The sequence below is a fragment of the Amblyomma mixtum genome, chromosome 5 (assembly GCF_055824585.1).
Source record: "Amblyomma mixtum isolate Tamu chromosome 5, ASM5582458v1, whole genome shotgun sequence".
NCBI classification, from domain to species: domain Eukaryota; kingdom Metazoa; phylum Arthropoda; class Arachnida; order Ixodida; family Ixodidae; genus Amblyomma; species Amblyomma mixtum.
In genome coordinates, this window is record NC_143016.1 from 49,865,866 (window position 1) to 49,937,408 (window position 71,543).

General features: G+C 44.7%; 2 protein-coding genes and 1 pseudogene across 2 annotated transcripts; 1 reads left to right on the top strand and 2 right to left on the bottom strand.

The window, feature by feature from the left end:
* Positions 1-31,235: 31,235 nt before the first annotated feature.
* On the bottom strand, positions 31,236-37,180 carry LOC149342096 (uncharacterized). The gene is made up of 5 exons (XM_089542090.1): positions 37,070-37,180; positions 34,921-35,072; positions 33,978-34,045; positions 31,838-31,924; positions 31,236-31,360 (listed from the first exon to the last, which is right to left on the bottom strand). The coding sequence occupies exons 1-5, from the start codon at positions 37,178-37,180 to the stop codon at positions 31,236-31,238; spliced, it is 543 nt and encodes a 180-aa protein (XP_089398216.1).
* Positions 37,181-46,021: 8,841 nt separating this feature from the next.
* Positions 46,022-47,040, top strand: LOC149342097 (RING finger and transmembrane domain-containing protein 2-like; annotated as a pseudogene).
* A 12,122-nt stretch (positions 47,041-59,162) lies between these two features.
* Positions 59,163-67,402, bottom strand: LOC149342098 (uncharacterized). The gene is made up of 5 exons (XM_089542091.1): positions 67,292-67,402; positions 62,517-62,668; positions 60,402-60,469; positions 59,764-59,847; positions 59,163-59,290 (listed from the first exon to the last, which is right to left on the bottom strand). Exons 1-5 carry the CDS (start codon positions 67,400-67,402, stop codon positions 59,163-59,165), a joined length of 543 nt encoding a protein of 180 aa, XP_089398217.1.
* Positions 67,403-71,543: the final 4,141 nt, after the last annotated feature.

Consider the following 71,543-nt stretch of genomic DNA (forward strand, 5'->3'; position numbering starts at 1 on the left):
AATAGAAGCTGCAGTCACTTGCCTTCTATTTATGGGCATCTATGATGCCACTTAGCAGGTGCAAGGTGGTCAATCGCAACGACAAGTCAGTGTCAATGGATTGAGGCCCCTCTAGTGATTCTTTACTTCATTGTTTAGTTGTGTCCACGTTTTGTATGTTGCCTTGATTATGAGGCACGTAATAATATATCTGTTTACTATATTTTTTACCTGATGTCCTTCCTGACTCAGGTGCTCAGCTACTGATTCCAAGTGAGGCATCAAACACCATCCATAGTAGCTGCATTGCTCTGGAGGCTAAATGCAAAGAAGCACGTGTGCTAAGCGATGTCGGTGCATCTTAAATTAAGAACTCTAGGTGGCCAAAATTAATCAGGAGCCCTTCAGTACAGCCTTTCTCATTGGCCATATCCTGGAATTTATTTTCTTACAATTTTCTAAAATGATGGCCATGATTTTTGTGTGCTTGGAAATAATGTCTATTTTCTTTGATCACTTTTCCTGTGCAGATGCCATTTGTGACAAACTGCATTTGACGCATCAGAGGCACAAGGTTTTATTTGCAGCTGGCTGCCCGGTTCATGTGATGGAAGGAAGAGACGCCTTGCCGAAGTCTTCTCCCCCCTCCAACCAAGCACGCCACCTGCGATTGCGGGGACAGCCCCCTGCACTGTGCTCGCATGTGTGCCTCCCAATCCCCTGGCCTCTTCCACTTCCTGTGGGCCCTCCCTCCCTACAGCCCCTGGCACCACCCATCCCACAGCCCCTGGCACCACCCTTCCCGACCCCTAACGATTAATTCTATTTGGACTTTTTCATAAAATGTTTTCATGAATACTTTGGTTGTCTCATTTTATGAATATTTGCATGGTTACTTACGAGTGAACATTTGCAATAATGTTGGCCACTGAAGATAAAAATTAACATAGGCTTTACTGGCGAGTCATAAATAGAAAAGGGCAGTGGCATGCCAATCTTTAAGCCACTGATGTGACAGATTGTATGCACTGTCATGAATGGAAAAGCCTGTGCTTAGTCTGCATTGACAGTGCCAAATGGCTGAACATAACAATCTTGGCATCAACAGTGGGTTATTTCAGTACATATTGGTAGGGCCAGAATGGCTATCCATGGGACTAATATTGGCATCAACAATGGGATATCAATGGAATAGCTGATGTTCAGTACATAGTGGTAGTACCAGCATGGTTGAACATTGGACTGATACTTGCAGGACCAATGGAGTTTGAGTGGAAAGGCCAGTGATATGCCCATGCTGGCAGTGCCACAATGGCTGAACAATGGGACAATCTTGGTATGAAGTATGGGCCAAGGTTGGAAAATGTAGTAATGTGCTCCTATGCCAATGCCAGCCCAATATTGATGCCACTGTATTCCAACAATGAGCCATTGTTGGTACAATCTTGGCGTGCTGCCTGGGAGAGTAGAGTAAGCATAAATTGTTTTTGGGCATAACACATTGGTTGGAGATGATACTATTCAAAATCTTGAAATTGGTCTAGTGTTCAACACACCACACCACACCGCACCACACTACACCACACCACACTACACCACACCACACTACACCACACCACACCACACATCCCAGGCAGCACAAACCGTTGGCCCAATATTGGGAGTCTGTTGGCTATGTGTGGCCCTATACAGGACCAATGTTGCCTTCATTGTCCCCATATTGGCACTGCCACAATGTGCCATTTCCAACATTGGCCCTACTTGTCCGATGTTTTCCCCATATTGGCAATGCCACTTAGTTACACCTCCAACGATGGCCCTAAATTTCTGCTGTCGTCCCCATATTGGCAGTGCCGCCTCATTACACCCGCTATGATGGCCCTACTTGTCCGCTGTTTTCCCTGTATTGGCGGTGCCGCTCCACCACACACCACAGGATGTCCCTGTGATTATATGTGGTTATTTCTCTCAATCCGTTTTTTTTTAATATTCGGACTTGTTTATTTATTTATTTTTTATGACCAACAACAGCGCTAGCGTCGAACTCTGACGCGAAATTACAATAAAAAGCGCGATGTAATTGATTGCGCGAAAGTGAGCAGAGGTCAGATTCATTCACGAAGGTATACGAATTTTGAAAAGCGGCGTCTTTTGTAATTATGGTATGCAAAAAAAAAGAAAGAGAGAAGGAGGTGCCACAATCAAGAAAATGAAATTTCGATTCGAGGAATGGTATAATAATGCACTAATTAACGTACTGCCTCGCATATCTCTCGCATACCTCGAATACCACAGCCCCCGATTGTAGGTTGCCGGTTGAAATTCGTGTCTCAAGATATAGATAGGCTCAACTTAACTAATAAGTTTATGCTGCACGAAACGCTGAATCGTATTACACAATCCGGAATACAATGCCTCACCCACAGGATGCTCACCCTAGAAAAAAAACAAATAAATCGCTTTTTCCACTAGGTCACAAATTATTGCGTGGCGCATTTTGAGAGAAGAAACGATGTGAGTAAAACGGGATTTTGGTTTTATCGCAAATAAACAGTTGACGTGAACAACTTGCTGCGCATTTACTGCGTGAAGAAGCAGCAGACGAGAAAGAAAATGTAGATGTATGTTAAATTAAAAAAAAATAATAAGCGAACAAACGGCTCTGCTTCCTGAAGCCGCAAAGCTAAGGTGGCTAGGTTTTTTTAATGTCGCAAATTGTTTTGTTATTCTGCTGTGCTTTTTGGGTATTCTATAACGACGGCTCTAGCATACGTTTTTGCTTTAAATTATCACGTTTATCAAATTAAAGATCGGAACTTTTTCCCGGTCGCATTTGCACTAGTTTTTTTTGCCTTTTCTGTGCGCGTATCCTTAATACCAATGAGCCATAACAGGTGCATTGCTGATTAGCGCGCCGCGACATTTCGAGCTAGCGCAGACACGCACGGGTGGGCCGCATGACGGCTTAGACCGACCTGCCTACACTGGTGTGTATAAAATGTAGGGTATTCGTCGCTCTAGAAGCGAATCATTGGATTATATTGATGAATGGTGTTGCTTGGACGTATGTCATCCTACTTTGTCCGCCACAAGTATTATATATGAAACACTCAAAGAACACGCATTGTTCCCGCTAATTTTATTTATTGTTTTATATTTCCGGTATTTTCATAGTAACACGTTTATCTCAGCTTCAACCAAAGAGGCACACGACCGCAGAGATTACGCTAATGTTTGGAGCCGTTTTGACGAAATTCATGCCCAAGCTCCACGTTTCCACTTCCAACATCTCCGCATTGTCGTTTCCTTGCCGCTTTTCACGTGCTCAACGCCTATGGCGCACCCTCCGGACATTCCGGAATTCTTTCACTCATTTCACCCCCCCCCCTCTCCACCCCCTTTTTGAAGTCCCATACAGCCGCCTTTTGCCGGGCCGAGCCTCTTTGTGGGAAGAGCGCTGGCCCTCACCATGCTAGGAGTTTTTTTTTTCTTGTGATTTTAGGTACACTGACCTTCTCTAACCTGTTTTCCCCTCGCGCCCAACTAAGCGCAACGCCGCTCATCCACCCTCCCTAGATTTTCTTCTACCCCTTTTCCAGCTGCCGTTTCTCTTGCTGCAGCAAATTCTCCGAAAAATATAAGAAACCTGTCCCATCATGGTCTCCTCCTTTCCCGAACACTCGCCCAACGAGTATCGCCTGTAGCTAGCAAGGCGGCGAAAAGCCACACAACCAGCGTGCCGACGAAGCATGCGCGCTCAAGCTGACGCCGTTCGTTGTCGAGAATCCGCACCCGATACGATTTGACAATTATGACGGAATTCAGTAGCCTGGCCTGCAAGATTCTATTTGTGAGTACCACCATACTTTTATATTGAAATGTGTTCGGAAATGAATATGGTTCTTGGCGTAATTGCCGCTTTGAATCAGCGCCGACCTTTTTTTTCTCCGGCAGGAAACGAGAAAGCGACAAAGCACTGGCGCCAACTTCTGAATGGCAACTTTCACAGCGAAATGTCTAGCGCAAAGGCATGCACAGAATGGTGAGAACTTTATTTTTCAGCTTTGAAAAAATGGATTTACCGAACGCTGACTATCTCTTCAATCACCGTGGCGGAGTGTCGTGTGGCCCGACTCATGTTGCGTTCATTACGACATTGGTCGTCTATCGTTTGTGCAAGATGAGTACCAGAAGCGCTTATTCTTCCACTGCAGCAGTTTTCTGGCCGCGTGTAATATTCCCGTGCCGGGTGCCTTTGTCTTGGCCAGTTGCAGGCGTACGAGAAAAAGCGGAATTCCTGGTCCCAGCGAACTTTATCCATGTTGTCTCGGAATTAATCATCCATGGACTATCGGAAGAGTTATTTCGTGTGGTTTTCAAGTAAGATTTCCGTCTGCCCCGTTACATGCATGCCAAGCGGCATCGATAATCTGCTTACTTTAAAAAAGTGTATTCGGTCTCCTGCGTTCAGCGCATTTCGCAAAACTGTGCAAGCCGTCTTTGCATGGAATATTATATTTCATAGCGAAAAAAAAAATTGCTCACAGCTGTTCAATGGGGAGGAGCTGCTACCACCTGTGCCATACTTTGCTGGAACAAAAAGGCAAACAACCATCTCGCAATAGACATATAATTTTGATAGGAAATATAAAAATAGATTGATTTGTATTAAACGCTATATTTATCTCTTTTTGTGACTTTTAATATGCATTTGAGGGTGTGACACGGCAAATTGGGATTAGAAATTAGCAATACGGTGGGGAAAAATTGTTAAATTCAATTCAACATTTTGCTATTAGTGTGGGGATTTATATTAAGAGTCATTTAGAAATTATACTTTCAACATATGTTGCGAGTACCTTCTCGCACACTGCGCGCCACTAAGATCAATGTGTTATTTTATTTCTTGTCTTTTTTCTGCGATGGTTGTACTTACACTCATGATCACATCATGCACCTCTTTGCAGCTGCGATGTAGAGCCAGGTCATCGTGCAAGAGCTTGGCGAGGAATTTGTTTCAAGGCACTGCAAAATTTCTCTTACAAGAGGAGTGCAACGATTAGTGCCGATATGACTCATCGATTCAGCGGCTCCGGCACAATGCATTTCACGATGTACTGGCACCGTAGATGCAATAAATTTTGTTCTTTGAATCCGTTCTTTCTTTTTTGTATGTCTGCTGACTGCTCATATGTAAAATGTTACACATACAAGCTCCGGCTGGTGGAAAACAAGCGGTATATGTCTGCATTGTTGCTGGCCAGCAAGAGGTGTGGTACAAAACTAGGTGGGACCCCCGATCGCGTACAATTTCCCACTGGCCTTGCAATTGATATGCCACCTATAAAAGTTAGATCAAGGGTGGAAAAGTGGGCACAAGTCGGAGCAAACCTGGGGCTATTGATACTGGCGGAATGTGGGCATACTATTGGCGCGAATTTCGGGCCATTATTGACAGATCGACTGAATGTGGGCATACTATTGGCGTGAGATTGGCTGAATATGGGCATAGTATTGGCACGAATGTCGGGCCATAATTAATAGATTGGCTGAACATGGGCATAGTCTTGGCACGAACGTTGGGCATTTGTGGATAGACTGGCTGAATGTTGGGTCAATGCTGGCAGCTAGACTGGCTGAGTATAGGCACAATCTTGGCATGAATGAAGGGCCATTGTTGGAAAAAGTCTCGGATTGCTCAAATGCAGTGTAGGACCAATATTCATGCCAATTTCCGCCACTCTTTTGCCACTGTTGGACCAATCAATTTGTGCTGCTTGGGATACTGTGCACTGGTCCATGTGGACGCAATCGCATCCTGTGAGCGGCCGTATAATCATGGCGTTGTAGGCAGGGGCGAGCAGTCTTCTGCTGTGGCGTATCACTCGCAAAGCGATCGCTTTCCGCAAGTCGCTTCCTACCTCTGCTTTCATCAGGCTCCATTGCTCGGCTTAAGCAGCTGCGACGGTGGCTGCATTGAAATGCAGGACGATGCAGAAACGTACGCGGACACTACGAGACGCAGGCCTGACAAGAATATATATGCAGCGCGTTCGAAACTGTGCGTAGAGGCGAAAGCATTTTCGCGCACCACTTTGCCTATGTGACACTGGTGACGGCACCAGTGGATTACTTCACACATATTTGATAACGAAATAATTACAAATTACTAATTAGTGACTAATTACTGATTAATGACTAAATACTAATTAACTGCTAATAAATGACGCTTAAGCTTCGCCTTTGGGAGTGGAACGCGACAGCGTGTTGTAGCGCTGCCAGGTAGTCCACGGAACACCACCACCCATTCGGCGCGATGCCTTGCCCTTTGAACGCGACGCTTTTTGAGGAAAGGAAATTACGCAGTAGTTCTCTGTTATCTCGGTGGACACCCGAACCGCACCGTACAGGAAGGGAGGAACGCCACCACCCATTCGGCGCGAAGCTACCGGCGTTTGTATGCCGGTCCTGTAGGAGGGCTTAGGGCCGTTTCACACGCTACGACTAGAACGATAATAGTCGGCCTAGTCGGTGACACCGCAGTGCGATTTTCGCACAGTGCTTTCACATGCAACGCGTACCCAGCGAATTCGGCCGGAGGGACACGCAGGGTTGCTCAATGTTCGCATGCGCAACCCACGATAAAATGCGACAGAAACGCTGCACGGAATGTGTTGATGATGTTATGACCAGCATGTTTTTAGATGCAAGGCAATATTTCGTATGTTTTGATTAGAATAAACAGTTTTGCTTACGCCGCGGCAACAGCGCCCACGTGAACCCACGTCACGCGGCGTCTCGGCGCTGCCCATTGGTCAGTCGCAGAGCGAAGACACCGACGCTGCACTGAATTCCAACCGGACGGAACTCGGTCGCAGGCCGTCTGAGGCTGGACCGACGGCCCTCCCCAGTCGCAGACCGACAGAATTCGCAGCGTTGCAGGCGAGAATCGCAGGCATGTGAAACGGCCCTTAGAGAGACTCGTTAAATCTCGTACGGTGCCCGGATGCTCTCGTTTCAGTTCCCGGATGTGTGGAATTCAGTGCCCGGATGTTGGCTCTTGGTCTCGGCGTGACGTCACCACACTGCCGAAAACGGGAGCTAAAAGAATTTCATGCTTAAAACAGCAATATGTACACAAAAAGGCGAAAATACGAACAAGCAGTAGACTAAGGTTCGATGACGCCGCACCAGGAATCTTAATCAGAAACAGATTACACGCGCATCAACGAGAGATGTACACGCTCATCAATGCGATGAGCGAAAAGAAAAGACACTTCAGGTGGTTTACAATTGCTAAGCACGAAATATTGTGCGAAAGCGCAGTTTTTCGCAGTTGGACACCGCCGCTACGGAACTGAAATTGCCATTGAGATGCCCACTGACCCAGGGAGACAGTTAGGCGCGTCTGCAACTTTTTCATCGTAAATGCAAATTCCCCTGATATACGCCGGTGGCCTAGTATGCTCTAGTGACGCGTTTCTGCAGTGATGTGGTCAACGGCAGTGCGCATTGCTCTAGTGTCGTTTTTTCTGCACAACGTTGACCAAGCCAACGCATTCAGCGCGCATCTCTCTGTCACTATCGCCACATAGCTCAAGGGCGAATATTAGTTTCATGGCAGTATTAGTGCACGAAGACGATGATGTGCAATGCACACTGTGAGAGTGTGTTGCAGTTTTACAGGAGGAGTGTTCGGCTGCAGTGATAGAAAGTGTTCTCGCACAGCGGCCTGTGAAGCTGATCAGTTCGCACCATCGAGTGGTCAATTTCTAGTCGAAGATATTCAGTTGATTTATTTTTACTTGCTGCTTTAACTTGGCGCAAAATCACAATAACCTTAATGGTGCAAACATCGCAATATCTTGCACGGGGTTGACCCACTTAAAGAACTTTAAAACCCCGATCATGCACCACCTCAGTTGCGCCGCATGGGCAGAGAAACAAGCCAATGATAGAAACTCGAGTTTGCAATGTTGGACCTCACGCAAGCGGCTTTGCTTAAATGCATATGACCGACGAGAGATTGCGTTCATAGGCTCGTACAGTGGGATTCCAACGGGAAAAGCCCTTTATTCTCGCTCATCCGGTGCCATGGCCTGCATGTCGTCGGCACTACATGTCGGAACTCCTAAACTTGAGCTGTTATCGTAATTTCCTTCGCTTAAGAGGTCCTTATCTTCCAAAAACACGGTTGTAGCAAATTGTACTTAGACACACTTTTCTTTGTGAAAACAATGGATTATGAGAGGTATCGATGCCTTTTGCATATAAGCACTATGCGTGGTGCTTTATTTTATTGTTCCCGCTTGCTTTTCGGAGCACAAAAATAAGTGTCAGCGTTACTCACAGGAGTAAAATCCCAACTCTTGACGTATGGATCACAATATCAGCCAACTTTATTAATGATCACACTCGCAAAAAATAAACTGCATTGAAACGTGCGTTAGTTTATCCGGAGTGGTTTTCTAGAGAGCTGCAGCTGCATGTACTGTGGACTATGTCTTCGATGTGGCTGCGTTATTTAATCGGTCTAGGTAGCTTTGGGGACCTTCTGTTTGATTTCATACAAAAACATTAGCAAGCACTCTTTTGGCGGAACAAATTTCATTGCTGAAGCAAGTCGTGGTATGCAGCAAGTGGGAAGAAATTAAAGGCAGCTTTGTTATTCATGCATTACAGGAACATAGATTTGGAAAGTAGCCTGATGGCCTTTAGTAATTTATTTTTTATCGTAACTTGGTGCGCAGTAATATACGCGTCCGACGTGTAATACAACACTAATCTGAATATTGAGGACACCCTGAGCAAATTAATACATTTCCAAATTTGCTGTACGCTGCAAGATTTTTAAACCGGCCTGTATTTATGGTTGAGTGCAGATTTGATTCTCTTTTAAAAGTAGTTCTCGTTAATTCAGCTTTTGGTTACGTTCGATTTCTTTTTACACAAAGACGCTTACTATGCAACCCTTTTATCGGTGTAAAGCAGTTCAGCAGTTTTACAAGTGCCTCCAGCTGCAAGAACTTGTTAGGAAGTTAGAGCACACTTGCCAAGCTGATGGGGACAGGATAAAGTGAGTGCCTGTCAAAGCGCTGTTATTTATAACCACTTTCTAGCAGAAAAGAGAGATCTTTAAAACAAAACGTTGGGCACTATGATGTCCGTCACATAAAATATTTATCCACCGAACCATTAAAATAACTCAGCTCTTAGGAACTATCAAATGTAGGCTATCACCAAGTAGAAGTTGAGAAAACATTCATTGAGCAATGTCGAGTCAACAAATATTAAATTTGTTCACTGGCTCAAAGCGGAAATTTTAATGACGTAGCGGGCGCTCCCTTTCAGTCTAAATGAGTAAGCACCCATGCATACAGTTGAGGTGCTGTGACTTTAATGTGGTTCGCACCATAGTACCTTATTGCAACGCAATGGTCGGCGCTTTTTTCGACAAAGTAAACGCAGATATTCGCCGTTACTCTTCACCTTCCTTTGCATTTTTTGCCGTGAGGAGACCAGAGGCGATCTGCGTTTTGAACTTCTCAAACAGAATTTCTGATCTTTGCTTGATAACAACGTGCCAATTTTGGCATCAAAAGTAACCTCACAGTCCTGAGTACAAAGTACTTCGACGCACCGACAATCACTCCCCTAACAAAAATTTTGCTGCCAATAATCCAACAAAATTGTATATGAGCAAACCCGGTATTGCTGTGGTTAGAATAGGGAAAAAAACCGAAAGAATGACAGATTAGGAAAGCAATCACTGGTAAAGGCATAAACACACTACGTGGAACCACTTCTGGAGAACGCAGTGTTTTATACTCCGCTGCTGCTATTGTCGTACGTAGCACCTGCTACCGCGTAGAGAAGCTTTTATGAAACTTCCATCTTGTGCAATTATTTGAGTATAGTTTGGAAGGATCGCGTCAGGCATAAAATTTGGAAGCTCGCTTAACTTTGTGGTCACTTATGTGGCTGCTGGGAACAAAACTTTAAACCTAAAGTACATGTTCTTTTTCTTGAAATAGGTTTCTTTTCGACGGATAATATCAATGAAACGTATACAGCTTCAGTGAAAAAATGATAACAGTATTACTTCACGCAAACATACAAACCCACCTTTCCACGCGTACTTTGGCCTCATCAACCATTATGATACAGGCCACGTACTACGCTTTGTCATGAAGCCATTTATTGTATATTAACGTACAAATGGTTACATTATTTCTTTACAGATTTATTTTACCTCGGATGTTATGTGTCATTGACATCCCCTGTTATCTGCTTATCTGTACCCTACTTTATCTCTTAAAAACGCCTTGACTCTAAACACAAAACATGTGGAAGACCTGCTTTTTCCATCTTAATTGACGCGAATAATATATTTGAGAAAACGTGAAAGTTTCAGTTTTACTAACAAGAGTTTTTTGCATTGATAACTTGTAGAGCCTGCGCAGAAAGCGTGATAACTTTTTAAAAATTTGCCACCTATTCATGAGCTTCCTTCAAAACACGCACATTATCGGCCACAACCCGGCGCGGACCACCATGCCATTCTCTCATCATAAGGGGACAAAAGCACAAGGGTACCGAATTCAGCAGAGTAAAAGACTGGCAAAGTCAGGACATCGTTGGGAGACAATCTCGGAGACGAGTAATACCTTTCAATAGCAGTCAGGAGCTGCGAAGTTGTTGGGCGTGTAAATGCCAATTGAGGAAGGAAAATGCTATTCATTCCTTTCTTATTGCAGGGACGAAGACTTGTTGCATGTCATGACAGATGCTTCATGGCCTTTGTCGAACGAGAATGGCACTTCGTTTGGTTTTTGGAGTCATTTGAAACTCTTGGTGATGATTACAATGCTTACTGTTAGTGGAATGTACGACCCATAGGCGTGATGAACAGTCGCGCTTTTTCATATTGTCCGGGTACGGTGAAGCGTGCCTTGTCAAAGCGTAGTCACTCTCTCTTGCTGCCGAAGCAGCGGAGTAGGTCGACCGGAGCACTATTCGCGAATAAAACTTCGTGAACATCGCTCCGAAAGTGAGTGCTAGCGACGACAAAATGAAGATTTGGTATCGCCCCCAGCAAGTAGACCTCAAGCTGAGGTAAAAACATTGGCTTGATGGCTCAGGTTCAGGAAGCCCTCTATCGCATCAGCATACGAGAGACGAAGGCGAGATTTAGACACACGAACTTCCAGCACTTTACTCACAAATTGCACATCGCTGTGTAACGCTCCTTTGCGGCATTGTCTAAAGATATGCTATATATTTAGAGACATCGGACGAAAACAAGCTCTATGTCTGATAGGTAGACAAATGGGGAAGGGACAGAATCACTGCCTAGGCGAGGTATTTTTTCAGCCTCGGTGATCTCACTTGATACCTGCCTATCTTCGCTCTTTCCGTTTAGAAAGCACTAATGGCAGGAAGGCTTACATTGAGGTTTGCATTTGAAGAAATTTAGTACAAGCAGCCCGTCTTATTCGTTCCGCCATTCTTCTCTGCGTTTGTGTTCTCCAAGGAAATCATTAATGCAGCGACCGATGTAGCCTACGCACCATTGTCAGCATGAGACGGGGAGCTCGTATACATTATCTTTGAATCAAACCAACTGATCTTTAGGGTCTTTTTTGCATCCATTAGGCACGCACTAGGCTTACAGCATACGCAAGGTTGATGAAGGTAATCTTCAGAACAAACTTTCGTCCTTACAAAAAGATACAGCTGTGTGCTCTCATTCGATCGCATGATAATAAAACTTGGCGCCATACGGCTCCAGTTGATCTATCACATTTCGTTTCGTCTTAAAAAAGAGCCACAATAACGCATTCCTTTTAATTGTAATACAGCCAGACTTCGTTATAACGAAGCGGTTCTCAATAAAATAATGGATATAACGAAGCAATGAAAATTCCCCTTAAAACCTCGGTCAACTAGCGCTAAAACGAAGTTACGACTATAAGTAAATAATCGAGACCCCCTCGACATCGTCACTAGGAGGTTCGACTTTAAATGAACTCGGGAATGTTTACCCGCCGCGTTCAGAAGGCGTTGAAATCATACCACCTTCGAGCCTAGAGTCTCACAATAATTAACTTAGCCCTGCGAGAAATGTTTAGTTCTTAAATCGGACATGGTACGCTGCTACCTCCCGCCCGCGCACAAGTGATTGCGTTAAACTGGGTGAAGTTCACAAAGCTTCGCCGTCGTTTGCAAGGTACAGCGCAGGAATTGTAGTGACTGAGACCGCCCTTTAGTGTAGTGTGAGAGATTGAAATTAATGCTCGCAGTCATTCTGAAAAGCACTTTGTCAGAAGTTGTTCCAGGCCACAAATACAAAGGTATGTTTTTTTTAAATGACAGATAGAGCTTTATTGCCTGCAGTATGACACACGGTGCGCCTGTTATGGGTGTACTGTGAGAAATTTTAGCTTTGGGATATTATGTTGTAGCTCTCAAATGGTTTATGTTTGGGGCATAGTTTTATCGTAAAGAACAACAACAAACTGCCATAGCGGCAAATAAGGATTGTGTGGCAGGCTTGCCATTTGCGTTGGAAATTTTAATAAACAGTGGAAGCCAGGACAGTCTTAGCGCATATAAACCGACGCCTTGGGAAGTGGAGGCCAGCTATGTTAGCAAAAATCCGCCCAAAATTCAGCACGTTACTGTGAAAGAGCCGTCTCGGGTCTGTATCCATCATTGCGATATATTGGAAAAAATCCGCAAGAGCATGGCTCGACTACAGCCTAAGCTGTTCGGGGTAGTATGGCAGAGAAACGTCTTTCGTATTCGTTAATTTCGCGACTGGGTTATCACATCGCTAGATGTGATAGCGTAGAGCACATTTGTTAGCGTAGAGCATTGTTAGCGTAGAGCACATCGCTAACAAGAAGACGTCCTTGTTAGGCGTTCGAGGAGAGATAAATAATGAAATGTGTCCTTAGTCTGGCCTGGAAGGAATTTCTAACTCTCCCAAGTTTATAATTTTTCTTGCTTTAAAAGATACACTTAATCTTTCTGCGTCACGGTGTGTTAACCGCTCATGTACAGTGTGCGTCACCCTTGAGAAGAGCAATCGAGCAGTGGGAAAAGTCCAACAAAAACGGAGATCAGAAACCAGCCCATGGTTTCCGGGCGAGTCGCTTGTACCCACTTTGCTGGCTGGTCTGTGCGGCTGTATTTCGGAACTAGCGAAGCCTCTAAACGCTGGTCAAAGTTTAGGCAGGAAAGGGCGTCGCTAGAGCGCTGAATGACGCTAGCAGTGCGGGGCTAGAGTGTTGCGCCATTTATTTCGTTGAGTTACGGGGAGCGTTCGAAGAGGGCACTTCCCTCAAGTAAGGCACGAAGGCTGGCACAAACTGACAAATGGGAGAAACAACACACAGAAGTACCTCTTCCGATTTCTTCGCAGTGGATAACTTTTAAGTACAAACAGGAGCATTGTGCATGCTGGATATGCCGCAAATATAGCGGGACCTGTTGCCTGATATGTTGTTTTAAATTTTGTTTTGGTGACCGATTAGCTACAAATGCTATAGAGAAATCGTTTTCAGATATTCTACCCAAAATGCCTTTTGAAAAATGCGGGTTTACAAACACTTTTGGGTGATTGTACCTGGCTGTACCTGGCTGGGGTCAGGGGACCCAGCCAGGTACAGGTTTTGTACCTTTTGTTCCCGGCCCTTAGTTTTCTGTACTGAGAACTAGAATGTTATTAAACTCAAACTAAAACTCAAACTCAATATGTAATTCATGCTCGGTTCCGACATAAAATATTGACGCATATAAAACCACAACTCGGGGCATCATCATCCAGTTGATTTTCTCTGAACATACTAATTCCATCTCTTTCTATATACACCAAGATTTTAGTCGGTTTTGGAGATGATCACCCTCTAAAAAGGGTTTCGTGCGTATCGATCTTCCGATTTCCTTTCTCGAGTTCGCCCGTTGAAGACCTTCTGGTTCTGCGTAGAATACAGCACAAGTCCGAAAACATTTCTTTCTGTAGTGCGTCGGAGAGATAGCTTCGGCTGTAGTGTTCACGCAATTTTGGAGACAGTAGCTCCTGCCGATGTTCTTCACACCATTATTTAACCCTTACTGAACGCCTCAGATGGAAGGACGGAGATCACCTCCTATATAAAATTTACTTTTGTGAATTTTTCCTCTATCCATTTAAATACGATGCCTAGTCAATCTTACCACCACATTTATTTGCATTGACTGTGGCAAACCACAGAGTGAGAAATCAAAGAAATGCCATCACCGGGGTCTTGCAGGCTAGCAAGGATCAACACCATTCTATATTTCGCTGCCGCAGCTCTCCTTGTCGTAAGTTAGCTCTCCAAAGTCGCAGATGTCCTTGTACTTGTCTGTGCATACCATTGGCACGCGATCCTTGAATTGGTCCGACACCCACAATATGTACGCTGTTGTGGAGCAAAATATTAACAACGGTGTAGTGTCGACACACAAAAGTGAACGCGTAGAGTTGGAGGGCTGTTACAATATCATTGCGTGCATCAGTACTTTGCCCTGGCAAGCTTTCTAGCTAATAAACACGCTTAACCTCGGGCTGTCTCTTTCTTTTCCAGAATTTGATGATTTCGCATCATCACTGACAACTTAATTGTCCCTCATTAAAGCGCTCCACTAGTGAAATTCGATTTTTTTTTATCAGTGCGAACCACTATATTGGCTGATCTGAGGCACGTGGGAGCAAGTACACCATAATTTCCACACGTGCCATGCCTTTTCAGTTAGTGGCTAGAAAAGTTTCATACGAAAATAACCAAAGCATAAGCTCACTTAAGTGCAGTGGTATCATCATGTCATCACACATAGGACGATTAGTGCCCAATGTTGCGCGTCGTACAATTCTAGTGCCTTTGCTTAAGTTCGGTCTCCTTGTATGGAATGTCAAGCACAAGGCAGTCCTTCTAATTCAAATAAGGGAAAGCAGCAGTCCTGCATGGGCCGTCAGCTCCAGGGAGTTAACAAATCACCGCGCTCTTAGTCAACACTTGAGGAACAGTCACATTCTAAATCACTGCTTTGGCTGCTGAAAAATGCCTTGACATAGTAGCGCATTGGAACACACTGTGAACTGATCACGCTCATCGACCTTCAGAATAAAGAAATGTTTCGCAGCCCAGAAAAGACATTCTACCTTAATTGTCTTACTCAATGTGTTGTGCAATAGCAAAGAAGGTTCGCGGAAAATATAAATAAAGAATGCTGAGAATTAATAGACTAATAACAAAAAATGTGACTTATTTGAAGTTCGAAATTTGTTTCTGCAAGGTATATTGTCGGGCCAATTGGTACTGCAAGCCCAAACACAATAAGATGCAACATCGAAGACACCACAAAAACGAGGAGCTGCTTGTTCTTCGTTTGGCTGCTTGTGTCCCTTGTGTCGCTTATGTTACGCCTTATTCTAATTAAGCACGCTGCATCTTATTGCAGCCACCCATTGACACATAGTGAAAGATAAAGATAAGGTTTGCACACTCTTGAAATACGAGTTCATGAGTGTAATACTTACAGTCGTCCAAAAGGTAGTCAGCCTTTTCTGGCGTCGCTCCAATCTTCTGGTGGTAAGTTATATTGCTCCTGAAATGACAGTACGAATGAAAATGACAATAAAAGCGTAAATTTCCAGAAGCCTCATCATGCGTTCTAATTTACTTTTCGGACTGAAGCCATAAAACTTGGCCTGTGAATTAATTTAAGACTTGAACTGGAAGTTAATTTTTTCTTTGCAGGAAAAAAAAAACACTAGCAGGAAACGAATCTCGTTGTCCACTTCCCGCCTACTCGCAATTGATATTCAAGGAAGAAAATGAGGATCCAGAAAATAGCTAAAACTGCACACGCAGAATTCGAGAGGTGCCGCACAGCAAAAGCGCTCGCCAGTGTAATGCAGGGTTGGGATGTCTCCTGATAGTTGAGAAGCGCCTGCCGAAGCGATTCCTGGTAGTGAATGTACAGTCTTTGTCAAAAGTTTAGAGCCCAGGGGGTTCACTTCCAAGCTTTATATTGGGACTCCAGGAGCATTCATGGAAGTCCTACCTATTGCAGAAGGCAGTACCAGAAATCTTCTCATGTCCAGGAAATTTGTAGCGCTAGAGATCCATTAAGAACGACACAGTGTGGCTCAAAAGAAAACCCCCTGGGCTCCAAACTTTTGACAAAGGCTGTACATATACCTGCAGTATCACCGGTTCTGTACCTTATTTTGGGCCATCATAATACGTACTGCACATCTATATACCATATCTTTCGTGGCCCAAATTAACGAAACTCTCCTGGTTTTCTTAAAGTCGATTTAGTACTAGCAACAAAAAAATTGGCTGGGGATTAGCTAAGGTTAAGCCTGGATAACTCGAAGCGAAAAGCTGCGGTGATCCGCGATAAACACGCGCTTGCGGCGAACGTCAAACTATGACGCATAGCGCGCGGCATCGTGCGCCTGTTCTATGGGCAAGCGCGCCTTAATTACCCCTCCTTTCAAATGCGCACTGCGCACGGCTGCTGTATATGGTCAAATGATGCAAGGAGGAGAAGCGGCGGCGCACATGCGCAGTAGCCTGGCCGTGCGTGACGTCACTCGTGCTCTGACGTACGCCGGCTCACGCGAAGCGCGGTGTTGACTAGCGTAGTGAAACTTTTCGCTCGAAAACCATATAACGAGAGACCGTTGCGAGCGCCGGACACCGCCATGTATAAGCGATGATTTTAGAACGATGTTTTGCCTGACATCTGCTGTCAAAATGGAGTGGCAGGAACCAAACAAAATGTCACCTAATTACCACATCAGATATTTATGGAGATCCCGAGATGAAAGAAGCAGGGAGAGAGGCTTCGACTTCAGTTTTAATGCACAGGTTTGTCTGCATAGACTTTTCTTGGCGCAGAAGATCCTATAAGTGCATACAGTTTCTCACAATACTGAAGAATATCGTCAATTCATTCACGGGGAAGGCGTAAATTATCTTAGGATAAAACCTTTCTCTCTGCATTCAGCAACAGCGGCGGCTGAAAGATGTCGAGCAATCAGAAAAAAAAAGCCTAAGGACGACGCCCATGTTCGCCCGCTCCCAGTTAGAACGCCTCATCCGTATGCGGCAGTCACGTGATTACAAAGGGGCGTGTGCCATCTGAGAAGAGAAAAGTGAACACCCGGTACCATCAACGTTGATGATTATAGTTTCGGCACGGTCCACTCGGCATTTCTGTGGGTGACAGTTGTCGAATCAGCATCTGAACGCATGTTTTCCGTGTTTTCCGCGCCTCCGCAGCCCTGGAATGAGAGCCCACCCACAGATCTCCAGCCACCATCCTCTTCACTCACTCACTCACTCACTCACTCACTCACTCACTCACTCACTCACTCACTCACTCACTCACTCACTCACTCACTCACTCACTGACTCCAAACGACCAGATCATGTTTAGGGTGTGGGGCGTTATTGGCTTGGAATAAGTTACACATCTTTTAAAGCGATTTAAACTCAACTTCGGGTTCCCAAAAATGTCTGCCAACAAGGGATGCAGAAATGAGCTTTGATGATGTCATTATTGCAAAATGTGAACTGCGTGTTGGGAGAGTGCTTGCATATTGTTCACTTGTGTTTGGGAGCCGCATGCAGTACTGTTGTTTGCGATGCTTGTCAGCCTTAGACATCCCTCCTGCTCTTGGGACATGTCTGCTTCACGCAGAAAGTCGACCTTCTATGTCTAAAAGAAAAATTCCTCCCAGTGCCTTCTAAGGCTCCTAACAGTATATCAAACATTTCATGGGTTCTGTTCTGTATGTCTGCAACTAACATATTGTTACGAAGAAGACGACGCTGGCAGTGGCGCGGGACGGAGCCCTCGCGCTAGCCCAGCGGCCATTAAATCATCTCTTATCCATCGTTCACCACGCCTCATTCTTCGGCTGGCCGCCACATTACATTTGGTATGAGGCGCTGGGGTCCCTTCATCGCCATCCTGGTCCCGGAGCTTCGGTGTCCTGCGCCTGCCGTGGACGTCGGCCCTGAGTGCCTGGTCCGCGCCGCCTGGCCATGCCCCAGCCCGCCCGACCTAAACCGACCTCGCCACTCACCCCAGCCCCCGTCCCCCGCCCGGACCACAAGACACGAAGACCCAAGACCCGACCGACCCGAGACCCGACCGACCCGAGACCCGACCGACCCGAGACCCGACCGACCCGACACCCGACCGACCCAAGACCCGACGGATCCAAGACCCGATCGACCCAAGACCCTGCCCACACATGAGGACACCGCCCCTCTGCCCCTGCCGTTCGGTGCGTCCAAGGACCTCGGCCGTCATCTCCTGGCACTCAACAACCCGGTTGTTTCGTGGACCGGGACTCATCCGCCTATCATCTCATCCACCGTCGCGGCCAGCACTTCATCACTTTGCCACTTCTTTCCTGCCCTGGAAACCATCGCTGAATCACGCATCCCTTCGTCCATGTATTCTTCAGTTTACGATCGGGACGATCGCTCGGTCGCCCCGGGTAATGTTACGAAGACGAGGACGCTGGCAGTGGCGCGGGACAGAGCCCTCGCGCTAGGCCAGCGGCCATTAAATCATCTCTTATCCATCGTTCACCACGCCTTAATCTTCGGCTGGCCGCCACGTTACAATATGCTTAAGAAAAGCGACAGCTGCGCTTTTTGGCATAAAGTACTAAAAGTGAAATTCCATAAGGAGACGCAATTTTTTCTTCTTTTTCTTTTGTCTTCTTAGTATTCAGTGTTAAATATTTAAACTAGTTGTGCTTTGTCGAATAACGGTCTAGTTCCTGTGAACTGCAGATTTTGATTAGAATATTTGTGTTTTAGTGCAACCGTTTTCGGGAAGGTCCTAAGGTTTGTACCAAACGCGGTGCTTTTGCCAGGCAGGAACTTGCAGCTTGGTATACCAAAGCGGCTAATATTAATATTTGAGCATGATAACGCTGTTACTTGTTTTATGTGTAATTTGTAATTCTGTAAAAAAAAAGAAAAATCTCCATCGCGAAAATATTTTCGCGGCGGGCACACCAGGCCTCAAACTACCAAGGAGTAAAATTTTGTGCTCTGTTGATCTTCGTTCTTTCCTTCTCTCTTCTTCTCCACTATTTGTTGCTTGTGGTTTCTTATTTCTTCTTAGTAGGTCCCGTTTCCCTGCTTCGCCCAAGGAACCTCTTGAATTGGCCTGATTAACTGAGGAAACTTACTTAATTAACACTTTATTATATCAAGAAAAAAGGTACAGTTCAGTTAAAATTATGAGGGCAGCATAGAACTGAATAACAGAACTGGGCCGCCCCAGGACTTAAGACAAAAATTAGGGTTAGCGTCTAAAAAGGAAAGAAAAGTAATAGTGCCCGGCCCGCACCCCTTAGAGCACAACGGGCTTGGACTTAAGACAGTCCGTCGTCCTAAGCGAGCGTGCGGGAGGAAGTCCGTCTCCTCCCGAGCTCCGACCTCAACTGTCGACCGCTTAGAGCTCGTGGCCGTCACTGGGTTTCTTCCACAGAAAAAATTACTAGTTCACGCTCCCATATTTCGAAAGACACTTTCTGCAGGTTTCGGGGAATACATGTGCCGCAGACGGAGCTGGGATTCCGGCGCGTCTGGGCCCTGGTCCGGAATATTAGGAAACCCATTCACGAGGGGAAGCGCAAATTTACAAGTTGCTCCGACGTCCGGTAAAAAAAAAAAGCAACGCAAACCCAGACACCTAATAGACGCGCGGGGTGTGGTTTGCCGTAGGCGTCCGGAACCCCGTACGCTAAATGATGCGCCAAGCACAGTCTACGGAGATACACGGCGCCTCCCATGTCAATGCCAGAACAAGACCCGACAAAAGCAATAGTACACTCATGCTCACTCCACGCGAAGTGCGAGTTCACACGCAGAAACAAACACATCAAAATGCGGGTGATGAACGCGCGGGCTGTCTCGCCTAAGGAGTCGCTCCGTACGACAAACAAACAACAAACAAAAGTTCCGCCCCCGAAGGCGCGCGGCACCTCGGCAAAGCGGCTCGGGGTGCAACTGTATAAAAAACACAAGTAAAATATATGCGTACAAGTGGGTGCGCGCGATGACCTTACACAAGGCATACAGACTCTGCTCACGACTGACTGGGGGCTAGTTGATTCCACATCTTTCACTCGATCACAACGCTAACAAAATGAACACGAACGGATGCAAAGACACCATACAGCGCTCAAGTCAGGTGAAGCATGTGCTTTGTGGTGTTTCTTATTTCTTTCCGCCCTACTTCATTTATCTATTTAACGACATCTATCTATCGACATTCATTGGCTCAAAGCAAGTAACCCTCAATAGTTCTTTTCTCCCCATGCCTTGATTGAAACTTTCTCTATGAAAAAAATTATAACTGTACTCTCTATCTCTCTCTTTCTGTCTTAAGCAAGTTATGCTTCGTATACATGCCCAGTAAATCTGGACAAACGTTTTTAGTATACAAAACGGACACCTTGTGCCAGCGTTACGAAACACTCAGCACTACCGCGGGAATTTCAAATATTCAGTATACTACACTGAATTTCTCTTCGGTCTGAACTACTCGTTGTGAACGAGGAAGCATATCATTTGGTAAGATTTTTCTACCAAAAGTAGGCAATAATGATCACGATTGTCTTGCAAAATGACGTTGCAGTTTCTAGTTACCTAAAAATTTCAAATTAAAAATAGCCCGCTGACTTACGCATTGTGTCTACTATAGCGGGCAACAGATGACGCTATAGTTTCTGTTGTCTACAAAATGGACCACGAGAATTTAGTATCAAGAAGGCTTGTTTAGACAGCTCCTAAATTCCACATATATCCATACAAGCACCTAAATGGATCAGCTAAAATTTGCCCCCGTAATTGATTCATCCTGTAAGCCGGGTTGCTTCCGGAAATGAATCATTAATTACAGAGGGTATACTTTTATGTTTGCTTTTTCCTTGCTATTCGCTTGCAGCCACTTACAAAGAATTACTTTTAGTTCGCCATTCAGAGCCTTTTATTTTGCATAAGCTTTACAGACGTTCCAAAACCGTTAACGGTAATCCACGATACCGCGCGCCTGATTCTACAAAGCTATGAGGTCATATAAACGAAATAAAAGCAGTGTCTTGAAAGTTCTCACATATAAATGTAGAGACCTGGGCTGACACAAAAAGCCATTGTGATTCAAACGGCAACAAAGTACGCCTGTGGGGGCTGAGGTTCCTGTCATATTTTGATTTTTCTCGTCAGCGCCTATTGCCGCATCGAGTTACAAGGAAGTCTGACGGCCTGCCTCTTACTGCTTAACGCGCTTATTAAGGGGCCTAAAGGTACTGATTAACGTGCCTATTCACTGCTTAACGTGCAGGGCATGCAAAACACTTTGCTTGTAAATTGCCGCAATAGTTCAAGCGGTCCTAAAGCTCTCTACAGCAGTGTTTGGCAGAGATGGCGCCTTCCCAATAGTGTTGAGCCGGGCCGAACATACCTCGAAAGCATCTGGATGCTCACATTGTTCGTTATGCTTTGCCTCGTCCGGAGCCGATGGAACCGACAAGGCTAAAACACACGCACCGACCAGGACTAGGAGAGAAGGCATGATGGGAAGAGTAGCTTATAACTGAGAACTGTGCACTGTCGCCTCTTTCAACCTCTTAACTGCCGCCTCCTTAGCAATGCATTGTCGGCTATGACACGGAAAGAATATCAATACATACCCACGTCAAAACGTCCAAAGCGCTCTCTGGGCGTCAAGGTATTCATATTATGCATTTCATGCCTACCGTTTTCATTTATTTTAGGCTTGTGTCAGACTGAAAGAATGCAATTCTAGCTGCAGCTTGCGAGCTTTATTTATCTTATCTTTGAACTTTGTACTTTATGCTACTTTTTAATGGTAACTCGGCTAGTCTGCGCCCACGGTACAGGCTAAATTCAGTTGTGCATGTGAAGGAGCACACAAGCATTTTGCTCTTCCTTTATACAACTGTTCAAAGTTTACATATATAGAATGGGACTTTACATACCTCATGCACAAAACGCGACGTACTTATCTGCAGTAGTCGAAAGTGAGCTCGCATCTGAGCAAGAGCTGTTATCCAGAGCCACACGGTTAATATTCTTGAGAATATGTTCGGACTGACCGCTGTAATTATAGAGAAACGCTTGCTGTTGGAAATACCTCAGTGTCCCCTAAGTTTCTAATAATAATAAAGCATGCCGTTAGATCCTCCGGCGCTAAAGGAGGTTTTGACAGGCATGCGGCTGTAGAATCCAATCTACGTTATCTGCAGTTATTAATCTAACTTCACATTTTATCTATAGCGCTTTCGGGGACGTTAACATAACCTACCTTTTATTTTTTGACAAAAAGAACACGTGGACAAGGTTTCATGGCCACTCATGTCCAACAATATGGGACAAAAATTTAGAAAACTGAATAATTGTAAGATACTGCTTTTTTAATATTGAAGGTAATAGACCATTCTTTTGATTGGTAGCAAAATCATTCTAGTAAAGTGCTTCCACCGATCGCATCGAAGAGTTCAGTCTGCCATAGAAAAACAAATGGGAACGCTTTTGACGATAGCAGAAACATTAATAGAAAAAAAGTTGAAGACTGCCGTCGGGTGATCTGCCTATGCATTGATTTTTATAGTGAAGTCCTACATTATATGAAAAAAATTGCCTCCATCAAATGGTTTCCCGCTCAAAAATGTGTTTGTCCAGAATTATTCGGCATGTGCGATACTTACGCTATCGACGAATCGAAGAAGGAAAAGGATGAATATTAGCTGATGATGACGAGGTTTTTTTTACAGTGCTCAATATAATTTCCCCCTGGGGCCCAAAGAGGCCATACTGATCCCGAGTTACTGTGATAAAGTGTGAAGGACAAAGTTTAACTTGCATGAACTCGGTGCATGAGCAGCGACGGTGAGTAACAGGGGCACCGGATGCTACATAATTGTTCATGGTGGATGTCTATTAGATTACAATGGGCGGTCAAATAAAATGGCGAAGAAATATAAATTTTTTACATCACCTAGATGTGCGCAGGGCAGTGCACTGAAAAACCTTATCACCAGGGCAGCAATTCTGTGTTCTGCACAGTCATAAGATTCGTTCAGGAAGGTCTCGCTTGTTTTCGTGTTCAACGCGCAAACTCACGGCAATGAGCTATACGAGATACATGTCGTTCGCAACAGGGGCTACACAGAGTGCGGGTGCAGTAAAGAAAACTGCTTCGATGACCACGGTAGGAGGCTTCCTTGCAAAGAAAAGGAGGGTAGCTTCTTTTCCTTTGCACTACAGTATTTTAGGTAAAATTAGCAAGCAGATGCATGGGGTCCCAGTTGAAGTGGTCTCTTTGAATACGGATGGAGTGCATATGCGAAAGATTTCGGTTCAATGCTTTTGTGCGGACATTTGTTCGGGGATGACAAGCAGACGTTTCGTTTAATACATTCGAGGCTTGAAGAATTTGCACCAGTGCTGTGGAGCCAGAAGACTTGAAACACCTGCTTGGAAAGATGCAAGAAGCTCGGTGCTGGTGGAGGAGGTCCTGCAGGAACAAAAATGACGGATGACTTACCACGGTTGAAACTGATGCGAATAAGATGCGCCACAATTTCGATTTTGATTCCTTCATTGATCATTCTTTACATTACATTTATAGGCCGGTGGGAGGTGCCGCCACCATCGTGGCTGGTGAGACCCAGGTTGCTCTTCCCGTGCGACCTCGGACCACTAATAATTATTTGAACTGTTAAGACCAGTAATGCAGCCGAGATAATCGAAGATCTTATCAAACCACTCGCTGTCCCTATTCCAATCCTACATCCCATAACCAACTTCCTGACAACCATTCATCCCACCCATTTTGCCAATCCTTCCCGGTACTTCCCAGGGAAGGTCAGGGGAGTCTCCCCGGGCCCGCTCACCCGACCGTGGGTCGCTATAGTAGCTTTCCCATTCATTCTTCTCTCCACCTTGGGGTGGCAAATCCTAGACTGCCTACGTGCCATTTCTTTTATATCACCAGTGAGTTTATAGCCGCGACAATTTAGTGGGGCGGGAGAGGCATATTTTCTTATTGATTATGCCTCGAAGTACTTCAAGTTACATGCCACGGTGGGCAGGTAGCTCAGAATGCGGTCAGCAGATTGTGATGACATCTCAAGGTCATGCGACCTAGGGGACCACGCTTCAACCTGGCGAGTGGCCTACAGCTACCCATCTCTTCAAGGTTGCAAAGGGAGTGGTGTAACATCCGCAAAAAGGTATCTTGAGCTAGTGCCCTAAAATCCCCAGCTATTAAAGCTAGAGTGCAGCTGGGCCAGCTAGGTCACCTGATGTTGTGACGTCACCACATGGTGCCCGCAAAGAGGGACCGCAGAGACAACGGCTAAGCGCCTGAGTGGAAGCTCTGGTTCTCGTGCACAAAACAACGGGCTACCTGAGGAGCTAATGAGGACGCAGACAAACGGTGGCAGCGTATCCGCTGAGGTGGTCCGCAGCGGTAAATAATCAGTGGCTTGTTTGCAAGCGCAGGTGTTGGAGGAGGATCGCCGGAAGTGATGTCAACGGTTTGCATGGTCAAAGAGAACCTAGAAGAGAGTTCTTTCGACATTTGTTTTGGAGAGGCGCCGCCAGAACACTATTTTCATGCGATCGTAATGATTCTGAAAGCCCAGGTGGCCAGCGGTGGGTTTTTCATGGAACGGCTTCAACAGCTGGAAGCGGGGAGCACTGAAAAAAGGACCCCATAAGATTGTGACAAGGCCGTAGTTGTCGCGTAGGAGTGTGTAATTCCACATTTTGATGCTACTAATTGGTCGGACCATTCGGGCGCTGTGAGGTTGCGGAGAGCTTCTGATCCAATCGATGATCGATCAACAACAAAACTCAACTGTAGTTCTGAGACGAGGTCACTCTGCATGGTTTTGAATACAAAATTAATGTGTGCGTTTGTCACAGCCAGAGTGTGTGTATCATCGGGACGAACCGACGACGAACCAAACGACGTGTGTTGGGGCGCTGATTACGCGACAAGAGAGATCGTCTGTGCCCATCTGTTGCTGTCCAGAATTGGAAATGAGTCTAAAGACCAATTCAAGAAGGCCGAGAGTCAAGGGACAGAACCCCCTCCCCCTTCTTTCCTTCTAGAAAAGAATTCGCTGTGGCTTAGCTTGGTTAAGCCCGGTAATTGCGAAAGCAATATCCGTACCTACGCCATGGTACAGCTGGTAGTGTAGCTGGTGGTGGTGCTTGTGGTTAGACTTGTGGTGACGCATCGGTTATACAATCCGATCCAATCCAAACCAATCCAATCCCATACCATCCAATCCAGTCCAATCCAATCCAATCCAATCCATTCCATTCGAATTCAATTCAATTCAATCCACTCCAATCCAATCCAATTCAATGTAATATACTCTAATCTAATGTCATCTAATTTAATCCAATCCAATCCAATCCAGTGCGGTCCAGTCCAATCCAGTCCAATCCAGTCCTATCCAGTTCTATCCAATCTAATCTAATCCAATCTAATCCAACCTAATGCAATCGAGGTCAAATGAAGGTCAATGGTGGTCACCGCCGCGGCACGATGGTGGTCACCGCCGCGGCACGGCCAAGGCGTGAAAGTGCAAGTAGTATTGCTTTGGTGGTCACCGCCGCGGCACGATGGTGGTCACCGCTGCGGCACTGCAAAGGCTTGAAAGTGCAAGTAGTATTGCTTTCGCAATAAAATCTCTCAAGGACGGCAATGAGCACGGCGCATGGTGATGAGATGTGATGCAGAGGTGGTCGCCGCACGGATGGTGGCTGCGCTTCCAAACCGACCAAAACATTGCGAGGCGCTGCCGTTCGGTAATGGCATCCACAACTTGTGACTTATACTTGTGTTTGCTGGTAACGCGGGTTTACGGAGATAACACAGTCGTGGCTCACTCCTGGTGATGCAAGCTTCAGTCGAACCTTTGAGAACAATATTGGGCTTAAGCGTGGTCACAAGTGGTAGAACAAACGAACCATGTGAAAAATGAGGAAATATTGAAGGGATTCCGATGGGTCATATGTATGTAGTACGAGTCAGACGAGTATATCAGGGATATGAGGCAAGAACAAATCTCTCAAATTTGCACTTTTTTGCGGACAATATGTGAGCGAAAAATAGGAACGCTTAAAGGGACACTGAGGAGAAATTGAAGTTGGCTTGTATCGACAGAATACCAGCTCCTGATTACAAAAACGCCACTCGTACTGACAACAAAGCTCTTGTAACGTAGAAAAGAGCAAGAACCAAAATACAGGTATCGCCGCCACAGGCCAAACTCGCAAGTACAACCGTCATGACGTCATATAACAAAACAGTGTTGCTAGAACCAATGGTTCTAGCAACGCTAGGACACGAGAAGCACAAATCACTGAGGCGCAGCCAATGCATGCGCAAATCTCCTTGACGTCGCCAGATGGCGCCACGTGCCGGGCAGCTACGCGCTCGCCTGAAGCATCGGGACCAATCAGCGCCTGCTCGCCGGCGTTAGGCGGGCTCCCGCTAGCGGTATCAAGGTACACGGTATGCTAAAGGTGTCTATTTGTCTATTTGCGAGAACTTCGTTGACGACTTCGAGAACGAGATCCATCGTAACGCTCGCAAAACGCCGGTGCAAACGTAAGCGAAGCGACTGTAGCGACGGCCGCAATAGCCGATAGATGCCTTCAACGTGCGGCCGGCGGTAGCTTTCTTTTCGGCTGCTGCTAGGCCGCACTGCTGGCCGCCAGAAATCACGGAGTCTGTACACGTCATGTGCACGTCATGTATCACGTCACTTAGTCCTCTGTCGTCATAGCCGAATCCCAAGTTTGAATCACAGCGGCGGGAAAAACCTTTTCAACTTCGAATCCAAATTTCTTAGAAATAAATGCATTTTTCGCTGCCGGCCAAGTGGCACCAAAGCCATGACATGCCGAACTATCGGATTTTGCTATAAAAAATATATTAATAGTGCTCTCCTCAGTGTCCCTTTAAGAAGGATGAACGCTTGAATTTAATCGTAGTTTAACGAATGCAAGGACTGAGTCAATTTAAAACGTTTATATTTAGGCACAGAGACAAACACTGTTTCAAACAGGCAGTACCTAATGCATATTCTAAAGAAAATGACAGTTGGTCAAAAGGCATGAGGTGAATAACATAATAAAAACATATAAATGAAGACAACACTTTGGCGTCGCCGATTTCATAATTGTTTCCTCCTATTGCGCATGCGTTCTCACAGCCAAAGTTACTTGCCGTTAAATGGGTATCCCGTTATTCTCTACAATGTATTCAGGTAAGTTGCTGTTTCCAGCGACACGATCGCAGAGCCGTTATTTCGAATACTGACATGACAATTGAATGTACAGCCTTTGTCAAAAGTTTAGAGCCCGGGGGGTTTGCTTCTGGGCCACACTGGTTTGCTCGTAATGCGTCCTCAGTGTCCCAAATCTCCTGAAGGAAAGAATATTTTTGGTCCTGCTCCCTTAGATGAGTAGGACTTTCGCGAGTGCTACAGGAGCCCCGCAATAGTGCCTAAAAGCAAACCCCTATGGCTCTAAACTTTTGCAAAGGCTGTACTTCTCATTATGCTTGCGACGAGACGTCTACTTGTCTACTCTTAGAGTTGGCTAATTATTGTACTTCATAACACAATTGCGTCTAGGAAAAACAGAAATAAGAGACATATCTATGGGCCTATTTAGTACTATCATTTTTATTATTATTTTTTTTGATATTCGATTAGTTATTAGAGCTGTTATGTCAAACCGCTTATTCATTAATTTTTTTTTGTTTAACGAACGGCAGTTTAGCTGCGAGATTTCTATTTTGTTTCAATCGTTCTTTTATTTTGGCACGTTTTTGTGTTATTTGGCTATTATTTCTATCAAGCAATAATTGTATTTCTAGTTTATTTTATTCCGTCCATAATGTTCACGTGAAAGGTACGATATCTATGCCAATCTTCCTCTCTTGTTGGACGTATCCAGACTGACCCTTGACAAAGGATCATGGCAGGCATGCCATGCACTGCGCCAATCGAATAAACATATAGACAATCGAATTTTAACTTATATGTTTCTAAAGCTTGAAGAAACAAATCTAACAGTTCAGGTAATGTCTTTCCAGGCTAAACTTGATCGGATGCATGTCCCAAAATCAGAAGTTCGGTCTTTCTTTCGAAATATTGGGAAATTTTACCAGCTATAGTATGTTGCATGCCTTCTGAAAAGAGACACATGTTCAAAGATCAAACTTGAGCATTGGAACATATCACGGTCTCCGAATTTTAGGATCGCTGCTTGAAGACAAACAGAACCGAGGGCTGGTACGCACAGTATTTTTATTTTAGTCAATCCATCTATGTCTTGCTGCAAACTGCAGCTTGCTCCCGACTTCCGGAAAGGTCCATTGATGATGGCCGCAGGAAGCCCTGTCTTTTTTAGCCGTAGTGGCGCAAGAAATCACATGACTGTAGTGTTATTCCGTGTAGAAAACATGCGGTACGTTCGCGCAAAGACTCCTCGGTGCGCCATTTTGACTTCGTGCAGCAGCACCAGCATGGCGAGGTATTTAAATTAGCTTTTGCGTGAAAACAGACTGCGACAAAGGTTGGCCGACTTGACACATCACAACGCACTCTCAAGTTGACCTAAACCTACCGCCACGCTTGGGTTTCTTATCAGTAAGTCAGCGATTGTGTGAAATCGCTTACTCCCAGGACATTAGCTTTGTGAATATCAAATATTTGTCCTTTTCTGCCTGTGAAAGCTACAGGAGGCAGGTATACAACTGTTTTGAGGTCTCTATCACTGAATGATCTGTACACAGGAAGATGCGCATGACGAAATGCTAAATGAAAATGCAGTGAATAGCCTGCACGAGTGTAGAAATGAACAGCACGGAAATAATATGCGTGGGCTCAATAGTAGTATCAAGGAGGCCCTATCTAAAGTTTCGACTTTTAAGCCTCCTGCAGTATATATATGCCCAAAAAAATACCAAAATCAGGATTTCGCTCCGGCTACAACAATTTGTCCTTTGTTACCTCGTCACCTTCTGACACAATTATACCATTATGCTGCTCTTCCTAATTAAAGTCACTGTTTTGTAGGTTGCTGGTGAACCCACTGAGACAAGAAAATTTCCAGTACTGTAGAGCGCACAGCTGGGAAGCATGGCAGTGAATTTACAGCTAGAATTTCTGCGGTTAATGATAGACATCCATTCGTACAGCTAATTCTGATTCTGATTTAGATTTGCAGTTTTAGAACACTTCAATATAGAAGCACGGATGAAACCCCGAGGTCATTTGGTTTACATTGCGGTGGACTGTGTTGTTGTTTCCAATGACGATTTCGTAAGCCCCCAACTTTGAAAACACGCTCAAATTGGTAACGCACGGCCGGCACAGTTTCCGAGGCTTCCTGATTACGAAACGATCAAAACAAAAAATTATCACTATTATTTAACACTACGCACGATATAATTACAAGACAGGCCGTTGTTTTTCCTACGAGCGCATAGGACAATTTGGCTTACACCATCAGCCCACGAGGCAATAAAAATGCCTCTGCCACATCTCCCGTATGCTGTCGCAAATGGGGGAGCAGTACATCTCTTTCTTTTAAGATGGGTTACCTTTTTCCAGCACGATAATGATCTCATAAAACTAAAGGGGTATTGCGGTTGAGGTTTTTTATGGAATCTCACATGCACCTCTTTTGACATCCTTTTCCTTCCTCCGTCTTCTTATTGTTGGCGCCATACAGTATCATAATTTGGAATTGCAACTCTTCCAGCTTTATGATTTTTGTTGCTTTACAGTATACACTTAATGTTTCGTACCATCATAGATAGGCCCCCACGTACAATGCTTCAGGAATGCGCCATCAAATCCGTAGAATTACGGAAAAGATTTCATACGGGCTTCCGCAACTAGACCATGCAGGGTTCGCGCGCACTGGTTAACAAGAGAAAGTACACGTGTATGCATCACTTATATATTTTTTTGCCTTATATGACATCCCTCACATATAAACTATAAAACGAGTGCTGCGAATTATAGCGGGCCCTGTTCCCTAACAGGTGGTTTAGGAGATGGAGATAGAGAATTTGGAAATTCTGTACGGACGCCCTTCTCAGATGTTGTGCCCCGAATTTCCTTTCAGAAATTTGATTGGCAAGTGCTTTGGAAGGCTGCTGTCAGTAGCTCAGCATTTGCTCTCAGATATGAAACGGATACTTATTATCCAGGGCCTGCTTCGAAGAAAGTACTAAGAAAAAAACTCGAGAGCTCGGAAGGTCGTCATTCAGTTGTTTTTTGCAGACGTCACTCTGGCGGTGAAGTGCTAGGAGGGCTAATTGTGGCTCTTTGCGCATATGTAATGGTGCTTGTCGTAGGTGTTGATGACTGCCTTCTGTCAAAAAATTATGCCCATTTTCCTTATTACGTTAAATTCTACTTAGCTGTGCTGATGCGTTTGGAGTTATCTATGTGTATTTTTGTCGGTTATCAACTCTGCATGCACACTCAAGCGCATTTTTCGCTTTTGATTTGTTTTTACATCCTATTTAGCTAAGTTATATTGTCTTCGCCACTCTGCTTCAGCCTGCCCCTTTACTATAAACAGTGGATCGGTTGAGCTTACCCGAGCAAACCCAAGTTGCTTCGAGCTTGACCAGGTTACACAGCGGTTTTTTCAGTAGTGAACCAGACTGTGATAACGCACTGAAGTTAGTCCTGCATTTCGATCTTCCTGTTGCCTTTCCTGAGTTGCCCATTTCGTTCTCGCGTTTCTGCTAAGGACTAAGTCCTTGAGTTCTAAGGAGATTGCACCAACTAACCCGAAACCAGGTGATGCTCAAGTGTCACCCGGAGCTTCGCCCGTTGTTTTGCTCAACACGCACAGAGTCAACAATTATCAGGGCCGTATTTTTTGCCGAGGCTCCTCGCTACATTGTTTCACCTTTTCTCAACGAGCCATAGTGAACAACTTCCGTAACCCCCTTCATAAATTTCAGTTCAGTGAAATTTCAATTAACGCCAATTCCAAGACGTCGAAATCAGTCTCACCACTTCCTTTATTGGTGGCAATTCCGCAGAGTGAGATATCAAACAAAAGTAATCCACGGGGCCCCGTAGACCTGCAAAGCATAATCGCTTTCTATATTTCACCGCAGGTCTCCTTGTCGTAAGCTAGGACTCCGAAGTCACAGATCTCCTTGAACTTGTCTGTGCACTTCTGTGGCACGTCATCCTTGACTTGGGGTGTCACCCACAACCCGCACTCTGTGTTGAAAGAAAAGAATAACATGGTTATGGCGTTTCCACACATCAGTGAACATACATAGAGCATTGATTTTTTTTAAATTTAATTGTGCGTGCCACTACTTCGTCCTGAAAAACTTTAAGTTTAACCATTAAACACAGTTAACCTAAGGTTTTCACTTCATTTCATTATTTGCAACGATATGGTGCTTTCTTACGTCTCTGAAACCTTATGTCTTTGTAACCAGCTCTGCTAGTGCATTATGGCTTTCTGCGTTCATGCGAATCTTCAAATAAAGTTAAATAAGGCGCACGGCAGCACGCGCACCCTAATTTTTATGCATAGCATGCCTGTTCAGAAAGCGGCTACTGAAAGTTTTATAAGAGGATAACTGAGGCGTAAGCAAAATTGAGCGCGCTACTACGGTCATGACAGTGCAGCACATGGCGATACGTGTCAAATGTTTAGCGTCGTACAATTCCAATGTCGTTACTTACGTTCTGTGTCCTTGTACGGAACATCAAACACGACGCAGTCTTTGTAATCCGAGTAAAGGAAATCGACAGTCCTCCAGGGGCCATCAGCTGTAGGGAGATGAAAATAAGAGCGCTCTTAAATCAATCCCCAGGAACAGCTGCATTCCCACTCCCTGATCTGGCCGTAGAAACAGGCCATATTATAGCGACTTTGAACACAGTGCATCATGCTTAAGCTCATCGACCCTCAGAGTTAAGGAATTTTTCGTAGCGCGGCCCAGTCATGCTACCTTAATGTAATCTCTATAAAGAATTGTGGTGCCTGAAATAATGTGTTCAGTAATTGCATTGTTACGGGCGCAAACCTTTACTCAAGGTCATTTGACGTCAGGCACAACAGGCGTACCAAGTCAGTTCCCGAGCGCGTCCACCCAGCCGAACTTCCACCAGTTTTTCACTTCTACTCTCTCGTCTTCACTCGTCCGTGACACTTTCGCCCTGCGCATCCGAAGCCCGCTGGGCGTGTTACGGGCCGAGAGTGACATGGCTGCAAACGAGCAACACGAGATAGTTCAGTTTTCGCGAAACGGTGACCATTTGCACTAAGGCGCGCAATCTGATATGCGATGTCACTAATTCTGGCCAAAACCACGTAAGAGCCATCGTAGTGGGCCAGTAGGTTTTGGTGCAAGCCGCGGCGCCAGACTGGGCGCCAAAGCCAGACCATATTACCAGGAGCGCAGATAACATGCCGATGGTGGCTGTCGTAGCGGTTCTTGAAGCGCTTTTGTGAAGCAATAGTTCACAGGGGGGGCAATCCAACAAACTTTTTCAGGTAGTTTAGAATAGCTTCTTGTTGGTCAAGTTGGTGCACTGTTTTGAAGGAACCAAGTTGCGCTATAAAAAAGACAGCCACAGGAAAAAGCCAAGGAGACAGACAGAGCTCTGTCTCCTTGTCTGTCGGTCTGTCTGTCTCCTTGGCTTTTTCCTGTGGCTGTCTTTTTTATAGCGCATCTTGGTTCCTTCAAAACTTTTTCAGCCAAAGAGAGGATCTAGGCGATATAAAGTTTGTCACTGGTAGAAATTGTAGAATGGTTTCCATGGTGTAGCACGGCGGGCGAGCGTACCAGAAGTAGAATGGACAGTGTCCGGTCAGTTTATAAGTGGCGCTATTCAAGGCCTATGTCATGAAGGGCAGTATGGTGTCCCACTTTTTATGGACAGAAAACACACACATGGTACGCATGTTCGTGAATTTTCTTTTTCTGTTCTCCACCAAACTGTTGTCTCTGCGTGGTATGGTTTTGAGCGCCTCTAGGCAACCATGCACAAATATAGCAGCCCTTGAACGATACAAACCGTGAATTTGCGGCCTCGGTCACTGATTAGCATTAGCGGTGGTCCATGCCGTAAGATGACAGAGTTCAAAAGGAACTGCGAGATTTGATGCGCGGTAATCGATGGTAGAGCAGCCGTTTCGCAATAATATGTCAGGTAGTACACACAGACCACGATCCAGCGATTGTAATTTGGAGATTTGGGCAAAGGTCCAAGCAGATCAATTCAAACCTGCTCGCGCGGAGCGCTCGGAGGTGTGGCACGGTGAAGTAGGCAAGGTGGAGCGGAGGTAGGGCGTTTGTGGCTCTGGAACTGCATGCACTGGGCACATATCGCTCTGTCATAGAACGGATTTTCGGCTAGTAAAACCACATTTGAGCTCCCTGGAGCATGCGAGCTGATCTAGAATGCCTGAAGACGGAATTGTCGTTCGTGATACTCAAAATATAGGAGCACAGAGCCGTTGAAACAACGAGCAGGTAACGTCGGCCCACAGAGCACTAGTTCAAAAATGTTTTGTATCAATATTCTATTAAAAACGAAGCACTGCTTATGCGAAACCTGCAATTAGTTCGAGCATGGTATGCTGATAGGCCGGTTGTGCTACATACTTAATTGGAATAAGGCACGACATCGAAGAGGAAAAGAATGACACGACGAGTTAGGGTTCGCCATTTGGTTTTACATGTCGTCTATGTGGCGCCTTATAGTGTTTAAGCAGGCGGTATATTTTTAGCCATCGCCCACTAACAACACCCTGCGAAAGCAAAAAGATCGAGCGCGCACTCTTTTTAAAAGTGAGTGGTTCATACTGAATGCTTACAGTCGTTCAAAAGGTAGTCAGACTTTTCCGGCGTCGCACCAGGCTTCAAATGGTAAGTAATGTTGGTCCTGAAACGACAGTACCAATTGCAATCAGAACAAAAATGTAATTATCTAGAGCGTGCTGCTTGGTGCTGTATTTCGAATATGCTTTTGAAATGTATATAAAAAAACTTGTTCCGCGCGTTATGTCATGATGTGACCTGGAAGGTAATCGTTTCTCATCAGCGAAAAGAAATATCAATAGGCAACGAAAACGCTTGTCGGCTTTCTGCTACGTACCGATGATATTGAAGAGAGTGGGGATACAGAATATAGAGAAATCATCGCAACCGGATGTAGAGACGTTCCAAATGGAAATGCGCACACCTATATAATAGAGGATTAGGGAGTTGCCTGACATCCTACCGATACTTTCGAAGTGGCTGCATTAGGCTTCAGAAACCCCACATCTTCACCTTATTACTTGTAAACGTCGTTCACATAGCACAGCTACACAACACATCTTTCAGGAAAAAAAATTTTCAACTTCTCCCAGTTTCGTTGAAGTCTAGTGAGTAGTGGGAAGGGCGAGAACCGATGTGAGTCGAGCAGTGCTCGAAAGAAATTGTTCTGGAATTATTGTAAGGTATTCCTAAGAAAATCTTGAAGGTAGTAGTTATTCTACTGCTTCGTATCAAAAGCTTCTTTTTTAAGTTTTTCCATCGCTCCCATTGAATAGTCAAGACTGCCCAAGAAAAAAACAAACAGGAAGCTTATAACTTAAACAACTGTCCCCGAATATGGTGTCAAATATTTCCAGCAAACACTGTTTGTCCAACCCACGTCAAGTGTGAAATTCTCTACTTGCATTCATGAAAGGAGAACTTTTTTGAATAATAGCTATTTATAATGTAGTGGATGTAGTAGCATATAGTGCTTTATTCCAGTCAAATGACACTCACCCTGGTTGTCCATTCTGTCCTTTGAGCACCCACATGTAGGTCGCTTTTTTGGACTCCTTATCGAAGTCTGTCCGAACGGATTTTACGCAATCGAGATCTCCGTCCATATCTTGATCAAATATGGCGATAACCAGAGGAAATGCATCAAATATCTGCGTCATCAACGAAAGGTAATCAATGGAAGGGCTTGCATAACAATTGTAACCATTGCGCTGGCATGTCTGTAACTAGTTTTAAGATTAGGTGATGATAACGGCCGTATTTTTAATAAAAAAGAAAGAGCGGAGGATTGCCAAAGTTGTATGAGATCCTTTTCGCTGTAAGGATGTTACATTCCTTTTCAGCAATTTAAACTAAGTTACGGCCTGACAAAAATATTCTCACACTGGTGGAGAAGCAACGCAAGACGGGGTAACTAATGCCGTTTTTTTTTTGAAGGTTGGGCTGCACGTGAAATAAATGTCTGCTCATTGTTCATCGGTGTTTGAGAAAAAAAGCCACACAATAAAATTGTTTGAGATGATTCTCTCCCTCGGGATCTGCAGCGTTCACTCTTTGTTCTGAAGGTTGGCTGGCTGCTCTGCTTCGCAAGCAACGGTGGGTTACGTCACTCGAATGGCCAATGCTGAATGTCAGATATAAACTTTCAATTTACACTTTTCAACCGCAGTGCTTTATGTTGCTGAGAACTTCATATTGATTGCCGTATTGCTTGAAAACCGTTGTTGAATATAAGCTAAAGCCAGAGAAATAGTTTGCAGAGAATTTAGCGCTCAGAAATAATTGAAATTTATCGCCAATCAGTAAGCTTCTCCGCTGGCAGAAAAACAAAACTTTTCTCGCTGTGAGCGCGAAACACTTCGTCAAGCTCACGTTCATCGTAGCAAATACAGAAAAGAGAAGAAACAGAAGCTCTACCTTGAGCGAATGACGTGATAGCGTCGATGGGTTGATGGCTATATGACGTAACTGGGCATTCCTTGCTAAATATTTGTGTGCTTATGTCTCGGGTGCGATGGAAGAATAACACAGACATGTGTCGAGACGTGAACAGAACAGACGTGCGCTGGCATCTTCCCGCCGAAGTCTTTGTGCACCTCTTCTACTTGCGGTTGTGCTTTTGGCGCGCGTTTGGTCTCAGCCAAAGAAAGGGGCTAAATATTCATAGATACTTCTCTGGAAGTCCTCATACCACTCCCGCCGCCGCGGCGAAAAGTTAAAGTGCACGTAGCAGTTGCTGCCGCGAGTGGGGCTTCTGAGACCAAGGGTGCCCTTCCTGCGCAAGTTCTCGCTACCAATTATTCATTTAATTTCCACCTGCCTCACTGGGCAGTTTGCCTACAATTGGATGGGTAGGAGCTTGTAATGACGCCACAAGATCACGTGACATAGCTGAATCAGCCGTCACATGGGTTGCAATCTTCAGTGAGAACCAAGCGCGTCGACGAAGATGCCGGCTTTTCTGCGACGCGTGGCCGTTAACGCTGTCGCTTTCGCATGGAAAGAATGCTTTACCGCAAGCCGAGAATGGGATCGTCTGAAGACGGCATCCCTTGTACGAATTGCCTGTTTTCGCTCAAGTGCACAAAATTGCTATGCTTCAGACTGCGTATCGCCATATTTCTTAACTTTGAGTGGCCAGGTAAAAAGCGTCTGTGAACTCGTAGAGGTGCAGCATAGAGGCCGGCTCCAGGTCCTTACCGCATTCCCTGCTTAAAGCGGATGGGCAGTCGCGACGTTCAGTGTGGTCTTCGACAATAAGAAAGATCCATTTGACCAGTGCCGTATAAGACTCATAAGACTTGGACTCATAAGACTGCCCTATAAGACTGGGACCTAAAACCAAATTAAAGAAACCAAACCTAGCGTGCTTGTGAGTATCGATGCCCCTTGCATGCTTTCCTTTTTCTGACCGGCGCGAGATGGAGCTTTAAGAACCGTATAAAGAGTTCGATGCCAGTCGATCGGTTTTTCTGCTTCCTACGCCTGCATCCCCGGTGGCGCTTGTGCCCTGAAACATCTGGTTAACGTGCTTCATAAGCAAAGCGCTCTCGTTGCATGTCACTGCTCTAGCAGAGTTCCAGTGTTTTATAACGGGGTTTGGCAGAAACAGCGCCTTTCCTTTATCGTTGCACTGGTCCGCACTTACCTCGAAAGCATCTGGGAGTTCACTCTGTTCCTTGTGCTTCGCTTCGGTAGGCAGCAGGAGGACCCAAAGGCCTAGAGCACACAGGGTGCATAGGAACAACGGAGAGGGCATGATTTACACTAGAGTCCTGCTCCTGAGTCTTAACTGCAAAGTCTCGTCGCCTTTATACAAAGTCTCACTTGAGCATTGTGCTATACTGTCAAAACGTCAAAACGTGCAAAACTTTTGATATCGAGCATTTCGTCTCCGACATTCGCATTTGTGTTAAACCGATGTCAGTTTGAAAGGATGCAATTCCACCCACATATTTGAGTTTCTTTTGTTGTATGTTTTGAATCTCTCGTTGATCCTGATTTTCTCCGACCTCCAGCAATATACGCGGCTAGCACACACCTTATACAGTTCAAATGCAATAAGTCATACGCCTAATAAGTGAAATCCCAGTATGCAATTACAGCGCGCCGTCCTATCATTCCGCATTATCTTTTTTCTACACTGAACGAGGTGAATGTACTAGACTGTCCGCTCAGACTGACAGAACTCGCTCGGTAATTGTTCCCTCAATCTCGTCAGAACTCTAAACAATAATTAAACTTGCTGTTTTCTTCAGCGCTCGAGGTGTTTTTGACATACCTTCGTCACTTAAATACTCGGTATCCTTGCTTTAAATATAACACTAACTTAGCTTTTTATTAAGAGGCCATCGATTCCCTAACCGTGGTAGCACCTCAAATTTTACCACAGACAAGTCACCACGAGCTGCCTTTAAATTTCTGGCACACAAAACGGGCGGAGCAGCCTTTATAGCCACTTCCAGCAGATGCGTTATCGACGATATTCCGATATTGATCATAAAAAAAAGCAGTGGTGCCTTGGCTGCGTACTCCGCTTTACAATATGTTAAAATGCTTCTGTCAGGTGCCTGGCCAGATATTTCAAGTTTGACATTGTGACTCATATCAATAAAAGTAGAAGTGCTGAAGAATTTGATCATTTTATTAAGTATTAGTCTCTTTCCGTTCATCATTCTCTCCTTGGATCCACATCACTGATTTGGTATTCGCGAATGAAACAAGTATCGAAGCAGTGATAGTTGATTTCGCTATATGCTTTAGAACTGGAAAATGTCGTTACCCCACAGAGGTGCCGATTCCTTTTTTTACTGCGAAAGCCATGCGCCTACTTCGAGTATCACAAACGGTCTGAAGAAGATTATATAATGTACAGACCGCACCCATTAATAGTCTGGACCACGCGAAATATCAGCATTTAAACGCCTATATTCCGCGGAGCATAATCCGTAATATACGGTAAAATATTTCTATCGATGTATTTCGTGATATCGAAAAGGCCTTCGACATCGTAGAACGAGATTATCTCATTATCATTTGAAGCCGCCGCTTTAGCTCAGTGGTTATGGCGCTCGGATGCTGACCCGATAAACGTGGGTTCGATCTCGGCCTTGGGGGTCGAACTTCGATGGAGACGACATTCTAGAGGCCCGTGCACAGTGCAATGTCAGTGCACGTTAAAGAACTAAGAACCCCGGGTGGTCGAAAGCACTACGGCGTCCCTCAAAGCCTGAGTCTCTTTGGGACGTTAAACTCCCATAAACCAGTCTTTAGCATTCGATTTCTACAAACGTATCTGAATGGGCCGAGGCGGCCCAATTTGGCGAAAGTGCACGGATCAAGTTCGCCTTAAATCTTTGTATGTTTTCCACACAGCGTAGTCGTTGGGGTCTTCATGCATAATCGCTGTATATAACTCTATCCCACACTATTTAAACAGCCTAAATAACAGCCTAAGACCTGCGCCATTATGTGCGCCGACAAAAATTTAATGACGTTAGCCGCAGGGTCCTTTGAAGCTGGCACCAAAATTTTAAACGTTTAACTTGAGCGTGTTAGTAAACACTTTTTTATAAACAAACTAATCCATAGTTTAACCAACGCAAAGTTATGTTATCGGCATTTCTCTAAAAAATTCTTGGATGAGCTTTCTGCAACGTCAATAGCAAGTGATGGGTGAAACCCACATGCTGATCGGATGTGCATGCACCACGTTGAGAAACTAAGCAAGAAATACTCTTGTATATGTTTTGCAGGGACCACAGAACGATGCCATTTAAAAATTCCCGCCCTAGATCCTTTTTCTTTCAAGTGTTGAGTACCAATTATTTGATTGCACAAAGTCAGAATGGATCACATGAAGGGCATTCAATTAACCGCTTTTAGTGCTGCAGCAACGCTCGTTGAGAATAGTGAATTGCACTGTCTCGAGCACAACCTCCTCTCTGGACTTACATACAAAGCAAACAATGCCGGCATAAATATGGTAAAGATTATTAATGCTTCGTTTTTTTCTCTATTATGCTCAAATTTTTTAAGAGTCCTTTGTTTTCTGTAAATCGCTCTTGTATGATAGTACATTCTTTTTGTTAATTTTATAATATTCACATTTGTCCATTAATCGTAATAATAGTTCATTTTATTGCGTCGCTTAATTTCAAGTGCAAAGCTTGCCCTGTACCATGGCGTTACACATTGCGCATGGGTGCAGACAGGCCTTTCGCGAGTTGGTTTTAATAACTGAAATGAGAGTTTTTCATAACTCAATTGAGCCTGCAAATGAGACCTGAAGCTTAGAAGTCGCGCAGCTGGGAAAGAAGGCATTCTATCTAGAACCCATGCGTTTACCGATGGGCAGACATGGAAACCTTAAAATAAACCATTGTCCTCTCACTGCCGGAAAAATGCTCCTGGGCTGCCCGAAACGATTAGAGTTCAGTGGTTCAGCAACCTCTGAATTTCGTCCCCTGCTCTTCGAAAACTACAAAGTAAAAGCAGGTATAATGAACGGGGAATTTATACGCATTAAACGTGGAGAAAAATTTTTTTTTTACGTTTAGATGTAACGTATAGCCATGTTATGGTGTACTAGAATAAGCCCTCAAGTTTCGTGGTTCACGCTGTGGCTTACAGCGAATATTCTTGTTGTTTCCAATAGTCATTCTTCAAGGCACAACCTTCCCACACACGCAAGGAGAGAAAAGGGAGGACCCGGGCAGTTTTTCACACTGACTTTTCGCGAAAGAGAATGAAAAGCTATCTATTTTTCTACACAACTTACAATTATGGACTTAAGAAGTTGCTTTTCGTCTGAACGGAATTGACGTTTGGTTTAGAGAATTAGGACAGGGTACAACTTAAAATTCCTCCATCGGTCCTCATGCATGCTGTTGTCAGTGGTGAAGCAAGGTAACCGGTCCCTCAGTGATGGGCATTCTACCTTTTTCGGTGCAATGACTATTGCTTAAAAATGAAGAAATATTGCGGTCCAGATTCTTTCTCTGTCCTGTCATCTTTGTGCTTTGCTAGCGAAACCGAAGAATGACAGCGTGGGCGACGTGAGCGCGAGCCCTGTTTCTTTATGCAATTGATTTTAGAGTGGGTCATAAGGTGTGGCGCCGCTTTAGACGTCGCATGCTGTCAAGCTCAACTCAGAAATTGTTCATTACCTAACAGAAACAATGAATTCCCTTCGTCAAACAGACATCATATACCCTGAATTTGCGAAAGCATTCAATAATGTATCGCACCAAACATTGTTGTGTGCTCAAAAATCAAACCCTCACAAAATGGTTTTTCTCATACGTATCTTCTCGTTAGCAATATGTAAAAAATGTTGTCAGTCTAAAAATCTTCCCGCAAGGTAGTGTCTTAGGACCAGTCTACTTTTTTATTTTGATTAATACTCTACAAAATAGTATTAAAATTAGATTAAGACTTTTTTCCTACGCCTGCCTGTTGTACAATGAAATAAATTTAAGCGATGATCAGAATAAATTAAATTATAACATCTAAACAATAGCAAAATGATGGGGCGACTGGCAGATGGAGAGTAAGTTTAAGCAGTCCGTTTTCATTTCGGGAACCAGAAAGAATAGTTTCCTTAAATGTAGTTACCAGACTGATGGGTACGTATTTGAATGAGTTGACCAATACAAATACCTAGGTATGACATATACATCCTGAAAACCCTGAAAATACCCACATTGAACATGCTTTGTCCAAAGCTTCTAAACAGTATAGTACCTGAGACGCACTATACAGAATGCAACTCCTTATGCAAAGTGCCTCGTATTCAAAACACTTGTTAGACCGGTAATTGAATACGCCAAATTAGTATGGGATCGTCACCCCGCAACCAGTTGTCTCAAACTTGATAGGACGCAGCGTCTTGCTGTAAGGTTTATATGTAATAAATTTCGCCGCAATCATGGTTCAAGAGGACCTGTAAAAGAAATCTCAATTAGCAACAGTAGAATGCAGAATCGAGTATGAAAGATTGAAAACCCTTAACCTCATTATTGACAACTTTCTCAAAATAAACAACTAAGATTACTTTGAAATCAAAAACACAAAACAACATGAAGACATCGACATAGTAACCGCATACTTTACTGATCATACAAAATGATTGTTTTAAATTTAGTTGCTTTCTGTGAAGCTCCAAACTGGTTTGGTTTATAGGGTTTAACGTCCCAAAGCGACTCAGGCTATGGGAACTCTCTTCACGACTCTTTTGTTTTGTGTACGTCGCTAACCAATTACCTGCAGGGGTTAGATAAGTTTGTGTATGGCACTAACTATGAGTGAGAGGTAGGGTTATTTTTGAGGCCAAGTGCTGTTCTGGTTTTCGAACTGATGCATTTTTTTTTCATGTGCGTGTATACAGGCGTTTCTCTATTAGCTGTTGTGTACCAGTGTTTTCCAACTCGTGTCCGTTTTTGCGCCGCCAATTTTTCTGTTTTTTTTTTTCCACTTATGTCAAAGCCCCTTTTGAGGCTGACAGTATTAACTAATGAAAAATGAAAACGAAAAGAACCGCAGCGATACCGCACTGCTGTCCAAGTGCGAAAAGTAATCCCCGTCATCTGCCACTCCACTTTCCTGTCAGACGGAGTGTCATAGCCTACATAACACCAGGAAGGAGCTTCATGCTGGTTGCTACAGTCTCATATGAGCAATTAGACGGATTCGGGTGAAATTTCAGACTCGCAGAGCTCAGGACACAGGCGCGTTATTAAAATTCTACAAAATAGAAAAGCCATCAAGTGCCCCCCCATTTCTAAGTTTTCAAATAAAACATGTGTGCTAACAGCAGTGAATAAAAAAATTATTCCGTTCAGCTAATTGCTAATATTACGATGATAGTTATCCCAAAAGTTTTCTTCCCCTATCTGCACATCCTATGTAGGAAAGGAACTCTTGTGTGTTGTACTTTGTATACATTTTTAAGTCCTGAATGCTTAACTTCGAACACCCTGTATATAAGCGTGCAGTGTCAGGTGAAAAGTACTGAGCACAAACACAAATAGCGAAGGAAGGAGAGCCGTACTACAGAGGCGCTAGGAACTAAGCATTTATTGGATGTCTCGGAGAAGGCTCGAATTTTCTCACAAGCGCCTCCTCCTCTACGCTCTTTGGAACCTGTAGCAGCTCCGCTACAAACAGAAGAAATAATACGATTGCCAGGAGATACGAGACTCGTTAGTATCGAGTTTGGAAAATTTCAGAGCAAAGGCGTGGGCTTTGGCAGAGGTATGTGTGATGCCTTCAGAGGAGAGAACTTAGCTCCAAAAGAGGAACAGCGAAGACAGGATTACAGCTCCTGACGGCTCCAAGCTATAGTGAACTGATTAAAACGAAACGTTTCATCATTTTGTGTGCGGAAGCTGCACTTATGCGTTTACTATGATGCATAAAGTTTCTCGCGAAGCTAAGAGGTTGGCAAGCAATAGTAGTGTGTCGCGAAGACGTTCAATGCTTGTAACGTGAGAGGTTTTCAAACAGTCAATTTAGTTTCAGGAAAACATAGTCGGTCAGATGCAGTTCTGTGTGAATTATGTCGTTTCTCTACCTTGCTTTCATTTTTTTCGGCCTGATCAACATATCACATGACATATTATTGAACATTAAGACGTTCGCACTCTGTAAATAGATGAAGATGACCTGTCTGACCGGCCGTCTGCTCATCCCATGGGAAGATATGAAGCGGCCGTTCAGTAAAAGCACCCGTTCACTACAAAAGCCCGAGCATGGTCCACATTCCCCTGCTTACAGGCTTAAGCCCGGCCCAGGCCCACCCCCAAAATTTGGCACTCAAAATTGGCCAGTTTTTTCTGCCCACCCTGAAAATTTTAGCAGTTGTCCCACCGGGCGCGCATTTGCAGGGTGCATTATAGTCGCACGGCTTTGTAGTGGGTGGACTTAAAGTTTTGGCGCAAGAAGGTTGCGTCATGTGATAATAGCGGTAAAATCCGGTTTGAAGTGGTTGTTGGAGGGAACCAACGTTGTCTATGCCACTGTAGGGCGCCGAGCGTCCGTCTGCCAGGAGCTCACGGATAGGAAGGCCGCATATTGGCGTCTCTTTGAAATTGTTCTTTTTTTGTGTCTACATAAAGTGCTGGCAACGAACTCTGAAAATTAAATCGCAGAACGACATTCGAAATAAAAGTAGACGAAAGAAACCCGAAATTTTGTTTCTTTGGCCGTGAAAAACGGGCGCGCGTAAAAATTCAGGGAACGGTGAAATCAAGTATATACGGCAGTACCTTGCTAAAAAAAATTCATTTGCCATTTTTTGGTGATGATGATAAATAACTTCCGCATTAACACTGTATTTCAGACACCTACTATAAATAAAGAATTCATCAATTAGACTAAACTGATTAAATAAGTTTTCGGACTAAAAAGTGCGGCTCACAAGGTCATGACGCTGTAAAATGCACTCAGATTGCTTCACTCATCTATGGCACTCCGCCTTTTATGAAGTCTTGGTTAATTTTAGCTGGGGACACCCGTTATAAGAAGGCGGCGGCGTAGCGAGGTGTGAGCAGGCCTCTGGGCCCACTGTGGCTAATTTTTCTTTATTATGGGGACCATCTAGACCTACTCACTACGTGGCCCACTTTATAAGCTCAACTATTCGTGTAGGATTAGAGACGTATTTGTCATATTTTATAACCGACATAAAGTGTTGTTTTATAACGTACCTCGACAACAAACCAAATATTCATTCGTTTCGAGAGATATTTAAAACGGCTAACAATTTCAGTCTTTAACTATGAACAACATGAACAGGCACTTTGCTCAATAAAGATCAGTAAAGCAGAAAGTTGGGCTAGTTGTTATCGATCCATCTAAAAACGGCGCACAGAAAAAACACGCAGAACACAGGGAGAACGGACAGGACAAGAGCGCTCCTGTCCGTTCTCCCTGTGTTCTGTTCTTCCTGTGTTAGCTTTGCTCAAGTTCTTCTGTTTTGCATCTCTACAGCCTCGCACCGTAGGTTCTAATTGGGGCTGGGGCCTGTGCCCCAGCCCAGCATATGTCTACAGCGTCCACGCCGACATCTCCGACTAGCCCGGCGCCTCTAACGCTTCAAATATTGGCGACACTGGCCGACCAGTCTTACAGTTCGCTGCGAGAAGTGGCACATGACTAGTTTTTATTAGCGTAGAATAGAAGATTTTAAAGTGAATATTCAAGAATATAGCTTAAATTTGAAGTGTAACTGGCTTTTCATTGTTCTGCAACGCTTGAAATATTTCTTTCAATATTTTTCCGCTTGCATTTGATAGTCCGCATCTCCTGCCTCATCGCTCGTGCATGCAGCTGCTTTCGCCAATTGCCTTGCAACGTCTCCTCTTGAGTTTTTTTTGTAGAGTAGTTTTTATGCGAGTTTAGTTTTATGTTAATCGTCTCTGTGTTAACCGTCTGTATGACAGTGCTCATCAACAGCATGTGACACCTAGAGCGTGTAGCTCTCGTAAGAATTAAGGCAAAGCCAGGCCTCGCCCCTTGCAAGACGAATCCCTAAAATAGCTCACTGAAACACGGCAGAATATCTTTTATTAAGCGCGCGTCAGTTTTATATCCTCGTTTATAGAGAAGATGTGTTTAAAAGATAGCGACTGCATACACAAGAAGACAGAAGAGTATCGCTTCCAATTTTCACAAAAATTTCCCACGACGTTTGAGAATTTGTACAACCTGCTTATCTAACCTAAGTAGCAATACCAAAACGCTTGAATTAAAATAATGGAAACAATATTGTGCAGTGGAAATATAATTCCAATTAGTGTGTTAAGGCGTTTTCGAATTGGTCTACTTTCCAATTACACAAGCCCATTACGTGCAAAACAGAAGGAGTGAAATAAAAATTTTTCGCGCTGACTCAAACCACGCCGACATGTAAAACATAGAAGCTATGACGCCCGTTTGCAAAAATTATCAACCTATTTTGAAGGCCTCGACCTCCACGCGGAGCCGAACAATTTGCGGCGTCTGTGGAAGGTTCTGCTATCCGCGGGTATTAATTGCCTCAAGCTGCGACAGCTCTCGGCATGATTGATCAATCCCTTTAAAAAATTTGAAATAATCATAGCGTACAAAATAGGTTCCGCTTACGAAAATTCAAACTGCGGGCCATATGCCTGACTGGTTCGCGCTGGCGATCGCTTTCCCGAGCGAGTGAGAGAACTTCCTCAGCTTCCGCTGCGCAGTGATCCGAAACTACCGGACGATTGGAAGTCAACCGGGAGACGCGCGAGTGGAAGGCATGATTGCTTTGCTGTTTAATTTCCAATGGTCGCCGATTGCCTACCGCTGCTCGTCCAAATTGCAATTCGGTGGTTTGGTGGCTGTTCTTTTTAGCTGCCCGTGCACAGCGACGCCCTTCGGCAGTAGACACGTTAAACCGGAGCCACCTCAAGCAAACGCTCCAAAGCATAATTCGCCTCAGACGAATACTTCATGATTTCGAATTCCAGACAGATTAGGATGCATATGCAATACTGTTGCTACTTGAGAGAACATTCCCAAATACTGAATTTTGCCTGAGCCCAATAGTAAACGTTAAATGTAAATTAGTCATCACAGAAACATGATCACAATCGCTAGGAACTTATTGGTGCGCCAAAACCCAATTTAAAACATAGAACTACCTACACATGGTGACTAGCAAAAACATCTTGTTCTCGTCAGATAGACGCCTGTGGTAAAACAGCCTTCCCTGCACGCGCAGGCGTCATCTCCACTCTGGCACCAAGCACAGCAACTCGATGACCATGCACGACTATCCGGCTCTCCGACAATAGTTTCATCCTCTTCGTCAGCTGAAATCAATGGAGACGTGGGCACATCCTATGTGATCAACATGGAGTCAGAGGCCCCGCCAACTAACCATTGTGAAATACACGTAACTTGACAGAAATAGTAACGGTGGATCTTCGTGGGCTTGAGCGGGTAGCTACCTGACCCAACAAGTCCCGAGACAGTTACGGAGGTCGAGGAGTGGGGCCACAACTCCAATGATCGTGCCATGCTAACGTTTGTGGACAAACATATCGCCTTTGCGCTCATTCTACAGTCCACTTTATCCCTCGACCATCGTGTGGGAGTTTTAATGATCATAGGACTTTCCATAACCGTCGGTCATGCCAACTCTGGGATGAAGCATGAATACAACAAGCAGGCAAATCACCAGCTAAGAACCTTGCTTCTTGGAGTCATCAGCATCGTGCCTGCATCTACTTCGTGTACTTCCTACTAGCAGAGAACTGCCCCATCTATGCGCTTAGCTGAGTTCCTCCGTATAAAATACCTATCTGTGGCCTGGAAGTGGTATGGATCGTCGGGGACATTGTGCTGAAGCTGGCCAGCACTCGGGTGAAAGCAGCGATTCTTACCCTGCCGCCATGCCTCTCTCCATTCACAAGATCTGGCTGCTACTGCGCTTTCCTGGAGAACTGCTCGCTGCTGCACCGGTCGATTATACCCATGCAGTCCTGGCTCTACTATTGCTCACAGTCATACACTGGCAAGAGCAAAATTTTCAGCATGATCCTCTCCGGGGTATACCTCCTCTGCAAGTACGCAGATCTCTCAAGGGCAAGAGCTTAGAAAAGGGTCTGGTGAATTTCTTTTAAATTGTGAATTAAAGAAACTCAATATATGCAGCAGAAACAAAGGCATTGCGGACTCCAGCCTCTAATGTCAAGATAACTATACACCAGATTTTTTTACCCTCGCACGCAGGCTGCGGGCGCGCTCCTACTCTCGACACCAGTCGCCATCTGTCGGCGCGCGCGGCCCGAGGGACTGCGGGTCGCGCCGGCGCCGCGCGTAGAACGCATGTTTCAGTGTTCGCTTCTGCCGTTGTTGTGCTTCATCAGCTAACGTATGAGGGTGTGTGCTGTGCGTCACTACTCACATTTTCTCTTTTCCAGAATGTACTGCGGTTATCTTGCGCGCAGTTACTCGTTAACGTGACATCCGAGGGTAGTCGACCAGGTAGTGTACGGACTGGAAACCGGCACTTCTAAGCAGATTTCTGCGCTGTCGTGTCGTTTGTTGTCGCTTTTTACGTGCGATATTATCTATGATAATTTTATGCATCAGAATGTAGATCTACTGATTTGACTCAGTGGAGTATAGTAACTGGATAGTCGAGCTGCAGACTGAAGGTTCTCCCGACGGAGCGCGTGTTTTCGATCACCAGTACGTGTTCGGCATCCTTGCGCTGAGCTTGCTCTTGTTCCCATTAAACACATTTCATGACACGATTGTAAGCACGACCGCTACCGATTTCAGCTGCTTTTTCTGCACGCATGTCAGAGGGATCTGTGGGGTAAAGGTTTATCTATAGTATCTTTCTGCTGTTGGTATCTACACTAGTTTGGCTTGGTTTATTAAGGTTTTACGTCCCAAAGCGACTCAGGCTGTGAGGGACGCCGTAGTGAAGGGCTCCGGAAATTTCGACCACCTGGGGTTCTTTAACGTGCACTGACATCGCACAGTACACGGGCCACTAGAATTTGGCCTCCATCGAAATTGGGCCGCCGCGGCCGTGATCGAGCCCGCGTCTTTTGGGCCAGAGCCGAGAACCGTAACCACTGAGCCACCGCCGCGGTGCGGTATCTACCTTATTCATAGAAAAATACTATGCGCGATTTCATTACATTTTCTACACTTAGCCAAACGGCTACGCAACGCTCTCACACGCGGCGAGAGCTCCTGAATAAAATAACGCGACTTCGAACCTCAGAATTAGTGAAAGCTGGATTAGCTGCTCATATCTATTCAAGCTTTGATAAATTAAGCGAAAGTACGTTTTTATGCACCAGGTTGCATAAACCATGACAAAGTTTGTTTTCTGTTGGCACTGCGACTCAGTGTAGCTCACAGGGGTAATTTGTTGATAACTGGCGCGGCGACAAGAAGGCCCTAATTGTGGAGGGGGGCTTTATGGCCGGCCGGCAGGAAGGAATAAGAGTGCATGGGAATTGGAAGTGCATGCTAGCCGCACATCTAATGCTTGATATTGAACAAAAATTTTCTTTGCGGTGGAGCACCAAGACGGAATTCGATATAAGCGCGAGCGCGTTCTAAGCGCCGGCACAATTAATCTGGATGTCAAACTAAATGTCATTAAAATACGTCAATGTTATCGCTTTGATAACGTAAATACTTCCTGCAACACAGGCACGCAGCGGAAGTATGCTCGACAATGTTTTTTTAGCGCCCGACGCGCGGCTATATGCAGGCGCGGCCGCGGAACTGCCGCAGCCCCGCAGTCCCCAAAGAAACGCCCGCACCGCGGCGCGCCAGTCGGCGCAAAATGGCCGCGCCCGGGAGAGGCTCAAAATTCTGGTCTATAAGCGACCCATCATGCAAGCATGCAATTACGCCTTGTGCTCAGAGTGGGCCTCAGTGTGGTTCGACAGGGAGCTAGCAAACTTGCCCCATGTGCCGAGCTGAAATTGCAGGAGAGTCAATGTGCTGTGACAGGTCTACAACTATCCACATTGAAATCTTTTGAACAGAGATCTAACTAATTCGCTGCACTTCTTTAGTGCATGCCCTAATTTCTATAGAAGCACCATTCAGTATCTATTTCCGATACGAAGACGGCTGCTACGCATTCCTTTTTTTTGTGCTTCTCTGCATCAAAAAACCTCACTGAGTTACTGAGAAACTGTCAGGAATTGCACAACAATTTTTTACCACACAGATTTTAAAACATTTTTGTTTTCTAAATTGGGAAATATTTAAAAATTATACCACAGAAATTTGGATATGGGTCTGGTTTGGTTTGGTTTGGTTTATGGGGTTTAACGTCCCAAAGCGACTAAGGCTATGAGAGACGCCGTAGTGGAGGGCTCCGGAAATTTCGACCACCTGGGATTCTTTAACGTGCACTGACATCGCACAGTACACGGGCCTCTAGAATTTCTCCTCCAAAGAAATTCTAGCCGCCGCGGCCGGGATCGAACCCGCGTCTTTTGGGTCAGCAGCCGAGCACCATAACCGCTGAGCCACCGCGGCGGCGGATATGGGTCTGTTTTGGTATCACAAGCAGAATTTATACCTTAGACCCCTGCGAGTTTGGCAGAAAGCAGGTCTGCATTACATTTGCCTTGATTGTCATCAGGATAGCATGCATTAAGTGGTGTTTTGCTTGCGTTGCAGCAGGCAAGTGGGAAAGCTCGCGCGGGAAAGGGTTTGTAGAAGCGGTGAAAAGAAAACCAATGACTTCTATTACCACTAGACATCGATTCGACCGAAATGCACAGTACCGTGCCAGCATGATGCTTATGGTAATTATGAGACACCACATGCGCACGCAGCTTCCACGTCGCACGCCGGGTCATCGAACGCTTGACGTTCTCATTCCTCTCGTGTTATCTCTTTTTGTGCAGTCGTACCAACAAGCAATTACAGTGCCGCTAAAATTTTTGAAACCGAACTTTGTACTACACTTGTATATCTTTGTTATGAAAGGCAATTTCCCCACAAGTAAACAGTACTGTCAAAATGAATGATACCGATTGATTTGTGGAAAGCGACACAGTCCGACACAGTGTGGTCAGTGTTACTGCTGAATCCGGTTTTCTTCATACTTTCTATCTCTGCTCCATTGCAGTATTAACACTCATTTTTCTGAGACTGAGCCCTTCGCTTGTGGCGTAGCCTGTAGTAATTAGAACTCATGTACTACAGCTCAGTGGAAGTTGGCGTCAGACATTTGTTTTTGCGAATGAACCCTGCGGCCCCGGTGGGATCTGTGGTCACGTGATCGAGATAAGCGTGCAAAAAGGTTAAGGGGCGGAGGGCCATCATTGTTGTTCCTTAGGCAGCGTAGCCCTTTCAGATCTTGTTTTCAGCCCCGTCACGTACGCATGCTGTTAACGTTTTTGGTTTAGACATTGTTAGAGCTTTCCAGCCTTAATGTTTCAATGAGACGTAATAAAGACAGCGGTCAAAAGCAATCATTGTTAACGCGCAAAAAGACGGAGAGAAGAAGGCAACAACACGACGCGAGCGCACTCTCGCAAATGAAGGTTTATTGGGAAAAAACAGCAATATGTACACAAAAAGGCCAAAATACCAACAAGCATGTGACTAAGGTTCAATGACGCCGCACCAGGAGTCTTAATAAGAGACGGATTACACGCGCGTCAACAAGAGATCTAAAGCAATACAGTGAATATCGGCACGAAAGAATAAATACGCGAGACAAAATCAAGAGTCATCAAGGAAAGCTATTTCATGACTTGTTAGGGTGAATGAAGAGGGGCTCATCTATGTGTCAATTGATTTTGAGATGTAATACACTTCCTATAGTTCGCGTGTGAGTTTATTGTGGTGTGTAAAAAAACAGCGGTGTTAATGAAATTTTTCGCGCACATCGCTTACGCATTCCTAGCCGGTCACATGCCCGGCAGTGGTCAGGCAGGTTAGAGCGGTCTTGGTTAAAGGAATTCTTATGCTCCATAAGGCGTATACTTAAGGAGGGGCCGGTTTTGCTGATATAATCATGCCCGCCGGTCGTCGGAATTTTGTAGACTAAGTATTTTACAGCATTCAACATATTTGTTGACGTGCTTGATGCCACATACTGGGCTGACGAGACGGGGTGTTGCATCCGCCAGTTTTTTGACGGCTGCGCACAAACGGGAAATCTTGGCAGGGGCGGAGAAAACGACGTCAACATCATAGCGTCAACATAATTTTTTTTTTCAGTGAATGCGTACCAACTAACCCAACTTCTTATGTTAAGTCAAGAGAAACTACTCAGTCTGTGCTACATAAGTGCGCGGTACCCTGGATGTCTTCGAAGCCCTGTGTCGGCAGTGGAGTTCTGATTCTTAACCATCGGACCTGTCTGAAACTCTCTCTTTGGCTGAATTTCTAGGCTTGTTTTATGGCCACGCGGTGAGCAAGAAAAAAGAAACTGCAGGTAGTTTGCCATTGCTAAGCACGAAATATTGTGAATATTGTGTGAAAGCGCAGTTTTTCGCAGATGGACACCACTGCCACGGAACTGAAAGCGCCATTGAGATGTCGACTGGACAATTGAGCCATTTAGGCGCGCCTGCAGATTTTTCACCGTAAATGCGAATTCCCCTGATATAAGCCGGTGCCTTATGCTCTAGTGCCGCGTCTCTGCAGTGATGTTGTCAACTCCAGTGCGCATTGCTCTAGTGTAGTGTTTCTGCACTACGTTGCCCAAGCCAACGCATTCAGCGCAGATCTCTCTGTCTCTACCGCCACATAGCTCAAGGGCGAATATTAGTTTCATGGCAGTATTAGTGCACGAAGACGATGATGTGCAATCCACACTGTGAGACTGTGTTGTAGTTTTACAGGAGGCGTGTTCGACTGAAGTGTACTCGCGCAGCGGCCTGCGAAGCTGATCAGTTCGCACCATCGAGTGGTCGATTTCTAGTCGAAGAAATTGAGTTTATTTATTTCTATTTGCTACTTTAACTTGGCGCAAACCCACAATAACCTTAATGGTGCAAACATCGCAATATTTTGCACGGGGTTGACCCACTTAAAGAACTTTAAAACCCCGATCATACACCACCTCAGCTGCGCCCCATCAGTAGAGAAACAAGCCAATGATAGAAACTCGAGTTTGCAATGTCGGACCTCACGCAAGGGGGTCTCCCCAAATACATATGACCAACGAGAGATTGTGGTCGCAGGCTCGTACAGTGGGATTCAAACTGGAAAAACTCTTTATTCTCGCTCATCCGGCCCCATGGCCTGCATGTCGTCGGCACTATATGTCGGAACTCAAAAAATTGAGCTGTTATCGTAATTTCCTTCACTTAAGGGGTCCTTATCTTTCAAAAACACGGTTGTGGCAAATTGTACTTAGACACACTTTTCTTTGTGAAAACAACGGATTATGAAAGGCATCAATGCCAGTTTCATGTAAACGCTATGCGTGGTGCTTTGTTTTGTTGTTTCCGCTTGATTTTCGAAGCACTAAAAGAAGTGTCGGCGTTACTCACAGGAGTAAAATCACAACTCTTGACGTATGGATCACAGTATCGAACAACTTCGGCCATTTCCTCGATGTGGCTGCGTTATTTAATCGGTCTAGGTAGCTTTGGGGACATTCTGCTTGATTTCACACAAAAACATTATCAAGCACTCTTTGGGCGGAACAAATTTCTTTGCTGAAGCAAGTGGGGAGAAATTAAAGGCAGCTTTGTTATTCATACATTACAGGAACTTAGATTTGGAAAATAGCCTGAGGGCCTTTAGTAATTTAGTTTTTATTGTAACTTTGTGAGCAGTAATATACGCGTCAGGCGTGCAATACAACACTAATCTGAATAATGAGGACACTCTCAGCACATTAATATATTTCCAAATTTGCTGTATGCTGCAAGATTTTTAAACCGGCCTGTATTTATGGTTGAGTACAGATTTGATTCTCTTTTAAAAGTAGCTCTCGTTAATTCAGCTTTTTGTTACGTTCGATTTATTTTTACACAAAGACGATTACTATGCAACCTTTTTATCGGTGTAAAGAAGTTAAGCAGTTTTACAAGTGCCTCCAGCTGCAAGAACTCGTTAAGAAGTTAGAGCGCACCTGCCAAGCTGATAAGGACAGGATAAAGTGAGTGCCTGTCAAAGCGCTGTTATTAATAACCGCTATTCTAGCAGAAAAGAGAGATCTTTAAAAGATAACGTTGAGCACTATGATGTCCGTCACATAAATTTATGCACCGGACCATTAAAATAACCCATCTCTTATGAACTATCAAAGATAAGCTATCACCAAATTGAAGTTGAGAAAACATTCACTGATCTATGCCAAGTCAACAAATATTAAATTTGTCCACTGGCTCAAAGTGGAAAATTTTAATGACGCAGCGGTCGCTGCCTTGCAGTCTAAATGAGTGAGCACCCATGCTTACAGTTGAGGCGCTTTGACTGTAATGTGGTCCGCACCATAGTACCTTACTGCATCCCAGTGCTCGGCGTTTTGTTCGACACAGTAAAGGCAGATATTCGCCTTGACTCTTCATCTTCCGTGGCATGTTTTGCCCTGAGGAGACCAGAGGCGATCTGCATTTTGAACTTCTCAAGCAGAATTTCTGATCTTTGCTTGATAACAACGTGCCAATTTTGGCAACAAAAGTAACCTCACAGTCCTGAAGAGAAAGTACTTGGACGCACCGACAATCACTCCCCTGACAAAAATTTCGCTGGCAATAATCCAACAAAACTGTATATGAGCAAAGCCAGGTATTTCCGTAGTTAGAATAAAGAAAAAAAAACCGACGGAATGGAAGATTACGAAAGCAAACACTGGTAAAGGCAGAAACATACTACGTGCAACCACTTCTGTAGAACGCAGTGCTTTATACTCCGCTGCTGCTATTGTCGTACGTAGCACCTGCTACCGCATAGAGACGCTTTTATGAAACTCTCATCTTGTGCGAATATTTGGTTATAGTTTGGAAGGATCGCGTCAGACTTAAAATTTCGAAGCTCGCTTAAATTTGTGGTCACTTATGTGGTCGCCGGGTGCAAAACTTTAAACCTAAAGTACATGTCATTTTCTTGAAATAGGTTTCCTTTGGACGGATAATATCAATTAGACGTTTAAAGCTTCAGCGAAAAAATAACAGTATTTCTTCACGCAAACCTACAAACCAACCTTTCCACGCATACTTTGGCCTAGTCAACCATTATGCTAGAGGCCACATACTACGCTTTGTGAAGTAGCCATTTATTTTATTTTAACGTACAAATGGTTTCGTTATTTCTTTACGGATTTATTTTACCTCGGGTGTTATGTCTCATTGACATTCCTTGTTGTCTGCTTATCTGTACCGTACTTTATCTTTTAAAAACATCTTGACTTTTTTAAACACAAAATGTGTGGAAGACCTGCTTTTTCCATATCAATTCACGCGAATAATATTTTTGAGAAAACGTGAAAGTTTCAGTTTTGGTAACGAGAGTTTTTAGCATTGATAATTTGTAGATCCTGCGCAGGAACCGTGATAACTTTTAAAAAATCTGCCGCTTATCCTTGAGCTTCCTTCAAAACATGCACACCCTCGGCCATAACCCGGCGTGGACGCACAGTGCCTTTCTCGCATAAGAAGGGCACAAGACCACAAGGGGACGTAATTCAGCAGCGTAAAAAAACTGGCGAAGTCAGGCACCGCGTTTGGAAACAACACATTCCAATATCACTTGGAAGCCGCAAAGTCCTACGGCGCGTAAATGCCAATTTAGGAAGGAAAAGTTCTATCGTTCCTTTCTTATTGCTGTAACGGAGACATGTTGCATGTTATGACAGATGCTCCATTGACTTTGTCGAACGAGAATGACACTTCGTTTTGCTGTTGGAGCCATTTGACACTCTCGGTCATAGTTGCAATGCTAAATCTTAATCGAATTTACGACCCATATGCGTGGCGAAAAGTTGCGCACTTTCATATTGCCAGGTTACGGTTACGCGTGCCTTGTCAAAGCATAGCCACTCTCTCTTGCTGCCGAAGCGGAGGAGTAGTTCGAACGAAGCACTATGCAACTTCGTGAACATCGTTGCGAAGGTGAGTGCTAGCGACGACAGAATGAAGATTCGGAATCGCCCCTAGTAAGTGGAGCTCAGGCTGAGGTAAACACATGGGCTTGATGATTCAGTTTCAGGAAGCCCTATATCGCATCAGCATATTGCCACGTATCATTGCAGTGTCCGTTCGTTCGCGCTCAAGGAAGCAGGAAAGCGGTGTTACCATTTTTGTTTGTGACGAGAGAAGCGACGGGACTAATCTCGATTGATCACAGCCATGAAGAGCTGCATCTACGTTTTTCTAGATTACTGTACATGATCTTGGCCTGTTATCTCGAAGTTTCCTTGCTGGCTTTAAATTGAGCGATGCCGCGAGCAGCGGGCATTCGTAGTTCGACGACTGACGAGCACGTTTCTTGCTTACGCGGTCACCGAGTGATTCAGTTCTTTTGCGGGCGCAAGTCAGCCCGAATAGAGAGCTTCGTTTCCAAGTCTTGTTGGTGTCTTCCTGACCACTGGGCTGCCGTCACTACAACGTGACGATATGAGAGACTAAGGCGAGACTTATACCCCTGTCACACGGCCAGTTTCAATGGCCATCGAGTCGAGGGCCTTCGAGATTTTCGATCGCCATCGAACGCGAGGGAGTTGTGGTGCTGCTACACGGCAAATCTCAATGGCCATTGAAATCGTTCTCGCGTCTTACGCCAAGCTCGTGTGGCGCCACAATCGCTACGTTCGGTTTCGCGCAAATAAAAATATATTGACAAAACTTAACTAAATGCTGAAATCATAAGGCGCGTTCACACTTGTTCAAAAATCCGGCAAGCGAAGCGGATTCGCTCGCCGCAAAAACTAGGACCTGTTCTGATCTGTTGACGCCCTAGCGAGATGGAACGGCCGCGCTGCTGCTGCTTCTCGCTGTGCGCACCACATCGCCGCTCGCGGCGTACACAGATACAGTGAGAAAAGAGCATAAATTTATGCTGTCTACGTACCACGAGCGTATGCACGCTTACGTACGCTAAACGCAGGCGCATTCCCACATTTAGTTCAGCGTATGCTTGCAGAGACGCAAAAATAAACTCAGCCTTTAGTGGCGCCATCTGGTTGTCAAAAGGGGAACCATTACTGTCAACAAACCGACTCTCTTAGGCCTAGCAGCGGCAGAACCGTCACTCTAAATAAAAAATAAAGCATATTTATCACTTCTACGTTTTCTTGTAGGCAAGATGAGACGAAGTGAAAGACCGGTGCCCCATTTTTTACCAGTGAACGGACAGAAAAAGGCAGCAACAACGAGAATTCAGTACGAAGCGAGGGGTCCGGCTTTGAGGGCGCCGCCATAATTGTTGTCGTTCGAAGCAATGCTAGCAACCTTGGGCAACGCTCGAAGGCCCTCGAAATCTCGATAGAGTTCCGGGCTGCTCCGTCGACTCGATAGACTATTGAGTCGATGGCCATTGAAACTGGCCGTGTAGCAGAGCTCGATCGCCTTCGAGTCGATAGACTATCGGTTCGAGGGCCTTCGAAATGCCCGTGTGACAGGGGTATTAGACACACAAACTTCCAGCAGTTTACTCAGAAATTGCGCATCTCTGTTTGACGCTCCTAAAACGAAGCTACGGCTATAAGTAATCGCGGGCCCCCCTCGACTTCGTCACAACGAGGTTGAACTGTAAATCAATTCGGGAATGTTCACCTGCCGTGCCCAGAAGGAGTTTAAAACATACCACCTTGTAGTATAGAGTCCCAAAATAATTAACTTGGCCCTGCGAGAAAAGCATCGTTTTTAAACCAGGCAAGGTACGCAGCTACCTCCCGCCCACATACAAGGAATTGCGTTAAACTGGGTGTAGTTCACAAAGCTTCACTACAGCATAGGAGTTGTAGTGACTGAGTGCGCCCTTCATTGTAGTGTGATAGTTTGAAATGAATGCTTATAGTCATTCTGAAAAGCGCTTTGTCAGAAGTCGTTCCAGGCCACCAATACAAAGTTATGTTTTTTTTTTCAAATGACAGAACTGTATTGCCTGCAGTACGACTCCCGGTGCACCAGTTTTGGGTGTACTGTGAGAAAATTAAGCTTTGGGACATTAGGGTGTAACTCTCATATGGTTTATGTATGGGGCATAATTTTTATTGTAAAGGAGAACAACAAACTGCAATGGCGGAAATAAGAATTTTGTTGCAGGCTTTCCATTTGCGATAGAACTTTAAATAAACAGTAGAAGCCTCGAGAGACTTAGCGCAAATAAACAGCCGCCTTCGGAAGTGGAGGCCAGCTATGTAAGAAAAATGTCGCCCATATTTTGGCACGTTACTGGGAAAGACATTTGTTGGGTCGGCAAGTATCACCTCGATACATTGGAAAAACTCCGCAAGAGCCTGGCTCGACTACAGCCCCAGCTGTTCGAGGTAGTATGGCGGAGAAACGCCTTTCGCATTTTTGAACTTCGCGACCGAGTTATCACATAACAAAATGCCGTAGAGCACATCGCTATTAAGAAGGCGTCCTTGTTCGGCGTTGTAGGAGGGACAAATTAATGAAATTTGGCCTGAGTGTCTGTTTAGTGCATCCTTTGCTGTTACAAATGTGGTTGCATTGCGCAAATGAGTACCGCACTGGTAGTGCGCGTGAGATGGCTTGGGTCCACGTTTAGCACACGAGACGACATAAAATGCCTTCATCCCATCTCACGTATGCTGTCGAGAACAACGCAACAGGATTTCTGTTTTCTCTCATTTATCGTCCCGCAAGCATTGTCTGTGCAATGACGATAATTTAAAAGCGAAGAAGCATTGTTGAGATTTTTTTGTTTTCAGGGCACTTATTTGAGGGTGTGCCCCTAGAGTGTTCGCAAAATTTGGGCTCATATGGTCATCAAAAAGAACTTCCAACTCTTCGAGGTTTATAATTTTTCTTGCTTTACAAGATACACTTATTCTTTCTGCGTCACAATGTGTTAACCACTCATGTACAGTGTGCGTCACCCTTGAGAAGAGCAATCGAGCAGTGTGAAAAGTGCAACAAAAACGGAAATAAAAAAGCAGCCCACGGTTTCCGGGGTAGAGTCTTGTACCCACTTTGCTGGCTAGTCTGTGCAGCTCTATTTCAGAACAAACGATGCCTCTAAACGCTGGAAGCTGCGATGAGAAATCGAATTTTAGGGAGGGAAGTGCGTCGCTGAAGCGCTGTGGACAAGAATGACGCAAACAATACAGGGCTAGAGGGTTGAGCCAACTATTTCGATGAGTTAGGGTGAAAATTGCAAGAGGGCACTTTCCCCAAGTAAGGCCGTAAGGCTCGCACACACTGACCAACGGTAGAAAGTACACACAAGTACCACTTCAAATTTCTTCTCGGAGGAAAACTTTCAACTACAAACTGGAGCATTGTTCATGCTGCGTATGCCGCGAATATTAGCGGGACCAGTTTCCTGATATGTTGTTTTAAAAGATGTTTTGTTAACCGATTAGCTCAAAATGCTATAGAGACATCGTTTTCAGATATTCTACCCAGAGTGCTTTTAGAAAAACGCCATTTCTAAACACTTTTGCGTGATGATTGGGGGATTATCCTTTTCAGCCTCGGTTCTAACGTATGATTGAAGCATATTTTTGAGGTAATGTTTCGAAAAAACCAGTTAAAGAAAACACCACAGCTCGAGGCTTCATCATCGAGTTGTTTTTCTCTGAACTTACTAATTGCATCTCTCGGTACACACGCCATGATGCTAGTTGTTTTCGGAGATGATCACCCTCTAAAAGTTTTTCGTGCGTATCGGTCTCCCCGTTTCCTCTCTCGAGTTGGCCAGTTGATGAAGACCTTCCGGTTCTGCTGAGAATGCAACCACTAGTCCGAACACATGTGTTGCTCTAGTGCGTCCCAGAGAGAGCTTCGGATGCAGTGCTCACGCAAAAAGAGTCCACCATTCTCGAGACAGTAGCTCCTGCCGAGGTTCTTCACAGCATTGTTTAACCCTTACTCAAAGGCTCAGATGGAAGGACCGAGATCACCTCATTTGTAAAATTTACTTCATTGTGAATATTTCCTTTATCCGTTTAAATACGACGCCCTAGTCAGTCTTACCACCACCTTTATTTGCATTGACTGTGGCAAACCGCAGAGTGAAATATCAAAGAAATGCCATCACCGGGGTCTTGCAGGCTTTCAAGGCTCAAGACCATTCTATATTTCACCGCCACAGCTCTCTTTGTCGTACGCTAGCACTCCAAAGTCGCAGATGTCCTTGTACTTCTCTGTGCATGCCTGTGGCACGTGATCCTTGGCTTGTTCCGACACCCACAATATGCACTCTGTTGGTAGAAAAACAATAATAAACGTGTGGTGTTGACACACAAACGTGAACGTGTAGAGATGGAGGGCAGCTGCAATATCATTGCGTTCGTCAGTACTTTGCCCTGCCAAGCTTTCTAACCAATGAACATGTTTACCCTGTGGTTTTCACGTCGTCTCTTTCTCTGTCATAATTTGATAATCTCTAACATCACTGACAACTTAATTATGCCTTATCAAAGCGCTTGGCTAGTGGAATACAATTTGCTGCATTAGATCGAATCAGTATATTGGCTGATGTGAGGCACCTGGGAGCAAGCACACCCTAATTTCTGTGCGTTCCAAGTGCTTTCAGTGAGTGGCTGGAAAAGTTTCAAAGGAAGATAACCGATGTGTAAGGTCACTTAAGCGCAGTGTTACCATCGTGACAACAAAAAATAGGGTGATAGATGTCCAATCTTAGGTGGCGTACAAATCCGCTGTCATTACTTACGTTCGGTCCCCTTGTACGGAATGTCAAGCACAAGGCAGTCCTTGTTCCAATAAGGGAATACAGCAGTCATCCATGGGCCGTCAGCTGCGGGGAGTTAACAAATCACAGCGCTCTTAGTCGACACTTGAAGAAAAGTCACATTCCGAATCACTGCTTTGGCTCCTGGAAAAGGCCTTGACATAGTAGCGCCTTGGAACACACTGTCCCGTTATCACGCTCATCGACCATCAAAATAAAGGAAAGTTTCCCAGCCCAGCAAAGGCATTCTACCTTAAGGTGCTTACTCAATATATTGTGCTATGCCAAAGAATGCGCACAAAAGTTATAAATAATGTCCTGCATTAAGAGACTAATAACAAAAAGTGCCACTTATTCGAAGTACGAAATTTGTTTTGGCAATGTATCTTGTCGCGCCGGTTGGTACTGCATGCCTAAACACAATACGTTCCAACATCGAAGAAACCATGACTGTCAGGAGCCGCGTGTTCTTCGTTTGCTTGCTTATGTCGCTTGTGTCGTTTATGTTGCGTCTTATTCAAGTTAAGAAGGCTGCATTTTATTGCAATTACCCACCGACACCTGGCGAAAGATATAGTTTGCATACTCTTGAAATATGAGTTCAGGAGTGTAATACTTACAGTCGTCCAAAAGGTAGTCTGCCTTGTCTGGTGTGGCGCCAGGCTTCATGTGGTAAGTTATATTGGTCCTGAAATGAGAGTGCGGATGACAATGACAGTAAAAGCGTAATTGTCGAGACGCCTCGTAGTGCGTTCGGATTTACTTTTCCGAAGCAAGCCATAAAACTTGGCCTGCCAATTAGTTTAAGACTTGAACTGGTAGTTAAATTTTATTTTTAGAAAAAAAAATACAGTAACGGGCGATGAACCCCTTTGTCCACTTTCCGTCTACACGCAACTGATATTCTATAAAGAAAGCCAGGGTCCAGAAAATAGCTATATAGCCGCAGGCGAAATCGGAGAGATGCAACAAAGAAAAACCGCTCGCCAATGTAATACACTATTTGTATGCTTCCTCCAATCATTCCGATTGTTTAGAAGCGCCTGCTGAAGCGATTTCTGGTAGTGCATGTACATATAGCTATTGGATCGGCGATTCTGTAGCTGATTTTCGGGGATCATATGGACAGCACAACTGCATACCACACCAGAAAATCCATATCAGAAACTGCATAACAGAAATTTTGTTAAATTATCCATATGATCATTGGCCCAAATTATCGAACCTTCCCTGGTTTTTTCAAAGTCGATTTAGTAATAGCAATGAAACCACACAACGAGAGACCGTTGCGAGCGCCGAACATCGCCATAAATAAGCGGTGAGTTTAGAACAATGTTTTGCCTGGCATCTGTTGTAAAAATGGAGCGTCAGTGACCAATCAAGATGTCACCAAATTACGATAGCAGTTACCTATGGAGATATTGAGATGCAAGAAGCCGAGATAGAAAGGCTCCGACTTCAATATTAATGCAAAGGTTTTACGGCGCATAAGAGTCTAAGCGCGTGCAGTTTCTCACCATAATGAAGAATATCGTTAATTAGTTCACAGGGAAAACGTAAATCATCTTAAGATACAACCTTGATCCCTGGATTCAGCAACAGCGGCGGCTGAAAGCTGTCGAGTAATCAGAAAAAAAAGTCTTTAGGCGGCGCCTAAGTTCCCTCGCTCCCATTTTGAACGCGTCATCATATGCGGCAGAGTCACGTGATAACAAAGCGGAGTATGCCATCAGAGAAACGAAATGTGGAAACACGGTACCATCAGTGATGATCCTCAAAATTTCGGTCTGGTGTGCTGAGGATTTTCGTGCTTGACAGTTCTGGAATAAGCATTTGAACGCATGTATTCCGCATTTTCTTTTCCACCTTGTCTAGCGTGGGAAAATGCTTTCCTCGTCCACAGTCGTAGTGGAAGGCATCCTTAATGTACTTTCTTACACTTACCAAAGTAGCGAGTGAAGCGCATCTGGTAGCAATTGAGCACCACGTAACTGAGACGAGGCAATCGATAAGGTTCCCTCCGAGCATCAGGCTGCGCCTCAGTTTCCATCGAGCTTCGGTTTGGTTTGGTTTATGGGGTTTAATGTCCCAAAGCGACTAAGGCTATGAGAGACGCCGTAGTGGAGGGCTCCGGAAATTTCGACCACCTGGGGTTCTTTAACGTGCACTGACATCGCACAGTACACGGGCCTCTAGAATTTCTCCTCCAAAGAAATTCTAGCCGCCGCGGCCGGGATCTAACCCGCGTCTTTTGGGTCAGCAGCCGAGCACCATATCCGCTGAGCCACCGCGGCGGCCCATCGAGCTTCGAGTGGACGCCGATATATTTCTGACTGTACTGAGCGTCGTTATTTTATTACTCGTGCTCACGCAAGAGAAATATAGAATTACGTGGCTTCTCGCTTCGTGACCCCAACTTCCACATGAAGTACCTGTTCTGTGAGCGCGTCAACATTTAGGCATAATAAAAATCCAATCATAAATTGTATATTTTGGTACGTTGGATAAAATTTGTTAAAAACAAACAGAAAGAAGTAGAGCTTCCAACAAAACTAACCGTTCCGTGATATTGCTTCAAAAATTATTTGCAGGAATCGTACTTTTTCACCAGTGCATATTGAGCATAAAATTGAGGACTAGTTTTAAGGAAAGGAAATTTTGTGAACGCAGATTCTATGTACTTCATTCGACGTTGTTGCACAAACTCCGTTTCAACCCACTAGTATGACACTTACCCTGCTTGTCCATTCTCTCCTTTCATCACCCACACGTACGTCGCCCTCTTGGATTCTTTGTCAAATTCGGTCCGAACGGCTTTGACGCAGTCTAGATCTCCATCCAGATCTTGATCAAAAATGGCGAAGGCCGAAGGATAAGATTCGAACATCTGCGACAACAACGGAAGACAAAGAACACAATGTTTGCTTAGCAACTGTAACTTTGATCATCCGTTTCAAAAAGTGACCTGTCCCAGTAGCCACTTACCGTGTGCATATGGATGGCGGCCCCAAATGGAGGCCGGGAATAAAAGCTGTTGCCTTAGGTTATATGAGGACTACGATACCTATGAATCTTTGCTAATGCATCTGTTTCACTCATTTTTTTGCCTGGTGGATGCGTGTTTATAAAAAAATCTTTGTGTTTTCAACTTGAAAGTCATTTAGGTCACTGACCACGCGCGATGTGACAATCCGTAAGCACGCGAATTTTGACCGCAGCGGACCGCTTATTATTATACATAGACCCTATGAGAAGTTTCGCAGCGTTATATCATTGTATACACTGCTCCGAGAGAACTGTCCCTATCTTTAAGTGAACAGCATAATTACTGACCTAATGTTTATTAGAAGAGCAATAACTGAAGATAGCCGTGTATAGTCTGCAATCAAGCTATATGAAATCTAAATAAGAACTGACATATTTGTAGTAAAAACCGAGTAAGCTAAACTTTTGCGCACTTCTTTGCAGATCTAGGGCAGTCGCGGTTAGGATTAGATCATTAAATCCAGCAAGGTGTGTTTTGTTCATACAGTTAGCAATAGGATGAGGATTTTAAACATAGCAGCGTAGATGCTGAGGCTAGCCAGTAGAAGAGATCCAAACATTGATGAATATCTTCGTAGCTGCTACAACCTCCTCTGATTTGAAGGGAAAATTTGGTTCTGTGGTTATCTTTTTGTATTCTGTATTTTAAGTGAAGGAAATCTATTTTAGACCTCGGGGAGAATAGTTTGCCCGTGTGTTGCCGTAGAGAACATCAACATTTCACTTCTCACACCCTCCGTCCGAGCCCCAGATCCAACCGCCGCTGAAGCGATCGCCATCGCTCTCGCCATAAAGTGAATGGCATTCACTCCATCAGCGCTCACATATCTGCAGGCTCTCAAGCCGCCTGTCGAGCCTGTACAATGAGCCCCGTCCCACGACAGGCGTTACGCATCTTGGGACACACTCTCCATCAACACCACGCCGTCACCTGGGTCCACTGCTTCGAGGGCCTTGATGGCAACGTCAGGGTGGACACCTTAGCTCAAGTATTTACTCACCAAATAGGGCGCCATTGCCTCCTGCCCTATATCCTCTATCCTCCCACTTCGCTACTTGGCTCAAAACCCAACGCCTTAATAGACACCTCTACCCTCACTCTCATTTTTCCCTCTCCTCTTGCCAACCTGCAAAACATACATTGTCTACACCCAACATTTTACGAAAAAAATGTTCAAGCTGCGGCGACACCCAAACCTTAATCTATATCACATGGGCATTTCCCCGAAAACCCCACCATCTAAAGCCACGTAATGCATCACTGGAGCTTTCGGAGGTGATTCTGACCTGCACACTCTTCGGTGACCAGGCAGCGCACCTTCTGATTGCCAGAATGTTGGAAAAAGCCTCCGGATCCATGGACTGAGGGCCCTCCCACAGATCTTCAGCCACCATTCTCTTCACTAAACGCTCGCTCGCTCCCTCACTCACTCACTCACTCACTCACTCACTCACTCACTCACTCACTCACTCACTCACTCACTCACTCACTCACTCACTCACTCACTCACTCACTCACTCACTCACTCCAAACGGCTTGATCGTGTTTAGTATGTGAGATGTTATTGGCTCGGAATGAGTTACATATCTTTTAAAGCGATTTAAACTCAACTGTGGGTTCACAAAAATAGTCTGTCGACAAGGGATGATGAGCTTAGCTGATAATGTCATTATTGTAAAAGCTGAACTGCGCGTTGGGAAAGTGCTTGCACATTGTTCACTTTTGTGTTTGGAAGACGCATGCAGTACCGTGGTTTGCGATGCTTGTCAGATTTAGACATCCCTCCTGCTTTTGCGACATGTCTGCTCAACGCAGACAGTCGGCCTTCTAGGCCCGAAAGATAAATTTCTCCCAGTGCCATATAAGGCTCCTATCAATATATCAAAGATTTCATGGGTTCTCTTCTTTATATCTGCAAATACGATATGTTTAAGAAACGCGAATGTTACCTTTCTTGGTATAAAGTACTAAACGTGAAATTCCGTAAGGAGAGGCAATTTTTCTGGTTCTTCTTTTATCTTCTTAGTATTCGATGTTAAATACTTAAACTAGTCTTGCTTTGTCGAATAAGGCTCTAGTTCCTGTCAACTGCAGAGTTTTTTGTTACAATATCTGTGTTTCACTGTAACCATTTTAGGAAGGTGTTACGGTTTGTACTAAACGCTGTTCGTTTACCAGGCGGGAACTTGCAGCTTGGTATACCAAAGAGGTAACATTAATTTTTTAGCACGTTAACTGTATTACTTGTTTAATGTGTAATTTTCATTTTCTAAAAAAATGTTAGGTCTTCTGTGCGAAAAAATTTGCATGGCGGGCACACCAGGCCTGGAGCGACTAAGGCGTACAGACTCTGCTCACGACTTACTTGCGGCTAGATGGTTCCGCATGTTTCACTCGATAAAAGCGTTAACAAAATGGATACGGACGAATGCAAGGACACCATAAAGTGCTCAAGTAAGTTGAGGTATGTGCTCTGCGGTGTTACTTTTTTCTTTTCGTCCTACTTGATTTCAAGAAGTATCTATCGACATTCGTTGAATCGAAGGAAGCAACCTTCAGTCGTTCTCTTATCCCCATTTCTTGACCCAAAACTTTCTCTTTATGAAAAAAAAAATGTTAACTTTACCGTCTATCGCTCTCTATTTCTCTCTCAAGCAAGTGATGCCTCGTATACATGACCAGTAAATATGCACAAACGTTTTTAGTATACAAAGCTGTCATCTCGGGCAAAACTCTCAGCATCACCGCGGGAATTTGAAGTATTCAGTATACTACACTGAATTTCTCTTCGGTCTCAGCTACTCGTTCTGAACGAGGAAACATTGCATTTGGTAAGATTTTGCTTTCAAAAGTAAGCCATAATGATCTTGATTCAGTTGCAAAATGACGTTAAAGTTTCTAGTTTCCTGAAAATTTCAAGTTAAATATAGCCCACTGATTTACTCATTGTTTCTACTATAGCGGCCAACAGATGACGCTAGTTCCTGTTGTCTACGAAAGTGGACCACGAGCATTTAGCATCAAGACCACTTGTTTAGAAAGCTCCTAAATTCCACATACCTACAAACAAGCAGCTAAATGGAGCAACAGAAGTTTGCCCGCGCAGTTGATTCACCTTTGAGCCGTTTTGCTCGCGGAAAGGAATCGTTATTTACAGATGGTATACTGTTTGTTTGCTTTTATCGTGATAGCGTTAAGAGCCCCGTGTGCCAGAAAAGCCAATGTCGGCATTGATTGCGTTTGCCGTGAGCGAAAAATCACAGATGCACCAATAATTAAAACCGAGTAGGAAATTGGTTGAGTTGAAAAATAGAGCCAGGGCCTCCGGACTGCAAGACGAGCACGCTTAACCACTCCGCCACGGCAGCTCGATGGATTGGAATGAACAAAGGCGCGTCTAGTGATTACGGTGTTGTCTTAGAAAGGTGCTTTAGAGACATGTACTGTGGTCTATATTAGTAATTATGAGCATGGAAATTACAGAAGTCGCAGTTAAGCGGGTAGTAAAGCGCGTTTCCTCTACTTTTCCTCTTCGCTTGGCGCGCACTTAGCGCCATCAGGAGGCACCTACTAAAACCACTCTCTCCTCCTCCTCTCCTCGCAATGTACTGCACTGGCCGAACAGATAGCGCGCGACGGCAGCGCCTCCCGCTGGTCTCGTTCGGGCGCAGTTGGGCCGTGCGGGGACCCAGGAATCACGCTGTGAGCAGCGAGCAACGCAGCGCACATCCAAGGCCCGTTCATCACAAACCTTGCGGCATGCAGTTCGTTCGTTCCGCGCGGAAGGTATGCTGGCGTTCCTGGCATCGGAATTGTCGCAAACGATGTGGTGACGAACTACGACTGCAACTTGAGTCCCGCGCGTTTCCCATTACGTTATCGCGCCATACCCTCAAAGCGGAGCTTGAGTGTCCCCTCCAATTTTCTCCTTGCTCTTCGCGTGCACCCACTTACAAAAAGGAATTATTTTAGTTCGCCACCCAAAGCCATTTACTTTGCGTAAGCTCGACAGACATTCTGAACCCGTTTACGGAAATCCACGATCCCGCACGACTGATTATACAAAGCTTCGAGGTCATATAACCGAAATAAAAGGCGTGTCTCGAAAGTACTCAGATATAAATGAAGAGACCTGGGATGGCACAAAAAGCCATTGTGATTCCAACGGCAAAGAAGTGTGCCTGTGAGTGCCGATGAGTCTGACATACTTCGATTTTTCTCGTCAGCGCCTATTGCCGCATCGAGTTACAAGGGAGTCTCACGGCCTGCCTATTCCTGCTTAACGTGACTATAAAGGTGCCTTAACGTAGTTCTTAACGTGCCTATTCACTGCTTAACGGGCAGGGCGTGCAAATCACTTTGCTTGTATATTGCCGCAATAGTTCAAGCGTATTTACAGCTCTCTACACCGGTGTTTGGCAGAAATGGCGCCTTCCCAAGCGTATTGAGCCGGGCCGAACTTACCTCGAAAGCATCTGGGTGCTCACTCTGTTCGTTGTGCTTTGCCTCGGCCGGATCCAATGGAACCGACAGGGCTAAAACACACGCACCGACCAGGACTAGGGGAGAAGGCATGATGCAAAGAGAAGCTCCTAACTGTTAACTGTGCACTGTCGCCTCTTTCAACCTTTTTAACGGTCGCCTCCTTAACTATGCACTGTCGGCTCTGACACGGCAAAAACGTCAATACATATCCACGTCAAAACGTGCAAATGCTGTCTGGGCGTCTAAAGGTATTCATATCATGCATTTCATGCGTGCCGTTTTCATTTGTTTTAGGCTGTTGTCAGACTGAAAGAATGCAATTCTAGCTGCAGATTGCCAGTTTTATTTATCTTATCTTTGAACTTTGTCCTTTATGCTACTTTTTTATAGGTCACCCCGCTAGTCTGCGCCCACGGTATAGGCTAGATTCAGCTGTGCATGTGAAGCAGCATACAAGCATTTTTCTCTTCCCTTATACAACTGCGCAAAGTGTACAGATATCGAATGGGACTTTGGATACATCATTCACAAAACGCGAGTTACTTATCTGCTTCACTCGAACGAGAACTGGCATCTGAGTGATAGCTGTTATCCAGAACCACCCGGTGAATGTTCTAGAGAATATGCACGGACTGAGAGCAGTAATTATAGAGAAACGCTTGCGGTTCTAAATACATTAGTGTCCCCTGAGTTTTTAATAACAGTAAAGCATAACGTTAGATTCTCCTTCGCTGCAGGATGTTTTGACAAGCATGCGGCTCCAGAATCCAATCTACGCTATCTGCAGTTATTAATCTAAGTTGCAATTTTATCTAGAGGGCGCTTTTGGAATGTTAACATCACCTACTTTTTATTTTTTGACCAGGAGAACACATGGACCAGGCTTTATTGCCGCTCATGGCCAACTTTCTCGGAGAGAAATTTTGAAAATTGAAATATAGTAAGGTACTGCTCTGGAAATATTGAAGGTAATGGACTATTCTTTTGATACGTAGCAAAATTATTCTTGTAAAGTGTTTCACCGATCGCATTGGCGAGTTAAGTCTTCCATAGAAAACCAAATCGGAACGCTTTTGACGATAGCAGAAACGTTAATAGAAAAAAATTCAAAACTGCCGTCGGGTGACCTGCGGCATACTGAAATTTCCCAATTTCCCATACTGAAATGACAATTGAATGTACTTTTCATTATGCTTCCGACGGGACGTCTACCAGTTTGGCCCACAGAGTCTCTATTCTTCACTGATATTGATTAGGCAAAGAAAAACCTCAACGCTCCTCGATAAGTGCACATTGCAGTCATCTGATCCGATGGACAGAACAATAGGGACAACTCGCCGCTCGCTCACAAGACCAGTCGTTGCTATATTTGTTTTAGAAAATTCGGATGTCCGAACTTATTTAGCCATCGTCAGAAACAGTCAGGCATGAAGGCTTCAGTAGCCAGCCGTATTTACTTTTTCTTTCGCACCAGAAAGATTAGAGAACGACGTCCTAAAACAAGTAACAACCGATCATAAAGAACCTTCGCAACCAAAAATTAGAGAGCACTTAAGTTTCGCCTGCAAGAGCAGGACGCGATAGGCTGGGAGTGACCCGCCTGCCTTAGCCATTCGTAATAGGGTTGGCACAGGGGCCACCACATCCCGACTGATTTTTCGACCATGGCACGGCGAGTCCGAAGAGAATCTTGTGCCCTAAGTTGGTGACAGGGTGGCCACCCTGAACGGATAGGGAGGGAGGAAAGTTGGATAGGGAACTGATAACTACGGCCAGCGTCGCCTTCAGTATACAGGGTTTTGAATTGCGAACAAGTTCTCCTATGCGGTCTTAGAGTTGGCTAATTATTATACTTCATAACACAATTTCGCTGCTGGAAAAACACAAATAATAGAGATATCTATGCGCCAATTTGTTAGTCATTCTTATTGTTTTTTTGATATTCGATTGGTTATTCGAGCAGTTATGTCAAACCGCTTATTAATTCCTTTTTCTTTGTTGAACGTACGCAAATCGTTCTTGTATGGTTGTACATTTCGGTGTTACTTTGCTATTATCTCTATTAACCAATAACTTTATTTCTAGTTTATTTTTATTCCGTCCATATTGTTCGCGTGAAACGCATGATATCGTATACCATTTATTTACTCTTATTCGACGTCTCCAGACTTACCTATGACAAAGGATCCTGGCAGTCATGCCCTGTAATGCGCAAATCGAATAAACATATTGAAAATCTAGAATGTTAACTTACATGCTGCTGAAGCTTGAAGAACAAATTCTAACAGTTCAAGTGATGTATTGCCAGGCTAATCTTGAACGAATGCATGTCTCAAGATCTAAAGTTTGGTCTTTCGTTCGAAATATTGGGAAATCTTACTGGCTATAGTATGTTGTGTGCGTTCTGAAAACAGACACACGTTCAAAGATCAAAGTGGAGCATTGGAACATGTGACGGTCTCCGAATTTTAGGATCGTTTGTTTTAAGACAACGAAACCGAGGGCTGGTATGTACAGTACTTGTATTTTAGTCCGTCCATCGCTGTGTCGCTGCCAAGTGCTGCTTGTTGTCGACTTCCGGAACGGTCCATTAATGATGGCCGTAAGAAGCTCTGTGTTTTTTAGCAGTCCTGGCGCACGAACATAAGTTGGCTGTAGTATTATTCCGTGTAGACAACATACGGCCCGTCCGAGAAAAGACTCCTCAGCGCGTTGTTTTCGTCTGCGCACTGCAGCGCCAGCATGGCGAAGTATTTAAACTAGCTTTTCCATGATAAGAGGCTGCTGCAAAAGTTGGGCGACTTGACACATCACAACGCACTTTCAAGTTCACCTAAAACTAATCCCACAGTTTGGTTTCTTATCAATGAGTGGGCGATTGTGCACAATCGCTTACTCCCAGGACATTAGCTTTGTGAATATCAAATACATATTTCTCCTTGTCTGCCTGTGCAAGCTACAGGTGGCCCGTATACGGCGGTCTTTAGGTCTTGGGCACTGAGTGATCTCTACACAGCTAGATGCGCATCAAGCAAGAAATGATATATGAAATGGCAGTGAATAGCCTGTACGAGTTTATAAACGAACATCATGCACAGCAAAGGCGTGGGCTGAAGAGTAGCATCAAGGAGGCGCTATTTGCACTTAATTTTTCATAGCACCATAAATAAGCCACCTTGTACAAGGCTTCAGGAATGCGTCCTCAAACCCGTAGAATTACTGAAAAGATTTCATACGGGCTTCCGCAACTAGACTGCTGCAGGGTTCGCGCACACTGGTTAACAAGAGAAAGGACACGTGAGTGGATCACATTAATTTTTTTATTGTCATCACATTCCTCACATATAAACTATAAAACGAGTGCTGCGAATGATAGGGGGGCCTGACCCTGTCAGTGGTTTAGGAGATGGAGGTAAAGAATTTTTAAATGCTGTACATACGCCCTTCTAAGATGTGGTGCCCAGAATTTCCTTTCAGAAATTCGATGGACAAGTGCTTTGGAAGGCTCGTTTAAGCAGTATTTTGATGTAGTTTCCAGGGAAGCAGCTCAGCATTTGCTCGCAGATATGAGACTGGTACTTATTACCCAGACCTGCTTCGAAGAAAGTATTAAAAAAAACGCTACAACTCGGAAGGTCATCGCTCAGTTGTTTTTTCTAGAGGTCACTCTGACGGCTATGTGCTAGAAGGGTGAAATGTGTGTCTTTGCGCGCATGTAACGCTGTTTGTCGTACGCGGTGATGATTGACTTCTGTCAAACATTTTTTCCCGTTTCCTTGATTACGTTAAATTCTACGTAGGTGTGCTGGTGCGTTTGGCGTTTTTTATCTATGTGTATTTTTGTGTATTTCTGCCGGTTATCGACTCGACTAAGCCCGCGCGCACTAAAGCGTATTTTACGCTTTTCATTTGTTTCCACATCCTATTTAGCTAGTTTAGGTTGTCTTCTCCACTCTGCTTCAGCCTGGCGCTTTGCTATGACCACTGCATCAGTCGACGCACGTTGGCTTGAACCAGTTTCTCTTTTCTGTTTGCTCGCCGAGCTTACCCGAGCAAACCCAAGTTACTTCCATCTTCGCCAGGTTACAAGCGGCTCTTTCGCTAGTGAACCAGATTGTGCGGACGCCCTGAAATTAGTCCTGCATTTCAATCTTTCCGTTTACTTTCGCAAGTTGCCCCGAGTTTTTTCTCACGTTTCTGCTAACTACTATTTCCACCCGTTTCTACGACG

Bases quoted from the DNA above. Each gene is read 5' to 3' on its own strand.
- LOC149342096 (XM_089542090.1), bottom strand. From the start codon at position 37,180: ATGCCCTCTCCGTTGTTCCTATGCACCCTGTGTGCTCTAGGCCTTTGG. The intron at 31,925-33,977 runs GTAAGCATTCAG...ATCTCCCTACAG, and splicing joins TGACTACCTTTTGAACGACT to CTGATGGCCCCTGGAGGACT. The intron at 31,361-31,837 runs GTAAGTAACGAC...CTTTCAACACAG, and splicing joins TCCGTACAAGGACACAGAAC to AGTGCGGGTTGTGGGTGACA.
- LOC149342098 (XM_089542091.1), bottom strand. From the start codon at position 67,402: ATGCCTTCTCCCCTAGTCCTGGTCGGTGCGTGTGTTTTAGCCCTGTCG. The intron at 60,470-62,516 runs GTAAGTGTCATA...CTCTCATTTCAG, and splicing joins GGAGAGAATGGACAAGCAGG to GACCAATATAACTTACCACA. The intron at 59,291-59,763 runs GTAAGTAATGAC...TTCTACCAACAG, and splicing joins TCCGTACAAGGGGACCGAAC to AGTGCATATTGTGGGTGTCG.